At 34.0% G+C, this 60948-nt stretch overlaps 3 protein-coding genes and 1 long non-coding RNA gene across 20 annotated transcripts; 2 read left to right on the top strand and 2 right to left on the bottom strand.

Moving 5' to 3' along the window:
- Positions 1–1333: 1333 nt before the first annotated feature.
- Positions 1334–11508, bottom strand: LOC109787818 (uncharacterized). Of its 4 annotated transcripts, none has more exons than XM_020346390.3 (13): positions 11358–11508; positions 10575–10797; positions 9973–10102; positions 9768–9870; positions 9110–9233; positions 6007–6072; positions 5084–5122; positions 4327–4407; positions 4147–4194; positions 2965–3015; positions 2809–2877; positions 2100–2342; positions 1334–1781 (listed from the first exon to the last, which is right to left on the bottom strand). In XM_020346390.3, the coding sequence occupies exons 2-13, from the start codon at positions 10722–10724 to the stop codon at positions 1533–1535; spliced, it is 1353 nt and encodes a 450-aa protein (XP_020201979.1). In that variant the 5' UTR covers positions 10725–10797; positions 11358–11508; the 3' UTR covers positions 1334–1532. The 4 variants fall into 4 exon arrangements, with proteins under 4 accessions (XP_020201979.1, XP_020201978.1, XP_020201977.1 ...); XM_020346389.3 differs by having other exon boundaries at positions 10575–10833; positions 11183–11463; XM_020346388.3 differs by having other exon boundaries at positions 11183–11463.
- A 7182-nt stretch (positions 11509–18690) lies between these two features.
- Positions 18691–32790, top strand: LOC109787816 (uncharacterized). Of its 14 annotated transcripts, XR_014431350.1 has the most exons (9): positions 18694–18852; positions 20377–20444; positions 20547–20916; positions 21011–21106; positions 21198–22836; positions 22936–23042; positions 23237–23605; positions 25794–25941; positions 28354–28591. It is a non-coding gene; the product is annotated as an uncharacterized LOC109787816 (long non-coding RNA). The 14 variants fall into 14 exon arrangements; XR_014431341.1 differs by adding an exon at positions 31587–32790 and having other exon boundaries at positions 18692–20916; positions 28354–28433; XR_014431349.1 differs by having other exon boundaries at positions 18692–20444; positions 20676–20916.
- An 886-nt stretch (positions 32791–33676) lies between these two features.
- Positions 33677–34930, bottom strand: TIM13 (translocase of the inner mitochondrial membrane 13). The gene is made up of 2 exons (XM_020346391.3): positions 34739–34930; positions 33677–34006 (listed from the first exon to the last, which is right to left on the bottom strand). Exons 1-2 carry the CDS (start codon positions 34850–34852, stop codon positions 33857–33859), a joined length of 264 nt encoding a protein of 87 aa, XP_020201980.1. The 5' UTR covers positions 34853–34930; the 3' UTR covers positions 33677–33856.
- Positions 34931–55055: 20125 nt separating this feature from the next.
- On the top strand, positions 55056–60071 carry LOC109787821 (mannose-6-phosphate isomerase 1). Its single transcript, XM_083067968.1, has 5 exons — positions 55056–55612; positions 56536–56703; positions 57448–57657; positions 59047–59313; positions 59524–60071. Exons 1-5 carry the CDS (start codon positions 55247–55249, stop codon positions 59839–59841), a joined length of 1329 nt encoding a protein of 442 aa, XP_082924094.1. The 5' UTR covers positions 55056–55246; the 3' UTR covers positions 59842–60071.
- The last annotated feature ends 877 nt before the right edge of the window (positions 60072–60948 follow it).

The following is a 60948-nucleotide window of genomic DNA, read 5'->3' as shown; positions in this document are numbered from 1 at the left end:
GAATGAGTTGTTCATGTAATATATATTGGTAGCATTATATGTTGTATGTTGGTAGTATTGGAGATAAGATGAAGATGTGATGATGTATTCATGTTGTTGACTTTTATGTTGTATATATATTATTTCTTTAAAACTTTAACTTACTCTTATATATTTTCATGTGATTTGAATTGCGATAATCATACGTGATGCCAAAACAAGTCAAAGATAAGGATTAAGTGGTGCAATAGAGATCATTCATTGGTGCAAGAGTTGGATGTCTCTTTTGATGACTATCTTTAGGTGATTCTTGTATAGATAATAGAAATTATTTCATCAACAACTTAAGTTATATAGTTCACATTTACAAAATTATTATATATATATTACATATATTTAAATAGTTATTTTTATCTCCATATACTAACTATATAGTAAACATTATCATACTAGTAGAAATACAACCTTATGTCAGTAATATTTCCACTAATAGTTGTTTGTCGTTAAATGTAGATACCAGGCATATTGTTACAAAATAAAACATTTTTAACTAAATAAATTAAAATATTAAATTTGAGTTTATAGAGATCAAAATAGTAATTGAGATAATTATTCATATATTGCAAAAAAATTACACTGATAACCAATAATATCTTTTAATAATGTCATGTCATTTGCTTATTTAATCAAATAACAATAAAATAAAATAATTTAAAAGATATAATTAGTTATTAGTGTAAAAAAAATTTACACTGACAGTGTATAAATGATTAACTCATAGTAATTAAACATTTATAATAACTTAAGATCTAATAGATATTCTTCTCAAAAAAACAAAGAAAGATCTAATATAGTTTGAGAACCGCATGATCAGTTAATTTCCGGGAGAAAAAAAATATACAAATTGAAAAGTCTTTAAATAATTATTGCATAAAAAATAATTAACCAAACAGAGGAGTCAAATTGGGTTATGCTCCCTCAACCAAATGTCCATTTAACAAAAGAATGATTCTATTAAATATAATCCAGAAACTAAAAACCAGATTCTGGACAGGAGAATTTTCAGAATAAAAAAATACAAAAGGGAAGTGCAAAGAAAAAACAGGTGGTAGAAACAGAATCACCCTTAACAAGATTTCAATAACGTAGATCTCTCTACATGAATCAAAAATGAAAACGACCCCTCAAAAAGATGTCACCATCAGTGAATTCAGATGATGCTCTTAAGGGAATTTACTTTCACCGAGTTATTTTGGTTCTTCGAAAGAAGCTTTATTAATTTTTTTTTCTACAGAAAAAAAAAAAGTATGAAAACCCATTGCACGAGCAAAGGCAGAGGAAACTGGAAAATATATCAATACAAAATGCTTCTAGCTTCACTGCCCCAATGAAAAATACTTGAATGGCCTTGTACCTAGAAAAGAAGAGAAAACTTACAGGCCTAAATCATGATTACATGTTTCCCTTTGCAACATTGTACCTTCCTAATGATTATCAATTGCAATCTAACCAACAGGATGGGTACCAATTTAGCACCAGATTACACAAACAAATTAGTTACATGTTGATGGCCTTGGTTTTGGTGGCATATAATAAGAATTACCACAATCTATTGGAGTTTGCATAAGAGGATTCCATCGATCAAATATTATCCGGCCACCTCTACCCATTCTTCCACGAAATCTATATGATGGTGGTGACACCCCATTTGTGGTGATAGAATCTGGAGGCATAATGCCTGCCATGGCCAACTTATCTGGAAGTAGAGGTTTAGTGAACAATAAAACTGGCTCAAGTGGATCCTGCAAAATCTCATGCCACACAAACTCATCAACAACCATACTGAATTATGAGGACTTGCACAAGGAGAGTGAACTCGAAAATATAGAAGGGGATGATGATATTTCGAACAAATGTAGAGAAAGTGCGAAATGTGTTCATCTTGATCAAGCAACCATACGTGAATAGTCAAAATTGTGTTCATTACACAAGTCTAATTCTAATATTTGACCATTCATTTATGACTATATCTGGTTAACAATAGCTCTTATACGTTTTCAGCTAATACACTTTTCTCTAGATAGATAGATAGACAAATAGATAGATAGAGAAATAATTACCAGTTTATGAGGCCATCCATGTGGGATATATCTCCTCTTAAACTCTTGCCTAGCTGCAGGAGCCATGGGAAGGTTGGTGTCATGGGAAGGCAAACTCTGTACTGCAGTAGACCGTGTACGAGGAAGACGGTTTGTCATGACATCATCTGAATCAAAATATTCCTCTTCACTTGAAACAAACTTGGAAGAGAAGGGAGTAAATCCAGAGAGTGCTAAGTTGTCTTCCAAAAACTCAGTTTCATGCTGAAATAGAGAATTATACATCAGTTCATACGTTCAAATGAAACTACTTGCAATGCAGTTTACAGCTGTCAGAGAAACAAAATAAAGACCACAACACCAAGTTCCTAAGAAAGATAAAATTGATCCAGCAGGGTGCATCAAATAGCATAGTTTGATACAAATTCTTATTTTTCTTTTTTCACCCTTCTTGGTGAGCCTCTAAGAACTAGAAGATGGAGATTGCTAATTACAATAATGATTAGCGGATCCTAAATTAAATGCAAAAAACAACAAAGCAGTTTCTCATTATTTGCACTATGTTCAATAGCTTCAAATATATATGAAGAGGCTTTTTTGTATTCTAACTCAACCAATGACGTAAGCAATCCAGATAAGATTCCAACCAAAAACAGGAATGAACACTACAGATTGCCTCCTAATTGCCAACAGATTCGAAACAAAATAATATACAAAAGGATTTGCGAACCTTGTACTTCATTTGCATCCTCTGCAACGTGACTTCACTCTCCATTACATCTCTTTTTTTCTCTTCCCTCTGGTTATAATGTATATCAGCATGATAAGTATGAAAACAAAAGCATATAAACGGCAAAACACTCCAGAAATAACTAGAAAGTTATACCTTGATCAAAGCTTCCAACAAGCTCTTAGCTTGGTCAAGGTTGCGCCTGACCTGTTATTTGGTGAAAGGTTTGTTATGTTTCCGGTAATATATATGGCATCAGAAACATTCGAATTGAAAAAGAAATAAATCACTTTAGCCATATATTTCTTCAGACAGACAATAAATATGAACATTTTTTACAACAAACATTATACTAAAATACAAGGAAATAAATTCAAATTAAAGAGTTTTTTATTATAGCTGGCAATTATATCAAAAAAAAATAGCAGTACCATCTATTGCATTAACAACAAATCAAATTAAGAAACCATGAGCTCAACACCAAGAGAAGCATCCCCATTCTCTAACATTTTCAAACTTGCGTTTCCAATTTCCAAATTATGTTTCTTTTGAAGTGAATTTGCCATTACTTTCAATACCCAATTATGCAATTTCATTTATCAATCTGCAAGTTGTCTATCAGCCAAATGGCTTTTATTTAAAGCATGTCAGCAAAAGAAAATCCATGATATATTGCACTCCATTAAGATGACAACGTTAGTTTACCAACTTCTATGTTGCCTTTCAAACAATTTCCAGCACACAAGCCATGCATTAAATTATGGAATACACATATCACTTGGGTCAAATCATGAGCAGTCTTCAACCCCATCTCATTAGTGCATTGTACTACAATGACAACAATCCTACTTACAACCCCAAAACTGATGGTTTTCAAACTGATGTTTACATCATTTTTTTTATCAGAGTTGTGCTCTTCACAGTGAATGACAGAAGATACTGTAAGATTAACACATCATGACAATGTAAAGATGATTCTACTAAATTTTCAAGTGAGAAAATGCTATTTGCACTCAACATATATACAACGCCAAGACTACAGATTTCTGTGTATACGTCAAGAGAAACTTGATTAGAACCACATGCAATATGGTCAAATGTATTTCAAGAAACTCATTATTCTCTGAAACAATAATTAAAGGAAAAGACCTCAACCTCTACTAATCCTTTAAAAACTTTTTCTTTGAAATAACAATTTACGGCACAAGGGTAAACCACAAGTTAATAAAATCATTATCTCATACTGAACACCATACCCTCAAAAAGGAAAAGGCTTCAAGGTCAATTTTACTAACTTCAATAGATGCCTAATAATCAGAATCAATTAGAGAAGCTAACCTGTCGAAGCTTTTCAAATGACTGCACATTGTTTTCTCTTCTTTGCATCTGAAGAGAAAAATGTAAGGGCTTAGTCGACCAAAAATCAAGTAAAATTTTCAATAAACCCATGCTTTTGAGGAAAAAGCATTTACCCAAAATTGAGGTACAATGAAAACATGAGCCAAGTTTTCCACCTACCCTTCTTGTGTGAAGTCTGTGAGCCTTCTCCCTTGGCCGAAAGACATTATACGGGTTGGTGTCATTAACTGGTGGAGGCGGCTGCATACAAAATGCATTTCATCTTATCAAAACTCTCCATAAAGAGCTTGTCCAGCATACTACTTTAGGCAAACAAGTATAGCTATAGCCTATAGCCCACCAGCAAAAAAAAAAAAAAAAAAAAAAAAGCAGCTATAGATAACCTAGGTTAGCAGGAAACTGCAAATTACAGAGGAAGATTTTGAAAAGAATAATGAATCCAGAATGAAGAAAACTACAATATGAGCAAGTGAATTATACCAAGAGCAATAGTACTAAAAGAACTTGAAAACTTATGATCTGCAGAGTCACCAACTGCAAGTTCAGTATAGATTATTTTTGGGGAAATAATCATTTTTTTCCCAAAAGCTCTTTCAGCAAACTAAAACTCCAAAATGAGTTGTTGAACCAAGCATATACTAACATAGCAAAAATAATGCATAAATAAACCGGTGAATAAAAAGGGCTAACAAATGTAATTATAATCTCATAATAAAATTTAATATCATATCATGACTAATTATGCAGAACTAGAAGAAAAGCTAAATGAGAAAATTATACATCTATAAGCACAACAGTACAAGGTTGTTAAATTGAACCATAGAATTGAAATATCAAATATATTTAGCTCAGAATAAATATACAGTAACATATAAATGACAAATAATATACTAATTGTAATGTTCTAAAGGCTAACCTGCAAACGTCGCAAAACGGGTTTTTGCCACCGTTCTCGCTGCCCCCAAAAAATGCAAATGAGGAAAAAGGAATCAATATTTTTGGTAAATACAGACAAATAAAAGAAAATAGAAAATCACCAGTTATAATTTACATAATCTGAATTCAGTGGCATATAATATAAATTCATAGCACAACTCAGATACCATGGATCTATCACATTAAGTGTTAAGTTAAGCGACAAAGGAATAGATGAAAACCATATGGTTCAAGCTAGGTGGATGAAAAGGAGAATTATGCAAGTGTTATTTGAGATTAAAAGGTGCAATTCACACTCAAAAGAAAACTTACTGAGTACAGCCAAAAGACCCAATTCTTAGAATTGGGCTTAGAATGTAACTCAATCCCACGAAACCTATTAATAAAGTAAGAACTGAACAAGCTTTATAAGCTCTATTTAAGCCATAATTCTAGTTAATGTGACACTAAACACACCCTTCAATGCTGCAATTATCCTAAAGATGCCCCAGTGAAGGCGGGCCAGGGGTGGCTGCAATTAAGGAGGCTTTCCTACACCAATGTTTCATGGCACTTTTTTACCCATATAGCCAACCCTGCCCAGTAAGGGAAAAAAAACTTTGGTTGTTTCTTGGTAGTGGTATTGAATACATGAGGAGAGCACAAAATTATCAGAGAAAACACCAGCATAGATCAGTGAAAGATAATTTAAAGTTATCATAGTCTGTATCAACTCCTTAATGATACTTTATTATAATCTTCTCCATTATTATTCTAGTGAAGTTCAAGGCATATTTTAACAGTCTCAATATACAGCACCCATCAGCATCCACATTCAGTATTGTGAATGTTAATATCTACCAAAAACCAGGTACAGTTTCCAAATCTCCTAGTGAAGGCAATAACATTATGCTGATTTCATACCTTCTCTTTCCAATAATCATAAACAGACTGGATAACTGGATATTTGAAGCCCTGCGCTTGTAAGGCCTGACATTTGAAGGATATAACTTTTAATAAGCCCAACAAGAATCATATAACAGCATATGCAAAGTAATATTAGCATTGCATAACAATGATACCAAATGCATTCTGAAATTTGAAAGATGCTCCTATATCAAGAACAGTAAATTAAATGATAATAACCAAAATATGGAAATCTTCAAAGAAAGTCAATAATTCATTGGCATCATCTTATCAGGTTGCAAAACGAAAACTAAAGTATTCTGTGGTTTACAATTAACAAGAAAAATGTACAAACAGATATCCACAAATCAAATTAACCTTCAAGAAGTACACCTTACCACATCATTGGCATAAGATGTTCAATTTTGCATTAAGACCCTTGAAAGGAAAAGGCTTGAATAGAAGGAAATACCCATGATTCATATTTAAGATAGTGTTGAGGTTTTAGTTTGAAAATCAATGTATAACTGTCTTACAAGAAGAACCTAGTCAACTTTCACGTTGGAGCTTTTTCTTGATACTACTTATTCATTACATGCACATATTAAAATCTGTTAAGATAAAGTGAACTGGTCCTCTCAACATAACACTCAAAATAGTGGGTCATTTCGCTCTTGGTGAGGCACCAAAGCCCCTTCAACCAAGTGATCGAGTCAGACCATTGCCAATTCCATGCTTCTTAATCAAAATGAATTTCAGAAAAAAGATGGTGGTTCTAGCCTCTTAGAATTTGGGTTGACTCAATCTCACTGTTGGGAGTATCCTAGATGATCTCTTAGGATTTATTCTTCTTTTATATTTTATGAATTGTTTCCTAATTAAATTAGGATCTTTGTAATTATAGGTATAGCTGAGTAGAATCACATTTATTAGACTCTTATTTATAGGCATATATAGGACAGCATATTATTTATTTTCCTTGTTTACAACATCCACAAAACTAGCTTGTAAAGTGAGGACTCTCAAGCCATGTCATAGTTGTCAATCATGAATAGCGGAGTGGTCGACCCCAAATGTCAGATAGCAGGATGACCTCTATTCTAATATTATATTTTTTTTTAAATAATTAATAATATATATATATAAGCTCAAAAACAAAACAAAAAAATAACTCAAAATTCATGCATTAATCTTTTTCAATAATAAAAATTCGTAGTACTTAAACAAAACATAAAATAGAAAGTCATGGAAACAAAATTCTTAAAGCCTTAAATTATCTAAAGCTAAAGCCTGAAATAACTAAAATACCAAGTAACAAAAAGTAAACATTAAAATTCAAATAGACAAATGCAACATCTTCATCAAGATCCTAGTTATCCTCTTCAATTTCATCACTCCCACTAGCATTAGAATTATACTCTTCCTCGACTTCACCTTCACTCAATTTGTCCTATCTGTCCAACCATCAAATAAAATTGAATATCCATTTTTATTCACTGCTCCTCGTGACCCTTCAATAATTCCTTGGGGTATTCCAACTCCTTTCTAAGGAACCCTCAGTTCATGATAGCTTTGATGCTTTATATAAGGACCACAGGTGTCAATTGCTTCAATCATCATCTTAAAACTTTGACTTACAAGTGCCAATTGCTTGAATGGAATTTCATTCCTAAATAAGAAATGGGCAATGTATTGAATGCCCTTGCTCTTGCATCCTTATTACAAGTATTACTAAAATTTGTTAGTCTCAAGGCTGATATCAAATTAGGAAAAGCCTTGAGACAAACAAATTTTAATGATACTTGTAATAAGGATGCAAGAGCAAGGGCAATACAATACATTGTCAGATTGTCTTTTAGAAATGGAATTTCATTCAATATCGCTAAGTCAAGAAGTTTCAAGATGATGATTGAAGCAATTGGCACTTGTGGTCCTTATTTTAAAACCTTCAAGTTATCATGAATTGAGAGTTTCACACCTTAAAAAAGAGTTGGAATACACCAAAGACTTATTGAAGAATGAAGAGTCACGAGAAAGAGTGAATAAAATATGGATGTTCAATTAGGTCCAAAGATTGGACAGATAGAAAAAATAGGACTTTGATTAACTTTTTGGTAAATTGTTCACTGGAAGTAGCTGAAGAAGAGGACAAAGACAAACCTAGTGAAGATGAAGTGGACAAAGAGTATAGTTCTAATGCTAGTGGGAGTGATGAAATTGAAGACAACTTGAATATTAATAAGTTGTTGCATGTCTATTAAATTTTAATGTTTACTTGTTTAGCTACTTGGTACTTTAGTTACTTTAAGCTTTAGCTTTAGATGATTCAAGGCTTTATGCACCTTGTTTCCTTGACTTTCTATTTTTATGTTTTGTTTAAGTATTGTGATTAATACATGAATTTTGAGTTATTTTCTATTTTATGTATATGATAAATATTTTTTATAGTATAGTATATATATAATATTAGAATAGTTGTCATCTTGCTATCCGCTATCCCACTTTTGGGGGTTATTCGGGATTGACATTTGACAAATATGGTATAAAGCAGTAAAGGACCTCTCCTAATAGTCAATCAATTCAATCCATCATTTCACACTGATATTAATGGTCTATGAAGGTTGAGTTTGATAAATTTCTAGAGCATAGAGTTGTAGTGCCAACTTTTCTCAAAAAACCTTTTTTTGTCACATTTTATAACTTGTTTTCAAAATATCATGCTTCTTGTTCTTGTAAATTTGATTTCTATGAGGTTCAATGATAAGTCCACCAAGTGAAGTTCTCCACGAGCGAACATTTGCAAAAGAACAAAAGTGTTCAATTAACTTCGTTCATGCCATTATAGCTAGATTCCAAATAACTTGTAGGTCATTTTCTAAGCATACTACATCTATAGGACCATTAATAAAAAAATATGTTATTTTCTTCAAGTCTTCCTACCTTGTACATTAATGGCTAATCATTCAAAAACCAAAGGAGAAGTGCCTATTCTTAGTAAACAAAGTACAAAATAATTAAGCAACTTAACAACTAGACCGAGCAACTCAATGGAAGAAAAAAATATATATATTCAAGATGGATTATGAATAGGCGAAGACACTATAGTATAAATAAGTTTTACCTCAATAGCAGTATCAAGCCGTAGTTGCACAGGAATTGGTGAACCAAGAGTAGGTGTTATAAGTCCAGCTCTTTCACGAGCTTTATGATCCAATACCTCTAACTTGAAAAGAAGACTCTCAAACCTGTCCACCAAATAATTAAATGAAAATTAGAAGAAAAAAACAGCAGCATATATGATGCAGATCTTATATTGACAGAACAGGATGATACGAACACCATGCCAGAATAGTTTCTACTGCATCTATTTCAGCATTTTAGTTTGCCCTTGTATGGCACCGGTTTGTCTACAACAATAGGTACTCTACATTGATTCTCAAATTGTCTTCTGCTATACATGAGGCTAACTTTGAGGGAGAGAAAGGAGGAAGGTGTCTAGCCCTTTCTTTTGTCTCAAACACTGTTTGGTCCAAGTCTATCTTAAATGTTCTTAGGTTTTGGCTTTGTGGCAATCCCACTTAATCACCCTTGGTAGTCCCAGAGATTCATTTGATTACATAATAGAATATTAGTCTTTTTTTCTCTCTATTCTATCCTTCAATGTCTAAAACTGCATGATTCCAACAATATATAAAGATGAAATCCATTAAACTTAAACAATATCTAGGAACCACAAATAAATAAAATGAACAAAGCCAGAATTCAGTCCAAATAGTTACATTTCAGGTGCCAAAATCTTCCTCTCTTCGTTAAACTCGAAAAGCCAATCCTCATCTTCATTATCCAAGTCATACTCAACAAACTCTCCAATCTCAGCCCGGGCTGCAATAAATGAAAGCACTTTCAATGCAAGAATTGGAATTTTCATGAGAAACTTCCAAAATTATTTCTAATATAACTAAATGATCAATCAGGTGGCAGTACCTCCTCTTGCCCGCAAATAGGAATTTGGTTGAGAGAAAGTGCAAGAATAGTCCCTTTCATAAGTATCCACAATAACAAACTGAGGAGTAGGAATTTCCGCAGCCAATTTCTTGCTGGGAGTTTGATGTACCTAAGAATAATAAATAGAAATTAGTGATAAAGCAACAATATTTCTACAACAAATACATTATCAACTGGTTCCATTCCTACTATCAGCCACTTTCCATGATCAGTTTCTAAATATTTGAAATTTTAACTGTCAAGACTTCTAATCTACACAATATTTAAAACTAACTTATCATAGATGTTATTGAGGTAATCATGGCTCGGTATATTAAATAACAAATCAAGCTGGTTAACAAGGTGAAATCTTTCCTATTTGTACAAAGGAAAGTGCTTGTCAGATATAGTGCAACCGACATTGCCTTGATGGCGATGCCAAGTACAATATAGCATGTAGCTGGAAAGTACTAGACCACTGATACAAATAATCCATAAACTCCTAAATTTAAGCAAGCCAACAGTGTCATACACCAAAAAAGTTAACAAACAGAATAACTGGATAACAGGTTCAACGACAAAACACCAGGAAGAGGCCATACCTCATTTTCAACCTCAGGAACAATGCGCAGCAATTGTGAATTCCGGGTAGAAGCAGGTGTCTCATCGTCTTCAAAGTCCTTAATGGACTTGACAATGGGGAGCTTCTTGTGAATGTCAAGTGGTCGAGGCCTGAAAGACAACCTACTCATTTCCACTCATCTATTTATTCCCTCAACATTTCCACTGTTTTGAGCCTTTAGATGCCACCCCTTTTTTCTTTCCCTGGGTTTGAAACCACAAGTGACAAGGTATTAATCCCTGTGAAGCATGAAACCATACCAACAAACAAACACAATGTGAAATTCAAATGATGCAAGACAGCCAATACACTCACACACAATGCACAAATTCAAATGATGTAACACAACCAATACACACACGCACACAATGCACAAATTCAAATGCCTTATCAGTTATCACCTATCAACACAACAATTACACGTGGGGCACAGCATACTTAGCATAATTTCAAAACCCCAGAGGGAAAAAATAAGTTTTGGGGCAAAAACAGCGAAAGTTCATGCATTAAAAGAACAACCATTCACAACCATATTGAACCACATATGCTCACAGAAGTTCCCCAGTTGGAAATTTCACAGATGCGTACCGAAAATTGAGAAGAAAATGCAAAACCTAGGAAGGCAGTGATGTGTGGTTTCTTCAATTTGGGGAATCTGAGTCGATTTTGAGTGACTATGATTGATGCGTAGAAAAAACCCTAACCCTAACCCTAAATTTATCGAACTTTTTATCGTTTGCGTTTCTGAATGTTTCTTTTCTACCTTCGATTCATCTGCGTTCTTTGCCCTCTTTCTTCCCCGCGTTTTAGATAGCTCCACTACCCTCTTCTATTCCTCTTTTGAATTTAATCACAACAATTTAATATAAATGAACTTCTCATCCCATCATGTGTATATGTAAAAGGAAAATTGAAAAAAAAAAAATAGAAAATGAAAGTGAGAAAGATTTGTTTAGGTTACACAGAGAAAGTAAAGGAAAATAATAAAAATAAATATGAAAAAAATTAGTGTTTTTTTAACACTAAAAAGTTAATGAATTTTTTTGTTAGTTATTATTAAAAAAAATTGTGATAAAAATAGAAGAGAAAAATATAATGAATTTTTTAATAATGTTATATTATAAAAAAAAATAACATAAATACTCTTTTAATTTAATAAAAATGAATATGAGAATATTAAGTAAAAATTCTTTTAATTTAATATTTATTATTATTTTATTAATTTGAAATAAATTTAAAAAGTCATATCTCAATGTAATTATACATTTAATATTATTTTGATTAACATTATTTATACAATTTATGATTTTAAAATTTTTATTAAATATTTTTTTTATATATAAATTCACTATTCAAACTCATTTTTAATTAACTAAAATAAAAAAAAATGTTATATGAAGACAAATGCAATGCATGTTTTAATTAATAGAAGAATTTTAAAAAATTAATTGGGTTTTTAAAAATAATTAAGAGACGTTTGGAAAATATGTGTTTTATTATATTGTTTATATTAATTATGTTTATTTTATTAAAAAGTGGGTTGAGCTAAAAAAATGGTTTTTGAATCTTATTGATTTACGTTTTTATTTTACGCTTACATTCTTCTTTCTATGTTGAGTTGAGTTTATTTTATATTAACTTTCAATCTCGATATTTGTTCATATGTGTTGTATGGGAGAAATTTCAAATTTTGAGTTGTTAATTGTGAATATGTGTTCCATGTGCTTATTTTGTACTTTGTGGGTGTTAATTGTGTTTTATATATCATGAATTGCATCTTGATTTGATTGGTTGTGAATGTGAGTTCTCATAATCTTTATAGAAAATCCTTAATTTATATAATAGAGTGAAGATTGATAATAACTAGTGGTGTTTGGTATAAGAATGTTTGTTTTGTATAATTGGTGACATAATTGTTTATAATTAAACTTTAATAATTATTTTTACCCATTAGATTACGAGTCTTTAGAATTGGGTTAACTTGTTTGATTTTTCGCACTTGTTGTAGGTTACTCAGAACAAGTATGGTGTTGGATGTCATTTTGGTATCGTCGAGCACAATAGCAACAAAGAGCATAGGTTGCTCTCTATGGCTCATACGTTGGGTGTGTGACACCCTCTACCCCGCATACCATAACACAAATAATAAAATTTGAATAACACAATCTTTCATTTTTTAAATATCAAACGTGTTTAGATAAAGAGCACCACATCCATGACTTAACCAAATAACATAATCAATAGAAATTACAAAAGAAATAAGGTTAAGGTTTTCAAAATAATTTAATAGAAACAACATCCTAATCTAATCCTATTTACGCCTCGATGTCACATATCCTATCATAGCAAAGCCCAACATTGAAGCCTAAGTTTCATCACCAACATCCTCAGCCTCATGCTGATGATCACCTGTATAACAACCAAAGGAAAACAACACAAAAGAAAAAGGGAGTGAGAAATATCTCACTCTAGCTCATGGTGTAGGAATACACACTGAATAGTCAAATACAAACAAGATATGTATATGTACATAGCATAGATAGATTAACAATATCACATCCCACTCATCTAAGACATAAAAATCACTTTAACATATAACATTAAAATGCACATGTAATGGACACGGACTACATATTATCATACATGTGGCGTCAATAACACATCACATGGTGCATTACCGCTAGCAACACACGTAAAGTAGTCTAGGAGTACATGCGGGGTCACACCCTCTACGCACTCTCACTAGAAGGACATACGACCAATATCTAGTCAGGATAGCTAAGCCGCGCAAGATACATCCCATGCATACAATGGGCGAGACTGGGACTTACAAATTGAGTTATCCCTAAGGACTAATCTCCAAGCTTTTACACAAGGGTCCCTTCCCTGGCAGTATATTCCATATCGTACCCTTAAAACATTTATGCAAATGATGCATGTAATTCAAGACTCTATGCATTCTCATATCACATCATCATGTCTTATTATAACATATCATCATATCTCATGTCTCATATTCACTTTTCACATTTTCTCATCATATTCACATAGTCTCCATAGGGCACTCTAATTCATATCAAAACATATTCAAACTCAAATTTAAATATGCATTCATTCAAGCAATTCATACAATTAATTACATACAAGAAGAACAATAGATGAAATAAACACAATTGAGGAAATCCCCTCATACATGAGCATACAACAAACACAGGATTGAGGGTCAATCCCACTACCCAACATACATTCTCACACCTAGAGCGAGGTTTCTCACTTCCCCTTACCTTGTTGAGCAGAAAAGATGAATGGTTAAGTCTGGGGTGATTTCCTCCTCCTTCCGGTTCTCCGAGCTTTGAAGCGTAAACGCGTACGTGAGAAAATGTAAAATGTAAAATTGATCAACTTTCTCTTTTTTTTTTCTTTTTAAAACCTAACCGCCCTTTAACCCTTTAGTAAAAATGTGAATCATGGTTATCAAAAATAATTTTTCTTCCCTTATTATAAATAACTAAAATAAAATATATAAATAATTATAATAAAACACATAATTTTCTCCAAATACTTATTATAACAAAATATCATAAGAATACATAGTTCTCTAATAAATATTACACAAAATAATTTTCATAAATATTTATTATTTAATTAAAATACTCATAATTATTAAAAACATCTAAAATATTCTATAAGACCCATTTAATTAATTAAAACAATTATAAGAAAATAATCCCAATAAATATAAAAATAAATAATAATTAAACTATTATATTAGTAGAAAATTCGGGATGTTACAGGGTGTGGGTTGGGCAACATTGAGCATAGTAGATCTAGGGGCTCCCTAGTGCTAATTCATTGGGCATGAGTGTAGTCACACCAAGCAAAAGACTTTCAAAGAGCAATATGTGTTTTTTGTGGGTCTGGCATCAGGTGCAGGGTGTTCTTCGCCGAGCACCACTACATATGAGCGAGTACGTAAATTATAATGTGATGGTGTTATTTGGAGGCATCTAACCAAGAGTATGATCCTTGGTATTAAGGGTAATAAGATAATGATTAAGTGGTGAATTATTTGAGTAGTTTAAAGGTAAATATTGATTATCTTGCTTATCTTTTTTGGTTGTTTAACGTTGATGTGTAATGTTTATATGTGTGGACTGATCGGAGCCGTATCCGGTCAAATAAATACAATTAAATGTAGTACTAGGAAGTGACTCCTAGGTCGTCTCCCAAGGACCGTTGTTTACTGTTAAAGGCTTAAACACACAGTAGGGGGGTTTTCTTTCAGGTTTTCAGTTCGTAACACAATAAAACGAAATAAAACAGCAAGTAAAAATGGATTGGCTCCTTGTTCGGATTGTAACTCTTTTATCCCTGGTTCTCAAACATTACTCTATTAACCACTTAATCCTTGTTCCATCCGAATTAACCAACTAAGCGAAGATTAACTCAAGATTTTCCTACACGAATTAAGCAAACGTATACAACATCAACCTCTTCACAGATTAAGCAACTGTGGCTTGGAGCACAGCCCATTAAGCATGGACAGAGAGGTTAAATGGAGAAGAACAAGCAGAACAGAGACATACAAACATACCCAACCTCAAAGAGAGATTACAATCCACAACAAGAACCCAACCCAGGGGTTTTTAGCCTTCCATATTAAAATGAAAACAGAAAACGAAAATGCAAGGCAGAGAAGGAAACGAAAATGACAATCTGTATTTCAAATGTAAAGGTTCAGTTCAGATACAAAATGCATATAAGAGGAGAAGAAGAGAGTAAAACGAAAATGGCAGCTAAAGAGAGCAAAACGTAAATGAAAGCAATAGGGAATCAGAAACATCAAAACACTGTAGCTGCATGAAGGAAAAACGTCCAGAAAACTCAAGAGAGGCAGCCCCAACGTGGTCACATCAAGTCTGGAGGTTGGTGGCTGCCCTAGGACCCTAAAATAAACCTAAAAGAGTCAACATGGGCCCCAGGTTAGGTGTGACCCGAAAATTACAAATAAAACAAAATAAAAAAAATGAAATTAAATGCTGAGGTGGAAAAATGACATGGCAGATGATGTGGCAGCTCCACTTGAAATCCAGAAATTAATTCCAAGCCCAGATAATTACTAAACTGCCCTGAAAATAAAATTTTGGAATAATTAGATTTTGAAAACTCAAATTAGTTAAAATATGAATTACCGGTCCAATTAAAGCCCAAATAGAAAACAGTGGATATAATCAACAGTTAAGCGCAAATCAGAGATTAAAATAAGTACAGAAAGGTAAGAAAATATGGGAAAATAATGACTCATCATGGACCATGTTACAATCATGTGACATGAAGTTTTAGCTGAGGCTTACCTAGGATAAAATTTAAGCATGATTGTCTAACAATGATGTGATTAAGACATGTGATGATGATATACCATAAAATATGCATTAGGTCCTATGTGACATGTATCATGAGCATAAGTGTTTTGTTTGAAGGGTATGATACAAATACAATGTCAAGGAAGGTCCCCCTTGCGTAATATGAGGATTCATAACCTTGTGGATAACTGAGTTTGGGAGTCTCAATTCTACCTGTTTGTGTGCATGGGGAGAAACTTGTGCAATATCGTTGTCCCGACATATCCTAATTTATATTCTTCTAGTATAAAGTGTTGTGATAGTTTGACCTGACATATTCTCCTACATTATTATATACATGCCTTTGGGCAAGGATAAAGTATTTTTACTGGTGTCACATGTATATATAATAGTGAAGTTTGTGCCCTATGCATTTATGTGAACCGTGAACTTCTTGATATGTTAATTTATTTTTAAGTTATAATTGTTATTAATGTTATGTTGATCCAATTTATATGTATATGTTATATTTTTGTTTGTGTGACTATCTAATTATATCTCAGATTAGTTGTCAAAGTGAAATGTTTCTGACTCTCATTTTTCCATTGTTGTGGCTCTTTATGTGTTTTGGAAGTGAAGATCATCTTGATGACGATGCTAGTAATGAGCCCCAAGCCTTGTTTTTTTCTGATGGATTGAGCTTTGATAAGATGACATTGAAATTCATAATTTAGAATTTATGTTTTAATTTGAGATTGTGTTATCTTTAAGACCAATGTTAGTTATTTTGCTTGTAATGGATTTGTATAATCACTTGGTTTTAGTATTTATTTATTATTGATTTCATGCTTGTAACGGTTGCTTTGTCATTAGCTATTTTAGGGAGCAAGGATCGAATCTCATCTATGTTAAATTTTTTACATTTGTAACTATCCCTTGTATGCAACAACTTTATTATCTCATGTGTCAGGCCTTTGTATAGTGTTAAAAATTTCATTGTTTTTTTTTATAAAGTTTAAATGACATAGGGGTAAACCTATTTCAAAATTTTCACACAAGTGGGACTCAAACTCCTTGAAAAGACTATTTTTTCAAATCATGTTACTATTTTTCCCCACATTTCATACCTAACCCTTTCTCGGATGTGTTGTAGCTTCATTTCAAATGAAAATGCTTGACTCGTTCAAGTTAACATGACCCTGGGTTACCAATATTTCACTAAACTCATCGAGTTAGTTTGGGTTGCACTTGTTCAAAAACATTTGTGATCCATAATGACTCACATTGATTGAATGCCCAGTTTCTAAGTGAATTGGTTGAACTAGTTGGTCTGAGTTTAATCTAATAACACTAGTTTGGCGATCACCAAGGAAGCATAGAGAAAGATTGTGAACATCATGTTAGATCTAATAACACTAGTTTGGCGATCACCAAGGAAGCATAGAGAAAGATTGTGAACATCATGTTAGAATAGAGATAAATTTTGATAAAAATACAAAGCATTAAACCTTTTTTATATTATTTTTAAACCCAAGAGAAACCTAATTTTAAATCTTGTAAAAATTCAATACTATGTCATTTTATTGGAACATTTTTTAATTTATATTTTTAATTAAAAATTGAAAACTCACAATCATCTCAAATGGTTCTTAGGTGTTGTTTAAGTTAGTTAAAAGTTTTTAATTTTTTTTCAAACTTAATATTGAAAATAAAACTTGTTTGTATGAGGGGTTGAAATATTTTTAAATAAATTTCATAACTATTTTAACTCACTTTTGAAAACGAAAAGAATAAAAAAAAATCTAGCTCTAATTTTAAGATTTTAGAATATGTCACATTCTTTTCAATATTTTTGTCCACATGTGTGTATGTAGTTTTCTCTTTACATTGTATTTGATCTTCACTAGAGATAATAAAATAGGACAAAAATACTCATTTGACTAAAACATCACTAGTACAAAAATTAGTTTTAAGATCGGTTATTAGAGAACCGATCTTAAAAGTGATTCGGAGACATTTTTGTAAATAAGGTTACAACTTTTAAGATCAGTCACATTTTAACCGATCTTAAAAGTGACATAATGACATTTTCGTAAATAAGGTTACAACTTTTAAGATCAGTCACATTTTAACTGATCTTAAAAGTGACACAGTGGTATTTTTGTAAATAAGGTTACAACTTTTAAGATCTATCACATTTTAGCCGATCTTAAAAGTGACATAGTGGCATTTTTGTAAATAAGGTTACAACTTTTAAGATCAGTCACATTTTAACCGATCTTAAAAGTGACACCATGACATTTTTGTAAATAAGGTTACAACTTTTAAGATCGGTCACATTTTAGCCGATCTTAAAAATATTTTTAAGATTGGTTACATTTTAGCCCATCTTAAAAGTACTTTTAAGATCGGCTAAAATGTGACCGATCTTAAAAGTTGTAACCTTATTTACAAAAATGTCACTGTGTCACTTTTAAGATCGCCTCTCTAATGACCGATCTTAAAAGTTCATTTTTAAAAATAGATGTATGGTGATGATTTATTTATAGGAATTTTGTTAAAAAAATTATATATTTATATATAAGTGTATTAAATATTCTTTAAAAAAAGTTTTGAATTAGTTTGTTTAAAATTAAAAAATAAAATAAAAGTAGTTTATAATTTTTTAAAAATAACTTATGCGTGCATTAGAATGAAAATCCCTAATCCCAATTTTTAAAATAACTTATGCATGCATTAAAATAACTTATTAAATATCTTTTAAGAAGCAACATGTGAAGGGAGAGAAGAGAGAGAGTGTGGCATTTGGAGCACGGATACGCAATGTGAGAAGAAAACAGTGAGAAGAAAGTGAAATCCCTAATCCCAATTTTTCTCCTCCGCCGAATGTGATGCTGTGAATGATTATCCTTGCAGGTTTCTTTTGTTTTCCGCCATTAATTATTATAAGTCTGTGTTGTTCCTGCCATCAAAATTCAAATAATTATTATAAAATGTGATGTTGCGACTGTGTTGTTTTTGTTCCCTGATTCAAATAATTTTACTCGAATGTCGATTCCCAATTCGCAAATGTGAGTGATGATGCTAATGTTTATGCTTGCAAGTTTCTTTTTGTTTTCCGCCATTAATTATTATAAATTTGTGTTGTTCCCTGCCATCAAAATTCAAATAATTATTATAAAATGTGATTTTGCGAATGTGTTGTTTTTGTTCCTTGATTCAAATAATTTTAATTGAAATAGATTATTGGTTTGTTTTATTATTGTTCCTGTTACACAAGATTGGTACCTACCATGCATCACTGAACAACGAGTAAATTATTAGTCAAGCTAGAGTGTGTACGATTTATGAATCAAGTGCTGAGAAGTGTTAGGTCGATAACTAGTTGAGACCCATTGTTTTCTGTTTAATTACCAATAATATATATGATGTAAAAAACCATGATTGTGAATTATAGCCAATTGTATTTGCATTAACTACATTTTTCTACCGTTTTCTGTAATTTTTGTAATAATCTCATTAATCCGCTGTCAAGTGTCCCAAAGTACAACTTAAGGAATCAGTAAATCGAAAAAAATTATTAGAAAGTGAGTCCATTGAATATCATCAATTCATCATGTAAGAGTGTACTTCTTTTTTCTGGTAGGAAGAGTGATATTTTAGTTTTTTTAATATAATATCAATTACATTTTTCATTTAAATTTTAATAATAGATTTTAGAAGATTGTCGTGTTATCTCCTTTTAAACAAAGACCAATAAAGACATTGTTTTTATAAAATTATTTTAAAAAAATTCATTTATTTGTTAACTTTATTGGTCTTCAAAAAATACTTATCCTCTATTCTCATTTATAAGAAGAAAAAAAATGGATTTCTCACATATTAAGGCACAGCTAATACTAAAGAGTCCTGTATAATTAATTTTAATTAAGTATAAAATTCAACCTACCAATGCCTCCTGGTACAGAAACAGCCTTGTTCTCAAGGTCAGAATGAAAAAACTGTCACTTTCCAGATAAGGTTTGGATTTTGTTTCACCAATTCAATCCCCTTGAAATCTCCTTACTTGAACATGTTTTAATGCAGGTTGGAAAAGCGTAATTTGAGCTAGTTGATCATTTGGAAAAGCGTAATTTGGAAAAGCCTTGTTCTGGGCTCCTAGGCTAATGTTACACCTAGAATATGTTTGAGCCTATTTTTTCTCTTATACGTAGCTACAGGCTAAAAATTCAGGGAAGAAGCTAATAAACCATGTATTGCTAAAATGAATACTTTTTTTGTTGGTTGTCATCTACAAAATTACATAGGAAACCTGGATGTTGATGTGTGGCACCTAGAATATCCTTGTATTTCTTTAGCTTCTTCCTCCCACTTCAAGTTTAAAATTTTAAATGCTTACTTGCATTACAAACTGACTTATTTCTGGTGCAACATTTAAAGGAAGATATGAAATTGAGTTACCTGGCTTAGGAACTGATTTCAACTGATCGCTTAGCTCCTCAATCTTGGTAGTGTTACGTTGAACTTCATTTTAATTCTGTGTAAAATTTTCTCTTTTCAACTGACATTTCTTCTTAGAGGTCTTTTTTATGTACTATATTTTTTTCCAGATGGCTTAAAATTGCATCATTTTGTGTGTGGTGTGTGCATGTGTTCACATACACTCTGACCTAAACTGTCTCATGTTTCCAAAACGTGTACATTTTTCAACTGTCTGATGTCTCATTGGCAACTTATAGTTATCTGTCCTATGGAGAATAGATCTTTATGCTTTTGTTAAATGTATAAACCTCCCCCTGCAGACTTCAAACAGTTATTAGATAAGTAAGTTGTTTAAAAAAACTACTTTGATTTATTGATTTTCATTACATTTTGTTTTAAACTATAATAATAATATCATTTTATTATAGGACAATGGAAGGATATCATATACTTAGGGGTTCAAAGTCGAAGAAAAAAGTGTAGTGGTTATTTGTTAAAGTAAGTAATTTTTTTCTAATAATGATATTTTTCTAAGGTATTTTGTTTTGAATTACCATTATTATTGAAATTAATTATTATATTGTTTTTGCAGTCTCATAAACAAATAGGAAACTATGAGTGCAAATACTATGTAATGAAGGCAATGCATACTATTGTTAATTCACAAATAGTATCTGGGTGGACTGAAGTAAGTTTTACAATTTTGAAAGTTTTTATTTTAAATTTTCATTTTGTCATGTTTTATGAATACTTCTAATTGTTCTAAATTTTCTTTATAGATATTTATAGATCGATCACCATTGTCATCAGAAGACATCAACATCATTAGGGAGCAATGGACTACATTTTTCATTAAAACACTAACTAGTTAGGACTTATTCTTTATGAAATACTTATTATGTACTTATTGTGTATACATTATTGTATTGAATAATGTTTCCAAAAATTTTTCTTGTATTTTGTATGTATTGTGGACTATTGAAAATATATCAATTGTCTAGTATTAATTTGTAAGTTTTGTTCAGGAATCTTCTCAAAATAAACTAATCATTTAAAAAAAATTCGTAACTTTTAAAATCGGTCATGGTAATAGCCTATCTTAAAAGTCCAATTTTTAAGATTGGCTATTACAATAATCGATCTTAAAAATCAAACTTTTAAGATCAACTATTACCATGACCGATCTTAAAAGTCCAGCTTTTAAGATCGGCTATTAGCATGACCGATCTTAAAAGTTTAACTTTTAAGGTCAGCTATTAGCATGACTGATCTTAAAAGTCTAGCTTCTAAGATCGGCTATTAGCATGACCAATCTTAAAAGTCTAGCTTTTAAGATCGACTATTGGCGTGACCGATCTTAAAAGCAAACTTTTAAGATCGGTTGACGGTCGATCTTAAAAAGTTCAACTTTTAAAATCAACTCTTTTAAGATCGATTCTTTAACTAATCTTAAAACTAAAAAATGATTAATCTTAAGTGTTTTTTCTACTAGTGCATGCTTAATTAAAGCAAGTTTGAGTTTTAAATTGTGAGCATTGATTAAATTTGAGTTTTTTTTAATATGGTTCAATCATACCCATATTGGACCATTTTAATATGAACTTAATCTACAAAATTTGTACAAATTAGGCTTGTGCCTTATTTTAAAAGCTCATATTGAATTTGGGCTTTTAGGCCTAACTATTATAATTTCAAATGTTATGGAGTTTGTGACCAACTTGAACTTGCTTGATGAAATTTAAGGCTTAAATCTTAAAAATTGAGCACAAATTAAAGAATGTCATTTTAGCTCGATTTGATCATGTCTTGATGTGAGTTAGTTTGTAAAGAAATTATTTAAAATTGAACTTTTATTGGCCTTAAGACTTATTTTGGAAGCCTACATTGAATTTGATTTTTTTTTTTACCTCAGTTTGTTTTAGCCCACTATTGGATCAAGCTTACTCATTACTAGAAAAATACTATTTAACATCGCTATATTTATATTGATTCTAGTAGAACTGATGTAAATTATAAACGTGGTAACAATCTTGTAAATAAATAGAAAATATAAACATATTTACATCGGTTAGGCCAAGAAATAATGTAAATATGAACAATTCTATATTAATTTTATTATTGAGCGATGTAGAAATGAAATTAGGAAGTTGTTCTACATCATGTTTGCTTATGATCGATGTAGAAGTGAGACCCAAATATCTGCCCCACGAACACCCTGGGAAAGCATACCCTTTCACTCAGCAACGTACCCAGCCCGCCGCGAGCAACGACGGAAAGCGAAACCCGTTGACAAAGTTTCGAGCCCTCTTCTGTTGTCTTCTTTCACACACTCTTCTCAACATTTTGACACGAAGTCTTGTTGACCATCGACTGACAACGATCCTTTTTCTCTTCGCCCTCTTTGACGAACAGCATTAGGTAAACTCATCTAGTTTTGTTGTTTATCTTAGGTTTTTCTTCTTTGTTGTTGCGTTTCTCATGAGTGTACAAATGCGTGTTGGTGCTTCAAATTCATAGACGCTCTCGGAGGAGCTCTCTGAAATGTGGTGGTCGTCTTGCTAAAGTTTGTCGTCGAAGGCAGCATTTGCAGCATCTACTTAGTTAGCACTGCTGACGTGGTTGAGGTAACCCTAGAAACTCAATGATGCATTACATTTTGTTTAAGTCAAATAAAAACTAGGGTTTCTTTTTCTGTATTTGTTTCAATTGGGCTAAAATCTGCCAAATGTTGAGCCATAGCAGAGTCATGCTGTTGATTCTAATTAAGAATCAAGTGTTGTTGCACATAAGTGTCTGAAATGTGTAAAATGTCCTCTAGGAGAGGCATACCAGCCAAAGATCCTAAGGCTGCAGATTTGCTATGCTCCTCCATAGTTGTTACTGATTCCTTGAGTGATGTGAGAGTTCATAATGCTATGATCTTCTTGATCTCTATGGCCATCCACACCCAGTTCCACTTGCTCCATGTCCTCCAAACGCTTGGCAGCACCACCAATTGGAAAAGTGGTGCTCTCAAGAATGCTCTTAACGTCATATCTGCTCATGTCAAAGTTTGTAACTGCACTCAGTCCTCGGAATTTTATGGCTGCAACATCATATGCCTCTGCTGCCTCCTCTTGAGTGCCAGAAAAATTAATTATTAGCGAAAGAGCTAACAAGTGCAAAGGCCTTGATTGATGGTAAATTGGTAACTACTCTGTTCCCTGTTTTTCTTTTCGGCCTTTTACTTCTAGTTTCTGGTTACTGTTTTATCTCTTGTAAAGTGTAGTTAGACGTAAGAAGCAATTTGATTCCCTAGTTTTAGAATTTTTTTCTTCAGTTTTTTTAAGTTGTAGAGTTGTTAATTCCCTGGTTGTATTGTGTTTACTCACCACAATACTGTTTTCATATCATTAAATTGGCTTTGTGTACTGAATATTACATGACCGATTTTGTCATCAGAGTTTGCTTGACGTACTCTCCGCAATACTTTTTTTAAGCATGCTTATATTAAACTATAGGTCAATAAATCACAGAATTGTGATTTAATAAAATTATCAATTGAACAATTACAATAAGAAAGAAAAGCATTAAGAAAATGAAGTATTGTAACAAAAGAACTAAACCACTGATGAAGTACCTATTTCACAAAAATAGCATGATGCCTTATTAAAGAAACTTATAATACAAGACAGGAAGATGGTATATTTAGAACCAAAGAAACCAACATCAAGTTTTTCCATGTTTTTATTATTATTAGAAAATTTTCAGTTTAAGTTATACAGTTAAGAAAATAACTTGCATCCATCTATGCTCCAAGCTTTCATATACTCATATATCAGTCAAGATGTATTACTTTCTATTGCTGCTAATAGATCTCCAGTATTTAAGAAGGGTAGGAACTAGTAAGTATACCAGTATTCTAGACTAGGATCAGATGACTTATCTTCCTCAACAAGTATAAAATAAACAAAATCTTCATAATTCATCTTCCCTTCAACTTTACTGGTAAATTTCCTTGGAACCTGGCAAAGTTTGGGCATACATAAGAGAAAAATAAACTAAAAAACAAAACAGATTTGATTTATTCAAATAATCAATTCTCTTGTTTGGAAGCCATTCTTCAAGAAAGATAATTGAAAGGGTTTGCAACTCAAATTCAATATTTGGGATACCTCAAAAATTAATGGAACTCATTTTGTTTAAGAAATTTAATTTATTACCCTAGAACATACAGAGTGCGTAAACTGATAAAGGCAAAATAAAGGAAGAATAAAGGAAGCTGCCCACAAATTTAACGTTGCTAATTTGCACCAAATATTGAAATGGGATAGAGTTGTTTTAGTGTACTTACTATTCTATTACTCAGTTAGATTAACAACTGTTAAGTCAGCTCAATTAGATGAATAGATTTCTGTTAACCTTCAGTTATTTATATATATATATATATATATGCAAATCTAGCTAACAGAAAACATAATAACAATTAATCAGAATCAGAACTCAGAGAATCTCCATTTTCTCCAAACTTCTCTTTTCATTTTACTAAACTTTCTAGCATTTTCTCTTCTGACCTTGAATTGTATCAAGTTATGTTCTTGATTTCTCTTTTGAATCCTGTTTGTCAATGAGGTTAAGAAAGTTTTGACCCCTAAAATTAAGGACCATAATGTGGGCCATGAATTATGGGAAGAGATTGGTCGCTAAGTAGGTTGATCAAATATTCCAGTATTATTCGTCCAGCAGTCCATATGATATGAACTATAGTTGTGTAGAAACTAGCTGCTGGTAGTTAGTTTTTTGTTAGAAACTGCATGATGGCAGTTATTTGTAGAAAATAATTGCTGGTAGTTATGTATTAGAAGAATATATCTGATTGTAGGTTGTGTAATTAAGCAGTGTGAAGTTATTTGTAATTTGTGGACAGAGAATATTCAATGTAGAAGACTTCTATCACTTGGACAGCAATGATATTGTTGTATTTTGTATGATTTCAGTGTTCAATATGAATGTTTTATTACTTGTATCAATTTTTGTTCTATCGTCATAGATATGAAAGCATAAGCCGAAGGCAATTGTTCTTGTTAGGATGATTAAATATTCCTGTGTTATTCCTCCAGCAGTTGCTATAAATTGAGATTTGAGGCATAAGCTTGAGACAATTGCTTGTTCGTCAACCTGAAATGTTTTTATATATTGTCTCTCCCTATCCAACTCTTCCAAATTTCTCTTTTCTACATAATTTTTCAACACAGCTCAAGGCTGTTTCAAGGGAATAGCTCTATATATGCAAAGATTGGGCAGCAAACTGCATTCATGGGGCTTCTTTAATTTGAGAACATTTATTATTATTATTTTTAGTTACAAAAATGGTACCTTATTTTCTATTTTTGAAGGTTTGTATAGGAAGCTTTTATTGAAGCTGCTACTGAAGTAATCTGTTCACGAAGTTCATCCCAGCTACAATATTTAAGACAAATATATCACGAAGTTTTGCTTTGGTTTCACTGTTGCTTGAGGTCCTTGCTGTAGCACTTTTAAAAGGTAATATTCTCAATATTGGTCTTCGTATACCTCTCTTTCACCACGTTAATTTTGTTTAATCTCTGTATATGATTTTTCTTGTGATACATTTTGCTTAATCTTTTTGGTTGTGCATGCCAAGTCTTTCATGTATTGAAATTTCCTTCTGGACTGAGGCTAGTGTTTGGGTTATCCTGCTCCGGCAAGAATGCCACCTAGGACGAGTATACTAGCTAGTATACTCACACAAATGAATAATTAATTTTCCTCCATTCGTTATGATTCACTGTTACAACCTGGTATATTAATATGCATAAGTGGGATGACAAGGATATATGTTGATCACCAACAGTAATAGAGAGACTTCTTTGATATTTTTATCATGTCACTATTTGGGTTTCACCACTGCAGCAACTAGAAGTGGTGATCAGAAGTTGGTTGGTAACATATAGAATGGCTAGCACCAAATGGTCTTAATCAATTCATATAGCATATAAATACACTAGAGATTACTTAGAGTTGGTAGAGAAAGACTTTATTTTAATTCAGAAATGTCCATGATGGCATTTCCAAGAACCAATTCAGTGTTGTGGACAACATCTTTCACATTGGTGAGAGCTTGTTTTTTCGTTTTGCAGAAACATATCTTTAACTTGAAAATGATTTTTGCAGAATCAAAAAGCTTAGCATTATGCTCCAACTGTTCCAGTTGAGTCAAGGTGAAAATCATGTTCTGGAATGAAATCAATAATCAAAGACATCAACTACTAACAAGAGGAATTAAACATGACCTAGAAGCCAGAGGGATTAAATAAAAGAAAATTAGATAACATGTTTCATCAATTCCTTTTACTTGAACTTTCATCCACACTACAGATAAAGAGAGAAAAAAAAGAAGTTTTCAGAACAGATCCAATACTGAGATAATTGTCATTGCAAGAAGTTGCTAATACTATTCCATTAATTTTTCACTGTTTCTAGTAGAAAGTAAAAACAAAGGATAATGTGAATTATAATTGACAGAATGCAAATATCCATCAACCATAATGCAAGTTTTAATAAAATATTACAGTGAACAGATCCCAAAATGTTGAAACCAAGTGTACTAGAGAGTTATGAAATAATATCTTTGATATCTGTTAGCTTGTGTGCCTGATTTTGATTCATATATTTTAATTCAGAAATGTCCCTGATGGCTTATAGCTTGTGTGCCTGATTCATAAAAGGAACTGATGTGAATTTTGAATAAGCATGCTAACATAAAATTATATTTTGTCTGTTATCATAGAATCCTTGTGTCAGTAGTGTTGGCATATGATTCTGTTTTTGTTGGTTGTAATGTTTAACAGAGGATAGTACAATTTTTTTTAATCCTTCTATGTAACTTGAAACTAAGTCAATGAACATTTTGTCTAGTATGCTAAATCAAGATGGTTAGTGTGGATAGAAACTTATATCGTTGAATTGTGCTATGAATCTGTCAATTTGGAAACATAGGCAATCTTCAATCTCACAATACTTAAAAAAAACCCAAACCTTTGTAAAAAGGTTAATAAGAATATATTTTTTTTAATTTTATAAAATGAAGTATTGTTTTACATCTTGACCCATACACATACATATTTTTAGGCTACAAAATGATCAGTTCCACGAGGATAATTAATAAGGAGCATGGATATAATTAAACCCCATCTATTTATCTTTACAGTTTTCTTTTTCATCGACTATAAAAAGGCTATGCAGACTTTATGGAAGTATGGAACCAAATAAAATATATTAAAGCAAGCATTGCACTTTAGCTTATCCTTTTCAACAATTTATTTTTACTGCTTATTTTATATTTATTTATAATAATAGTTATTAGTAAAAGTTACCCTTTGTTTTTCTTGTTTTTGTATTGATGACAATAAAATTAATTGTCAAACTTACTTCTTACGATTTCATATAACTTACTCAATCTCTTTATTATTAAACGAATTCTAATTTCAAAAACCTAATCGTAAACTATATAATTATTATTGTAGATTTATTCTTAATATTACTGCACGAAAAGGGACTTATACTTATGAATATTCTATTCTTACGGAAATAATGATTGTTGATAAAATTAAAAATTATTTCTTTCTATAAATAGTGTTGCCTGAACATGGAGTGATGGGATGATTACTCAGAACTGTATTGTTGGAAGAACATTAAAAAATATATTTAATCTATATAATATAAAATATATATATAATTAAAATATTAAAATTTATTAGAAAAATTAAAATATATATAATATGATTACTTCCGCATCTACTTTCCCATGTATGTACAGACTTAATCTAAGTTTCTGCCATTTAGTAAAAATCCTTAATGCTGACAGAAATATGAGATGCTTAGAAAGGCTAGATTCTAGTCACATAAATCTTAAACTTGATTTTGATTTGGCAGGAAGTGTGCAGAGGGTGATACTTCTCTTGTTGACAGCCATTAGTCAACACATATGTAGTTTGTCATATCTTCTTAGTAAGGTACCTTAAACTGAATTATATTTATCTAGTTTATTTATCTAGTTGAAGAAATGAGATGAATTATATGTATGTAGTTGATGAAATAAGATGACTTATATTTGGATGTTCTACCTACTTAGATAAATGAAATAATAGGTTCAAATAACATTGAATTAGTATATGGTTTGCTCTTCTACTATATATATATATATGTGTGTGTGTATGTGTGTGTGTGTGTGTGTTTATTACAGGTAATCAGAAAGAATGTAAAAAATAAATGAAACTTTTTTTTTATAAAAAAAAATGCAATCTACATCGGTTGTCAGCAAAACCGATGTAGATTTTGCACAAATCTACATCGATTTTGAAACCGATGTAAAAGTGTATGTATTTCTAAGTCGCCCTATTCTACATTGATTTTAGAACCGATGTAGATTACTTTGCAAAATCGATGTAGATAATACATCCTGTAGTAATGACTATTAACCCAACCTAAATTCGCTTAATAAAATTAGGGGTGTTTAGCATCAATTTCAAATGATTTCGTCTCAAAATATATAAACCTGAAACAAATCACAAATGAAAGCAAAAAATCAATGTGCATTTGTCTATTTAAGTAATCGGCTAAGTCAAGTGAGAGCTTGTTCAAGTGGCGGGTCCTTCAAGCTAAATGTTGGTGTAATTAGTTAATATATTATGATCGAATTATTCAAATAATTGTAATTAATCTTATCAAATCTTTTGGATATTTATCATTTATTCATGTCTATATATATTTTTTGTAGTGAAAATATTCAAAATAAGAATACTTGATTTTATTTTATTCTCTATATGGTATTAGATTAGCCTATAGCTTTACAGCTTCTTCTCGATCCACCTATGGCTTCCCTAACTACCATTGTTCTTGTAGAACTCACCATTGCATACATTTTTCCCATTAAACTTAGTTCTAACAACCACCACACTCTACATACTCAATTAACTATTTTTTACAAGCCCATGATCATTATGGGTACGTCATTGGTGACACACCTTATCCCTTTCCAACTATTAGGGAAAGAGATGTTATCACTAGCAATCTTGCCTACACCCATTAGAAATGTCATGATCGCTATGTGTTCCTTACGTTTCTTAGTTCTTATGGACTTGATGCACAACTTGTCATGACCTCGACGACTTCTTTTACTGTTGCATGGACGAGTTTGAACAAACATTATGCGAATAGGTCTCACCCTCATGCAATGTCTTTAAAAGAGTGTTTTTCATCTATCACCAAAGGCACTTCTAGTGTCAATGACTATTTATGTTCAATTCGACTAATAGTGGATGAACTTTCTCTTATGGACTTGATGCACAACTTGTCATGACCTCGACGACTTCTTTTACTGTTGCATGGACGAGTTTAAACAAACATTATGCGAATAGGTCTCACCCTCATGCAATGTCTTTAAAAGAGTGTTTTTCATCTATCACCAAAGGCACCTCTAGTGTCAATGACTATTTACGTTCAATTCGACTAATAGTGGATGAACTTTCTCTTATCAATCATCTTGTTGATGACCTTGATCTTGTCATTAATGCTCTCAATGGTCTTGGACCATTGTTTTGCCAATTCACAACCTCAATTTGCAGTAGAGACACTACTTTATTGTTTGATGAACTTTTTGACAAATTAGTAGATTTTTAAATTTACATGTAGCGTGATGAACGTCAACAATAATCTTTTTTTGCTAGTGCCAATTACACAAATCACTCTCAAAGGTCGAGGCTCTAAACACCCAATTTTTATCTATCAATATTGTGATCGCAAAGGTCATACTACCAAGCACATGTTATCGACTACATGGTTTTCCAGTTGATCATTCTTGCCAACAAGCCAATCTTAGTCAACATGAGGCCTATCCTGACACCTTTTGGCTTTTAAACTCTAGAGCATCTCACCATGTGACCAATGACATATGTCATCTCTCCATTTCCAATGATTACACTATCCTATATCAAATTCCTTGTCTATGTTGATGATCTCTTACTTATAGGTAAAGATTTGCAATTTCTCTCTTATTTCAAGTGCTCTCTTATAGACAAGTTCTCTCTAAAAGACCTTGGCTCACCTAGTCATTTTCTTAGCATTGAGATGGTTCCCACCATGGACAACCTCTTCTTCACACAACACTACATTCGTGACATTATACAAAAATCCAATATGCAAAATGTTAAACCAATCTCAACACCTATGTCTACCTCAAGTGATCTTGCTATTTGTGGTGACACACCTTCATGTGAAACACAAGAGTATTGTCACCTCATTAGCTCACTTTTATACCTCTCTTTGACTCGACCCGATGTTGCATATTTTGTCTTTTAACTCACAATATATGCACGCTTCAAAGGTACTTCACATGCAGGCTATCAAATGCCTCCTACATTACTTCAAAGGCACTTTGGATTATGGTTTTCACCTTAAACATTCTTTTGACCTTCATTTACGAGCATTTTGTGACTCAAATTGGGGTGAATACTCATCTGACATGAAATCAACTACAACTTACATCATCTACCTTGGTCTCAATGCTATCTCTTAGTCTTGTAAAAAGCAAAAAATAGTTTCCAAATCATTCACGAAGGCAGAATATGGAACTATTGGATCAACTACAACTGAAATTTTCTAGATCAAGGAGTTATTCAAGGAACTTCAACTTCCTATTGTTGGTGACTCACTCATTTTTTCTAACAACATTGGAGCCACATATCTTTGTGCCAACCCAGTGTTCCACTCACTTATGAAGCATATTTCCATTGATTATCACTTTGTATGTGACTTAATTACCAAGAAGGAACTCACAATGTTTCATGTTCCTTCTAGCCATCAACTTGCAAACCTGCTCACCAAACTCCTTTGCTTTATCGACAAAAATGGTTAATTTCCAAGATTGGTGTTGCCTCTTCCACCACTATCTTGCAAGGGTGTGTTGATGTAATTAGTTAAGATATTTTGATCAAATTATTCAAATAATTGTAAGTAATATCTTTTCATATTTTTTGAATATTTATCCTTTATTCATGTGTGAGTGTGTGTATATATATTTGTTGTACTGAAAATATTCGAAATAGGAAAACTTGATTTTATTTTATTCTCTATATTAACTTCCATTATTCAAAATTTTATATACAAAGATGGAGTCACAGTGTCATGTTTCTAGCAATTGGGTCAATCTCCAAGATTACACCAATGTTTTTGACAACATACTTCTACATTGCGTCCATGAGGAAGGGGTTCTTAAGCACGGATTATCCTTCAATTTCTACATGTATGTGTTGTTGCAATGGGGTAACGTCCACATGGAATGGCATGTGTTGTTGATACCCCTTTTTCCTTCTTCAGATTTCCTTGTCATTCATGTTGTCTCTAAGGAGGGATAGGAAAAAGACATTGTTATTTTCAACTTTCCTCATATAAATGAAAGAGATGTCAAAGTGAAAGAAAATGAGAAGCTTTGTTAGTTTATTCGATGTTGACTAGAACTAAGAAAATGATTTTGAAATCTGAATAATTTTTTTTTGTGAGCAACTGTCTATGAGTCTTGGTGTTAGACCATTAATGAATCAGAAATTGAGTTTTATTAATGCCTTTCGGTGTTCTATGCTATATAGTAAGTGGGTAAGATTCTGAAGCCTAACTTTTGAATTACATTAGTAAATGTTGAATGTATACATTTGTAATTCGTTAGGTGCGGGTTCGGACGATTTTTTTTTGCCAAAACTTTCATTGATTTTAGGTCTTATTTTAGAAGTTTGAGTTGAATCTAGTGATTTTGGCCCAATTAGTGTTTTAAAAACTAACTTGAATCAGCCAGATTAATAAATTAAACAAAGAATCGGTGGACCAATTCAATTATCATATCCGATCAGAAATGTCATTAACCCAACATGAACAAGTATGATCTAGTTGGTTTTTCAATTAACCAATGAACTTCATGTGCTTGTTGTATCTTTTGATGCAATGCGTGCTACTACATGTGCATCTTTCTAATGTAATGTCAGCAATTGCCTTTTGAGCCATCAATCCCGCCCACACGTGGATTTTAGAAAAATAGTAAAAAATTTGTGTTTATAGGACTCAAACACTAGTAAACTTGTGTATTTAAAATCGATGCTACAATTGAACCAACTTTATTACTTGTATATTGACATAAATAATCTTTATAGTGTATTTTTAATTCTTTTTTATTTCAATTATATATTAATTTATGTGATTCATTGATTTGATTAATGACCCACTATCCAATATCTTGATTGAGTAGATCACCATTCCAATTTTTAAAACTATAGATCCTCTGCATAATATCTCATGACTCGAGCTAATTTGGCAATCAATGTAACCTAAACCAATCCAACAAAATATAAGATTTTACTTTAAATTTTCACTATAAATTATTATGAGTCCTTTTAATCTAATCCGATAATGATTTTATGTGGCCATGTGAGCTAAACTTGTAAAAGTTATAATAAATAAATAACTTGACATTTTTTTTTTCTACTTGTCCTTTATATTTTCTCGTTACATCCATCCGAACAATGACACATTTTTTTAATTATCGTTAAAAGGTTACAATATTAATTGACAATAAGTTTTAAAATTTATAAATAAAATCACATGAAAACAAGCTTAAATTTAAAATGTGTAAAACTAACTAATATTTATGAAATACAAAATATAATTGTGTATTTCATGTAATGAAAATTCATATATATATATATATATATATTAAAATAAGTAGATTATGTTATAGTTAAGATTTATAATAAATAAATATTTTCACATAAGTTTTAATTTTTGTTTTTAGTAAAGATAAGAAAGATTACAAAGATGATTATAATGAGAATTGAATCTAAGTCCTCATGTTTCTAACTATCTCAAACCCCAAACTCTAAACCCCCAACCCCAACACCCAAACCACAAACCCTAAATCCCAAAACCCGGATTGGGTTGAATCCGACCTAAATACTAAAAAAATTTAATTCGAATTCATTGAATTGATTTAGGTCAATTCGGATTAGTAGATTACTATACCCGCTTACACCCCTATCAACGTATAGTAATATTAAACTATCTTTCTTAATGAGTGAAAATAATACTTCTATAAAAGATTAAATATAATTCAGAAGACAAATAAGAATCTAAACAGTCATTCCTCACCCGCCCCAGACTTCTTATCGGAACATAAATTCAATTAAGAAAACAGCCCTGAGAATAAAACAGAGCGTTGAGAATAAAAACGTGAATCTCACAGGGCATATACTAGTTGTATAATAAAATAAAAATGCATAAATTGTCTATTAATAAAAGGACAAGAAAATAACCGGGAGAACACAATCTCCAACGTCTATAAATTGGTTCTGAAAATGTTGAGCAACTAGTGGATTTCCTGAGGAGGTTATCCATTTCATTGTGGACCACTAATTAACGCTTTGCCAATTATGCCTGTGGCTTCAATATATCGATCTACGCACCTAGAGATGCAACTGCTTTCACTCCCACTGAGGCTTGAACCTGGTTTTGTGACACACTTCTCAAAACACTTTCTTCCCACTGTCTGCAAAATAAATGAAACTCCTAAGGTGAATTTTAACAGATAAGGCACTGAACAAACAAAATCAGTACTCATTTCTGCAAAATAAATGGGAATCTCCGGGGATTGCAACAACCCAGAAGATAATTCGTATTTTTCAACAATCTACAAATTACAACTGGCTGGGGAAAAACGTTAATAAAAGATAGAACAAATCAATTGCTTCACGAGATTTTCAATATATCAGCATTAATAATAGCAAGATGTAAGCTTTTACCATTTCATCGGGCAAAGAGAAACCGGAAAAAAAAAATCACCGAGGTTGAGGTAAGTATACCCCATCTTTTGTATATCTTTAGACAATTTGCTCGTAACAAATTCCCTAGTTGGTTTTCATCTTTGTTAAGGTTAAAAAATTTATTCGGGCTGAACTTTTAGCATGAACCAAATTGAACTGATGAAACCTATAATTTGGTTATGTTTTAATTTAAAGTGGCTCTGTTACTTTCTTTCTAATAGAACTAGTTACCAATACTAAAACATGGGATCGAAGTTGAGAAATAAATATTCTATAGATGGGGAAACACTCAACAAATCAAAATGCATGCTAGAACTGAAGACTGTGCCCTTCATGGCCTAAGCCACCTATTTACACATCCCATTACAGTTTACTCCTTTCTCCGACAACATAATTTGATTGAGAATCGTGCAATGAAACCCACGAGAGCAGTTAAAAGGGGGAAATAGATACAGTACCTCAAGCAATTGTTGAGCATACTCCAAGGCAAGTTGATTCTTCAACTGGTTTTTGAGATCCTGCGCAGATAATTGATGAGACGACCCACTCGATGGATTTGAGAACGAATCCATTGCTTCCCGAATCTAAAGTGTAGCTAAGAACCGCACTCTTGTGTTTGCTGCCTAACAGATAAAAGGTATAAAAGCGTCGATTTTGGTAAATAAGGCCTTTCCCTAAAACCCTAATTCACTGATTTTGTTGGGCTTGGATTACCGACAATAGTCCAACCCATTCCCACATAACATCCTCCATTCTACGTCTCTAAATAATCACAGTTTTGAACAAAACCAAAATTATTTGTTTCACTTTTTCCATTTGGTAAAATAAACATTTATTTTTGTACAATTTAAATTCTAATTTTTTATTATTTAAATTATAATATAACAATATTTTAATCATCGTTTATTTAACATAAATATTAATTCAATTTAGATATAGAGATAAAAGTAAGCTAGTTTGGGATGATTGATAAAACATTTTTTTTGTGTATCATATTATATATAATGCAATTGTAAATTTACTTAGAAAATTGATTACTTATTACACCATCTTATTTAACAATATAATACAAATAATATAATTACTTTATTATTATGTTATATAAAAATAAAGTTAATATTTATCAAAATATTCGTGTAAATATCTTACATAATGAATATAAATCAATCTCTAATATGAAGCATGAATTGTTATATTGTGTGAGTCAATTTAGAAAAAATTTTAACAAAAGAATTTATATCAATTTGTTAATTTTTATCTAATTTAAATTTTATTTATCAGAATTTTTTATAAATTAAATATTAATATTTTAAAATAAATAATTTCTATATATTAAACACAAATTTTATTCTTATACAATAAATGAATTTTTACAAATTTTTTTAATTTTTTAAATAATTCAATTATTAACTATCATAATTATTTACAAGTAATATTTTACTATTTTAAAAATAAATTATCAACAAATTTGAGTTGTTAAAGTGGATTAAAATCTAAGAGTTAACTCAATTTATCATAAATTTGAGTCGATCAGAAAATTTAAGCTCGTTTTAGATATAAATAAAATTTGGTTTTACTCACTTACAATTTGACTAATCAATAGCTAACTCGTGGTGAGCAAAGTTGGCTCACCTAGTATATTTTTAATTTTTTTAAAGGTTCTTATATGATAGTGTATGTAATTATAAATTTATGTCATCAACTAAATTTTATACATAGTTGTAAACTATAATAATTAGAATCAATTTCATATTATTTGTTAATAATTTATGTAACAATTTTGATTTTATAAGTTGATTAAGTTGGTTGTGAATGATTTATATATTTTTTCACATTTTATTTGTCCTATTGGTTGACATTGATGTAATTCTAAAAAAAAGTTATCATTTTTTTAGACAATACATTATCTTTATTATATTTTTTTTACTTAATTGAGTCAATCCGATTAAATTATCAACCTGTGATGGATTGGATTATATTGATTTTTTTTAAGCTCATCATAAGGTGAGTCAGATTGAGTTGATTCACCTGTTACCCAACACATAGTGGACCGGGTGAGATTAGGCTACATTATCCACTTTGACAATTCAACAATAAAAAAAATACCTTTATTATAACATAAAAAATTTATCATAAATTTAAAATATAATTTACATGCTTAAAGTACTTCTTTACATATAATTTAAAGATAATTTATATGTTAAAATATAGTATTTATTTGTATATATATTATTATAAAATTTATTTATATAGTAAACATTTAAGATGAATGGCATAAGTTGAAATATTATTATAAATTAAATTCATAAATTAATGTATTAAACATACAAAAATACATATAATGAAAAACTAAAAACAATAGGGTTTCAAGGTTATACACCTTGTGCAAGGCCTAAAATAGATGGAGAAACATACATTTTGTTGCGTCTGACATAACAACCTGTGATTATCCCCCCTTCCCCCCCTCACACACACACAAAGAAAGTAATCCCAAAAACACACACACAGATAGTCATCCAAATTGTTCGTCTAGCAATGTCTATACAACTGGTTACATCAATGAAACTAAACACAAGCAACAAAACTATGTCATCAAAAAGGCTTTACTAAGGGCACTTTCTAAATTCATTTAACCCTATCTTACTTTTATGGAAATTTATGATCATCGCAATCCAACTATCAAAAAAACATGTAAGGATAAACTATTTTTCAAAAGAAACAACATATAATAAATATAGAAGTCAAAACTTATACACTATCAACCACCTCAACATGTACACCATGCAACAAAATCACCTCAACATGGCATTCAACACCTTTCATGAATTACCAATTCAACAAATATGGATATAAACCAGCTTAACAAATTGTCCATATCTAAGTTAGATTAAAAACTAATAAAACAATAGGTGCAGTTAGCCAAGCTAGGAAAAAAAGTAACAAAAGAAAAACAGACATAATAATGAAGCATCATTAGAGATATATAGTTGCACCAGTAAAAAGGATTGTAATGTAGCCTTTAACAATTCACCAAAAAAAAAAACAAGTCTTTAACATCAGTATATCATTTTCTTTATATATTTAGTTGGGCATACAATTCTAAACAAGAGAACAATTTTATATATATATATATATATATATATATATATATATATATATTATAGCATTTTTTTCATTTAACATACTCTTAAGCTATTGTATAATTAAGATAGAAAAATGCACAATCAATTGACTTTCTTAAACTTAAAGGCTACTTTGAAGTTGAAGTTAAAAATAAGAAGTTTAAATTTAAAGTTAAAGCTCTTTAGTAATTCCACAATTTTTTAAGCTTAAACATTATTTTCAGTTAAAATTTTTTGGGAGTGTGTCCTTGGACCTTGGGGTTTGGAATTAAGAACGAGAAGTAGAAACTAAAAGCTCCAAAAACTAGTCTTTTTGAAGAATACTGTTTTCTATAGTTTTCTTCCTTTTAAAAACAGTACATTGACAAAATTAAAATTTTCAAATTAAAAGTATAAGTTAAAAAGTGCTAGATTTAGCATCTCGGTCTCACTCCCCCTTAAAATTCTCCTATTTATAAAAGGAAATTTTGTTTGATAACAAGACACAGACACAGCAAGATAAGTTAAACTAGTTAACAGAGAAGAAAATTGATATAGCTAGCCCCAAAAGCTTAGAAATATAAAGCTAAAAAATATCTCTAAAAAATTAAAGAAAATAAAATAGAATCAATCAGCTAGGCCAAACACTACCTTCCTGATAAGTCATAATGCAAACAAATGGAATCAAAAACCAATAGTCTAAAGGAAATATGCCTCTAAAAATGAACTTGCAAATAGCATTGATCAGGGAATTGTTTTTTATTAGAATCAGGTCCGATCACTAAGTAGCTAGTAAAGGGAAATGCCATAATTTATTTACCATTCAATATCAAAATTCCATGAAAACCCAAATTCCCCCATAGTCTTGTGAATCTAATGCAGCAACGTAGCTCAAATTTTGAAAACTTTACTTGTATCACATGTAAAACCAAATAAAGTAGTTTGAAAATTTGAAAATCCTAGGCCCCATTTGGGATGGTTGCAAGTTTTTGGTTTTCAAATTTAATTTTCAAGAGAAAACATGTTTGGCAAAACTGGAGCTAAAATGGTTTTTAACTCGATTTCAAAAAACTTTTACAGTCATCTTCAAAATCAAGAAAGAAAAAAAAAAAGATTTGTAGTTCTGGTTTAGTTTGAAAGAACAAAAACAAATTTTCACTACATTTGACAATAACCCTTTCCATTATCACCACTAGCACCGGACCTAACTGACTATGACTATTAAGCTGGTTTCGTGTTTATTTTCGAAAGATACTTACTATTTGTGCGAAACGACTGCGGGATCTCGCGTAAGGGCTCCAATCGCTTAAGGGCTGTGTAAGAACTGCACAGGAATTTCAAGTCAGTTTAGGGATTTAAGGCAATCAAAGGAAATAAAAATGGCTGATGATATATACACCTCCATTTTTTTATTCATATATCCTCTTTTTTTAAAAAAAATATTAAATTCTTAAATTATCTTTAATATTATTTGAAATAAGAAAAAATTATCCTGGAAATCTTTTTTTGGAGGTGTATTTGTACATAATTATGGAAAGTTCTTTTCGGAATACTAAAATTACTATTCCAGAAATAATTTTTTGTCGGAATAATTCTGGAAAGTACTTTCCGTAATACTAAAATTACTATTGCAGAAAGTTCTTTCCATAATTATGGTAACAAATACACACACTGTTAATATTCCGGAAAGAATTTTTTGCAATAATAATTTTAGTGTTACGGAAAGTATTTTCCATAATTATTTTGACGGAAAATTATTTCCGGAATAGTAATTTTAGTATTCTGGAAAGTACTTTCCGTAATTATTCTGACGGAAAGTTCTTTTCGGAAGGCTCATGATATATACACCTCTTGTTTTTTTTTATAAGTACACCTTCTTTATTTTTTTAAAAAAATTATAAAATATTATATATATATTTTTTAATTTTATACCTTTAACTTTCAATTTTCTACTTTTTTCTTTTTTTTCACACACTTTTTTTTTCTTTCAATTTTTACATGCTACCAAAATAGGTGGGGTGAAGGAAAGATAACGGGGTGCATGTAAAAATTGAAAAAAGAAAAAAAGAATAAAAAAGAAAGATCCGTAAAAAAAAGTACTAAATTAAGAATATTTTAAAATTTTAATTTTTTTTGAAAAGGAGGTGTACTTATAGGAAAAAGGAGGTGTATATATCATCAATCTTTGAAAAACACTTTCCAGAATAATTTTTTTTTATTCCAAATAATATTAAGGATAATTTAAAAATTTAATATTTTTTTAAAAAAAGGGGTGTATATATAAAAAAATAGAGGTGTATATATCATCAGCCAATAAAAAAAAAAAAATATGAAGTATATGAAGTAAACTTGGGCTTTTAAATATATGAAGTAATCGCATGAGTAACTTGGGCTTATGGCCCATACATATATCATATATTCTCGACTTCAACGCATGGAATATGAATTATATTAAACTAAATTAAATATAATTGAATTATCAAATAAAAGATGAATAATTGATTTTGTGACACCTTCTACCACAACATGAATATATAATAATTAAAAGAAATATCTTATTGGGTTAAAAAAAATCTTTAAAATTAAAACAACAATCCCAATAACATGAGAGTAGAGAATTCATATTCATCAACTTAAAACGTGATCAAATGCGAAAAAAATGAAACATGAGTTCTTCCTAAACAAAATACAATAATGAAGTCCTAATTATGTCTAGCTATGCTTGATGTCACATATTCTATCAGAATATGCCCAACTGAAGCCTAAGTCTCAACACCAGCATCCTCATGTTAATGATCACCTGCAACACAATTTTAAACACATATAAAGGACAACAAGGGAGTGAGAAACATCTCACTCGGTTCTAAGTGTAGAAATAACAGTTAGACAACACACACACAAATCATACAAGCACAGTCATAAGTACACATTATTTAGGTACAAATTCAAATTATACATACAATAGTAACACATGCACAGTCATTCATCATGCAATGATCTCATGGACTCAACTCATAAATGCATGTGGCGCCAGTCACGTGTCTTATAATCACATTTCTTGTCATTTTATCACTGGTGACCCAAGGTACACCTTGTTAGCTTGTTACATCACTTGGTGACACAAAGTACACCTGTTACATCACTTGGTGACACAAGGTACACCTGATTAGCTGGTTACATCACTTGGTGACCAAAAGGTACACCTGATTAGCTGGTTACATCACTTGGTGACCAAAGGTACACCCGATTAGCTTGTTACATCACTTGGTGACCAAAGGTACACCTGATTAGCTTGTTACATCACGTGGTGACCCAAGGTACACATGGTTAGCTCATAAATGCAAATAATGCATGTCACACATTCACGATTTCATTGACTCAACATTTCACATTTCACATCTCATCATATCTCATGTCACATTATTTCACAATACCCTACACCGAACAAGAGTTGGCTTCCTTTATAATTCTAAAAGGCCTACTATGCTGCCTTTCTTGGCTTGCTGCCTTAGCTAGCTCCCTTTCGTACCGGTTCCCCAAGGTTTGATTTTGCCCTTAACCCAGCGCCCGTGGAGATAACGAGATTAACAAAAGATTTTCTCGGTGCAAAGAATAGCCCGACTCAGATCATATGTTCACCTTTCACATTCTCACATCATATTCACATAGTCTCATACAAGAAACTTCTCATAATCATATACATCAAAATAGTACATAAATCATATCAAGAACTTATCCAAAACATGAAGTCATCATCAACTTTACATATAATGCCTCAAATCATCCATATATCATATTCATAATTTTACTTCATAGGGTTTCCCAAAAGAACCCACAGAGCACTCTAATTCATATCAAAGCTTATCTATTTTCAAAATTAATCACATATTCATACATCTCATTCAACAAAGAGTACAATAGAGCAATCAGAAAGCAAAACAGAAAACATTCATATTTTGCGTGTTTCTCATAGGGTTTCCTGTAAGAAATCAAAGAGCACTTTAATTCATATCAAAACATATCCATTCTCAAAATCAATCACATATCTACACATCACATCCAACAAGAAACCCAACAAAATAATCAGATGGCAAAACAGAAAACGTTCATATTTTGCCTATTTCTATAAGCATGCATTAGGCAAAGGATCGGGGGCCAATCCTACTACCCAACAATTATTCTCATACCCCGAACAAGGTTTCTCACTCTCCCCTTACCTGGATAAGCAGAAGATGAAGTTAGAGCAGAATCTGACTGATCTCCTACTCTTGGTTCTCCTTGTCTCTAGAGAGTGTGTCTAGAAACAGTGCCAGAGTGCTCTATTTATAGATTTCAGGAGTGGCCAGAATGGCCCGTTCTAAGTTTAAGTTTTATCACACAACGTCCATATTTGGAACGACCCATTCCCAACTAGGGTTATAGGCCATTTTTGGTGGTTTGAAACGGTCTGTTCCAATTGGGAACGGCCCGTTCTGGGAAACCAAAAATAAGTCTTTTTAATAGTTTGGAACGACCCATTCTGGGCTACTAAATTAACCTCAATAAATCTTACGAAAATTACTAAATTACCCTCCATAAAAGTATGAAAACTGGGGTGTTACAGATTTAGTATGTATATACCTAATTTTTTTTAAATTATATATTGAATTTAATTTTTACGTATGAATTTTTTATTACTGAAAGAATTAAATTCGTTATTTAATAATTTTAAAAATAATTTTATATAACATAATATGAATTATTCATCACTAGAGACAAGGATGAATCTACATACAATTAAGTAGGGGCACTTGCCCCCACTACCATTTTACACATACACAATTTTTTTATTAAAAAAAATAATATATTTTAAAAATGAAAGTTATATTCTAATATATATATATATATATATTTAAATCATCATATGTATAAAATATAAATTTGGAGGAATTGTTTATTTATTTGATATTTGTCAAACTTTCGAATGGGATTAGTTCTTGTACCGTCTCGGTCGTGGACCGACACGATCTCCTTAACGGTGATAGGGCGTCCATAGCCCTATCAGTCGGTAATTGCCCGACTATGCAACCAGGCCCTAAACCCTCTCGCTTTAGGGGTACTAGGAAATAAGGGAACCACTCGGCATTTATCTCGTAGAATTCTCGGTATCGGCCCCGTCGGTCGGACCCTGACTAAGCTTGGTCCCGTTAAACTCGCATCATCGTGATAAAAAACTGTTAGGGAAATCCCTTGATCCTCGGGGTCCAAAAGGCCCACGAACAAGGCACCATAAAGCTTGAAACCCTAGAGTTGAAACGACAGATTACACTCTTGAATGCTCTAGCTTTGAGGCTTGACCTAGGAAAAAACCCTAGCGCATCCCGTGGCCGGAACATTTTGGCGCCCACCGTGGGGCTACGGTGAAACTCTTCCTACGCCCCAAGAAACACAAAAGACCTACACTTTACCATGGCAAGAGGCGGCAACAACAACAACTCGCAACCACCAACCATGGAGGAGATGATGGCCATGATCAATGGCTTAAGGGAAGAGAATGCGCGTTCTAGGGAGAGAGAGGAAGCCATTCAACGCGAGAATGAGGCGATCAGGAGGCGAGCGAACGAGATGGAGGCCAGGTTAGAAGCTAGCGCCAGGACGGTAGAGGAGGATGTCATGTTGGAAGTTCCCCGGGATTTTCGACCCTTTTCGGAAGCTATAGAAGCCGAGGCCATCCCTAGGGATCATCGCATACCTCAAGTGGAGCTCTTTGACGGGACTCAAGACCCTAATCAGCATTTGATGGACTTCCGTGCTCAAATGCTGATCTGTGGAGGAAGCATGGAGGCGCGATGCAAATTGTTCATGGGCACACTCAAGAAGGCTGCACTTGACTGGTTCAGCGGACTCCCGGACCGGTCAATCACAGACTTTGATGTCTTCAGCCGGCTCTTCATGGCACAATTCGCCGCTAACAAGAAAAAACCGCCGATCACGTCAGACCTGTTCGACCTCAGGTAGCAACGCGAGGAGTCGCTGAAAGACTTCCTGCAAAGGTTCAACGAGGTTGCGCTGAAAATAGCGTCGTTGGACGAGAGAATGGCGGTCATTGCATTCCAGAAAGGTTTGAGATTGGGAGCATTCGACATCGCGCTCGAAAAAGTGAACTGTCAAACGATGTCGGAGGTGAGGGCTTTCGCTTTGAGCCACATCAAAACGGAGGAAAATCAGATTATTAAAAGGGCAGCGGAGGACCGAGAGGCAGGGGGCAGCAATAAGGAGGGAAATAAGCATCTTCGACCGCGCTCAGACTGGAGCAAACGGCGTGACCGATACAACCCGAAGGAGGGCAATTACAGGCAGACCGAACAAAGTGGTCGGGCAAGGGGCGAATGGACACGCAACAACGAGGAAGAGAAGTTCACCCCACTTACTGTTCCCAGGCGACAGATACTCCGCGATGTCAACAGCGCATCATTGTTCGAATTTCCGGCGGCGACAGAGTGCCAATTGGGGCCCTCGAAAACCGACTGGTGTGAGTTTCATAGAGCTCATGGACATTCTACGGAAAATTGCTTCGTCCTAGGAAGACAGATCGAACGCCTGATCAAGGAGGGACGACTGAGGGAGTTCGTGGCGAGAAAGCACGAAGGAAGCTCGTCTGATAGGCGATCCAGGCGCACACATGACGGTGCCAGGAGAGATAGGCGAAGAGAGAAAACTCCTCCCAGAGACTCGCCAACAAAGGTCTCGGAAGCTCATCAGCAGCCCATCCACGGAGATTTCAACACCATAGCAGGAGGTTTTGCCGGTGGGGGACCTACTTCTGCTGCCCGAAAGAGGTACACTCGGTCGGTGTTGACAGTATCGGAATTCAGGCGACCGACTCAGCCTGAGATTTCGTTCTCAGATTTGGATTATGAAGGAGTAGCTCCTCACGAGGACGACCCCGTCGTCGTATCGGCGATTGTCATGGGGTACAATGTGAAGCGAGTATTGATCGACCAGGGGAGTTCCGCGGACATTTTATTCTGGGAAACATTTGAGGGAATGAGGATACCTAATGACCGTTTAATTCCTTATGCAGGGACTCTGGTGGGTTTTGCAGGAGACCAAGTCATAGCAAGAGGATATGTTGATCTGGAAACGACCTTCGGTCAAGGCGCCCAAATGAAGACGGTGGTCGTTCAGTATCTGGTGGTCAACGCTCAGTCATCCTATAGCATATTGATCGACAGGCCCACCTTGAACAAACTGGGAGCGGTAGTGTCTACCTCTCATCTAAAGGTGAAGTACCCGTTGTCGAGTGGTGCTGTGGGAACCCTCAGAGTGGACTAGGAGGTTGCTCGGAAGTGCTACGGGGATAGCTTAAAGGCACGAAGACGATTGTATACTGCGCATGTTGAACAAGAGATTCACTCTATCGATTTAGATCCTAGAGTAAACCATTTTGATCGCCGACCAGCTCCGGCCGAGGATATTAAAGAGGTGATATTGGCTGCGGGGAAGAAAGTAAACATTGGTACGTCACTCAGCTCAGAGGATGCAGAGAAGTTGATTGAAGTGTTAAAAGAGAACATGTCGGCGTTCGCATGGCACGTCAAGGATATGCCAGGAGTGGACCCCGATTTCATGTGCCACAAATTGGCTATTGATCCGCGGGCAAAGCCCGTCATCCAGAAGAGGAGGAAGTTTGGCGAGGACAAACGTAAAGCTATTGCCGAAGAGACCAACAAATTAATGACGGCAGGATTCGTGCGAGAAATTCAATACCCGACTTGGCTCGCGAACGTGGTGATGGTACGAAAAAGTAACGGAAAATGGAGAATGTGCACAGATTTCACTGATCTAAATAAGGCATGTCCGAAGGATTCATACCCCCTATCGAACATAGACTGTCTCGTCGATGGTGCGTCGGGGTATGAGTTTCTAAGTTTCATGGACGCGTATTCTGGTTATAATCAAATCCGAATGCACCCAGCCGATGAGGACAAAACCGCTTTCATTGCCGACCAGGCCAACTACTGCTACAAGGTAATGCCGTTTGGTCTAAAAAATGTGGGTGCAACGTATCAGCGATTGATGGACAAAGTGTTGGTGAACCAGCTGGGCAGAAATGTGGAAGCATACGTAGATGACATGGTGGCGAAATCAATGAGTCTGGATCGGCATTTAGGCGACTTGAGGGAACTATTCGAAACTATAGGAAACTACCAGCTTAAGCTAAACCCTGAGAAATGTTCTTTTGGAGTTCAAGCGGGAAAATTCCTCGGTTTCCTGTTAACTCATCGCGGCATCGAAGCGAATCCTGAGAAGTGTTCGGCGATCATAAATATGAGGAGTCCTTCCACGGTAAAGGAGGTGCAACAGCTCGCGGGAAGGATGGCTTCGTTATCCCGTTTCTTGTCCAAGTCAGCCGACAAGGCATTACCTCTCTTTCAATGCTTAAAGAAGAATGACCGATTCGCCTGGACAAACGAGTGTGAGGAAGCCTTCACAGAACTCAAGAGGTCTTTAGCCTCACCGCCGATCCTCACAAAACCGAGGCGGAACTTTCCTTTGTTGGTTTATATATCGGTATCCGACCGAGCAGTTAGCGCAGTGTTGGTCCAAGAACACGAAAGCTCCCAAGTTCCGATATACTTCGTAAGCCGGGTCCTACAGGGTGCAGAAACCAGGTATCAGAAGATCGAGAAACTAGCCCTCACGATACTGATTACAGCACGGAAGTTGAGACACTATTTTCAGAATCATGAGGTGGTAGTCCGCACCGATTATCCGATCAGGCAGGTATTACAAAAGCCCGACCTAGCAGGGAGAATGATGAAGTGGTCTATAGAGTTGTCGGAACACTCCATTAAGTATGAGCCGAGGGGAGCAATCAAGGCCCAGGTATTAGCCGATTTCGTGATGGAGTTGACAGTGCCCGTTGATGAAGCTGAGGACAGAGAGACGTAGTGGATCTTGTCGGTAGACGGAGCATCGAATCTTGGAGGAAGCGGGGCAGGCGTCATCCTGGAGGGACCGGGAGGAGTTTTGTTGGAACAGTCGTTGCGTTTCGAATTTCGAGCAAGCAATAATCAGGCCGAATATGAGGCGCTGTTGGCCGGTATGGCATTGGCGAAGGAAATGGGGGTGACAAGTTTGTCGGCTCGAAGCGATTCTCAATTAATCACGGGTCAGGTAGCGGGTACGTTCCAAACAAAGGACCCGCAACTGGCTAAGTATTTGGAAAAGGTTAAGCTTCTATCGGAAAATTTCCGAGAATTTACACTTAACCATGTTCCGCGAGAGCAGAACTCGAGGGCCGATCTCCTTTCCAAGCTGGCCAGCACAAAGAAGACGGGGGCTACCCGTTCGGTCATTCAAGAGACCTTAATGCAGCCCAGTATTAACAAGGCACAGGGGAGTGTTCTTTTTGTCCAGGAGGAGCTCAACTCGTGGATGAGACCGTACATTACGTACCTAACACGGGGGGAATTGCCAGAAGACCAAAAGGAGGCTTCACTGATACAGAGGGAATCGGCCAGATTTGTGGTAATCAACGAGAGGTTGTATAGAAGAGGATTCAGTTCTCCTTTGTTAAGGTGTTTGACTATACCGCAGGCGCAGAGGGTGATGGACGAGATACATGGTGGAATGTGTGGGAGTCACGTTGGAGGGCGAGCATTGGTGTACAAGGTGGCGAGGGCAGGCTATTTCTGGCCGAGCCTGAGAAATGATTGCGTCAATTGGGTTCAGAAATGCGACGGATGCCAAAGACATGCCCCTTTGATCCATTCCCCGGCCGAACGACTGCATTCAATTCTGTCTCCATGGCCTTTCCACAAGTGGGGGATTGATATCCTCGGGCCATTTCCGATTGCGGTAAGGCAACTGAAATTCTTGATAGTGGCGGTCGATTACTTCAGTAAATGGATCGAGGCGGAACCAGTTGCGACCATCTCAGCAGAAAAGGTAAGAAATTTTCTTTGGAAGAATGTGGTGTGCAGGTACGGAGTCCCTCAAATGCTCGTTTCCGATAATGGGACCCAGTTTGCAAGTACAAGGGTTCGGGATTTCTGCAAAGAGGTTGGCATCCGAATGGCGTTCACATCCGTCGAGCACCCACAGTCTAATGGCCAGGCAGAGTCGGCCAACAAAGTAATCCTCTCAGGCCTGAAGAAACGTGTACATGAGTCAGGCGCGTCATGGGTGGAGGAACTTCCCCGAGTACTATGGTCGTACCACACGACTGTCCACTCGACGACTCAAGACACTCCCTTCAACCTGGTATACGGAACAGACGCCATGATCTCGATAGAAATCGTGGAACCATCAGTCCGCACTACGGCTTTTTCAGCGGAGGAGTCTGACCAAGGTAGACGAGTCGATTTAGATTTAATCCAAGAGACCAGAGAAAAAGCAAGAATAAATCAAATAGCGGCACAGAGAAGAGAAGCCTTCAAGTACAACACAAAGGTGAATCCGAGAGACTTCATTGTAGGCGACCTAGTTTTGAGGCGTGCTCAACCAACGCAAATGAGAAACAAGCTATCAGCCAAGTGGGTGGGTCCCTATAAAGTGGACGATGTGGTCGGCAAAGGTGCATACCGATTGAAGACCTTGGACGGAGGAATGATACCGAGGACATGGAACGCTGCGAATTTGCGTTTTTATTATAGCTAATCTTTTTGTATTAGGTGCACTCTTTTCCTAACTCAGTATTTTGTCCCCGTAAAAATAAGAGGGGTTTTTGCTGAGAAGGTTTTTAACGAGGCACCATTTTTTCTTTTCTACTAATAAATATTGTCTCATTCTTTCATACCCATGGTTTGTTGACTTTTGTTGTTTTGAAGAAAGAAGAACTCGTCACTGATCGGTAAAAGACCGACGGGCGCGAGTATAACTAAATTGAAGAACTCGTCACTGATCGGTAAAAGACCGACGGGCGCGAGTATAACTAAATCGAAGAACTCGTCACTGATCGGTAAAAGACCGACGGGCGCGAGTATAACTAAATCGAAGAACTCGTCACTGATCGGTAAAACACCGACGGGCGCGAGTATAACTAAATCGAAGAACTCGTCACTGATCGGTAAAACACCGACGGGCGCGAGTATAACTAAATGGAAGAACTCGTCACTGATCGGTAAAACACCGACGGGCGCGAGTATAACTAAATGGAAGAACTCGTCACTGATCGGTAAAAGACCGACGGGCGCGAGTATAACTAAATCGAAGAACTCGTCACTGATCGGTAAAAGACCGACGGGCGCGAGTATAACTAAATCGAAGAACTCGTCACTGATCGGTAAAACACCGACGGGCGCGAGTATAACTAAATCGAAGAACTCGTCACTGATCGGTAAAACACCGACGGGCGCGAGTATAACTAAATCGAAGAACTCGTCACTGATCGGCGAAAGACCGACGGGCGCGAGTATAACTAAATCGAAGAACTCGTCACTGATCGGTAAAACACCGACGGGAGCGAGTATAACTAAATCGAAGAACTCGTCACTGATCGGTAAAACACCGACGGGCGCGAGTATAACTAAATCGAAGAACTCGTCACTGATCGGTAAAACACCGACGGGCGCGAGTATAATTAAATGGAAGAACTCGTCACTGATCGGTAAAACACCGACGGGCGCGAGTATAACTAAATGGAAGAACTCGTCACTGATCGGTAAAAGACCGACGGGCGCGAGTATAACTAAATCGAAGAACTCGTCACTGATCGGTAAAACACCGACGGGCACGAGTATAACTAAATCGAAGAACTCGTCACTGATCGGTAAAACACCGACGGGCGCGAGTATAACTAAATCGAAGAACTCGTCACTGATCGATAAAACACCGACGGGCGCGAGTATAACTAAATCGAAGAACTCGTCACTGATCGGCGAAAGACCGACGGGCGCGAGTATAACTAAATCGAAGAACTCGTCACTGATCGGCGAAAGACCGACGGGCGCGAGTATAACTAAAATGAATTCCGATCTAGTTCATTGAATTAACTGTCCCACGAATCGGGGTTTGGACGACTAGATAATTTGATATTCCAGCTAAAATTATAAAAATTTTGGTATGTTCTCCTAGTCGGTATTTTGCTGATTAGTGATATTGAGATTCATTTTGAAATTAGGAAATTTTATTCATCAAGTTCAAATTTTTAACTTAGCAATTTCTTCACTTTAACTTTAAACTTGTTTTTTAGCCGAAGAGCTGTATGAATGTTCCTTGTTAACTTATAAATATTTTTGTCTAAAGTTCGAGTCATTAACTTATAATATTCAGGTGTTTAGAGTCCGGTCGGAACTTAGGCTATCGAAGACAACCAAATCGGAATCTGACTGGTTGGATCCAGGGAATTGTATCCTTTGCTGAGAAGTAAAAATATACTTGGTGAAACAGTCGAAATTCAACCGGCTGGCTGCGAGAAATTTTCAATTTTTAAATTAGACTGATTGGTCTCTTAAATTGTAACAATTTTCATGTTATTTAAGTCAGGATTCGGATGATGATTTGCACCAAATTCTCTTTTCGTTCAACTTACACATTCTCAATCAAAAGCTTTATGTTGGGAAAGTGGAAGACTAGTTAAGAGCCTTTTTGATTTGGAAAAATTTTCTCCGATTACCCTAGTCGGGAAAGGGACGATTATTTAAAATCTTTTTAGTTTAGAAAAAATTTGTTTTCTCGCTCATTTCACTCGGGAGTTGGGCAAATTAGCGTAGAAAACGCTTATTCTAACTTAGAAAGTGTTGGTCATTGGCCACGTTCGCTTGATTAGTTTGAAGTACAAAAACAAATAACGCGACAAGGCAAGTAAGCAACACTTAGAAAAAGAAGCAAATTCTTGAAACACCAAAGTCAATTAGTTACACGCTTTAGTAAACAGAAAATTCAAACTAGAAAACTAAACAAGAGCAGAAAACAAGGAGGACGCAAAATAGATTCAATCATCTTCAGGGGGGTCTACGAGTTCCCCATCTACAATTTCTTTGAAGTAGCCAAGGCCTCCAAGGTCTATGTCAGCATGAAGCAATTTCACTTGGCCTGTGGCGGCGTCAAAGCCTTGCACGAACTTGTCCAAAGCATCCATCTTAGCAGCTCCGAGCTCCGCTTGCAACTTTTCAATCTCGGCTTTGGCCAGGGCGAGGTCGCCCTCAAAAATCTGCGCCGCATCAGCACTCTTGTCCCGAGCAAGTCGAACCTCCTCCAACTCTTTCTCCATCGCCGCCTTCTCGGCAGCCCAAGCTCGCTTTTCTTCTTCGAAGGTACGACGACCTTCTAACAGACTATCTCGTTCGCTGGATACCCATGTTAGGTCGACCCTGCTTTTGTTCAAATTTTCCTCCAACGCAGAGATCTTTTTCCCTTGCACTTTGGTCTCTCTCACTAGCCCACGAATTTTGTCTTCGTTCACCACCGAAAGGGCTGAGAGGCGGTCGGTCAGCGACTCAATCCCTTTAGCTATGGAGAAAGCACTCATTTTCTCCAAGTCGTCGCGGTCACCCTCCAGCAGATCAGTCCCGCGAATGTGAGCACTATGATTGAATTTTTCATCCCAGAAGGAGGCCGCGTCACCACGGTCAGCGCCGTGATCAACTGGTTCCCAGTTCTCACCAAGGCAAGCACTGATGGTCCTCTCAACCGATTGAACCTCTGTGTCGCCTTTCTCCCCTTCCGAGGCCACAATCGTGTCCAAGTTGACCACCGAAATCGGCCTCTCGGTCTCTCGGTGACGCTTATGTGAACTTTCGCCGACGCTTCTCGTCAAGGGATTCGCGGCCACAACAACCACTCTATCGGCTGTTGACCCCCCACCACCGCCTTGGGACGCCTTTTGTTGCTTCCACAGTTTCATCATTTCACGAGTCCCCAAGCTGGCCATTCTATCTGCAAAAGCGCACCCAGTAATTAGTAACAACAACAAAGGCCAAAGATGGTAGTAAATAACTTTAACATTCGAACAGGTGCAAAATACCTATATATATTCTCAACTCCTGGGGCCTATTTTCTAGATCTAGGAGTTTTGCAGTGTTGAAAAGGGTTTTCAGATCTTCAAGTTTCTTAATGTCCTTTTGGTCATCTTCCGAGAGTGACTCGGGATTTAGTCCACCAAAAGCAATCGGTTTCTGCCTCCAGAAAAGAGGATACCCATCAAGTATACCCTCATGCCCAGGCAGACAACGAATGCGGAAAAAAGATCTCTTAAAGTCTTTATACGACGACTGAAAAAGAGATAGTAAGCCCCGACCGGACACGCTACCCACCGACACCCAGCTGCTACGTTTCGAGACACGGGCTTCAAAGAAATAAAAGAATTTCCTAGGAGTCGGAACGATACCGAGACTGGAACATAGAATTTCGAACCCTCTAACAAAGGCCCAACTATTGGGGTGGAATTGGGTCGGGGCAACATCCAAGGCTCTAAGTACTCCTTTTTCACACTCAGTAAGGGGCCACCTAACCTTAAGCTTGGCAACTAGGGTAACATAGCAAAAGGTGAAGCGTTCAGAGGCCGAACTAATACATACTGGCTCCTTATCCACACAAGGCTCGCAAACTAGGATATTATCCGGGCTCCGGCTTACGACATGTTCATTATTAAAGCTTTCCATTGCAGCCCAAGAGTTTATACAAGAGTCACACTTCAACACATCATCTTTTACCCATTCAAAAACCTCTTTATAATTTACTAACGCCATGGATTTAAAGCCTAAATATATAACTTACTAGGGAGGCAGACAAAGAACAACTACTAAACACAACAAGTATTTGGGCGTACCTACCGGGTTATCAAAATAAAAACACTTCCTTTCCTCTAGAAAATGCCTCAGAACCACCGTAAACCACCGCGAGGAGGCGGAGAAATAGGACAAGCGATCGCCGGAGAAGAAGCACGAAAAAGAAATGGAGGGAAGAAAAAGGTGAAATGATTTGTGCAGAAGGGGCATTTATAGAGGTGAAGAGTTGCGCGTGGGAAACGACGCGCGTGAAGCGCCACGTCCCATAACCTTTGGGATCCTGCGAGTGGGGAACGACGCGCGTGAAACGCCACGTCCCATAACCTTTGGGATCCCCAATGTTTCTACGACGCGCGCTAATTGACACGTGGCAATGCCATAATGACTACTTTCGAGAAACGGCGCCACAATAAATGCACGTCCCTTCAGGAGTAGGGTGAAGAGACAGGCTTTGGGAGCCGTTACGCTACTTCTCGTGCCTTCACGGCCGGATTTCGACCACGAGCCTTCTTTATCTTGAAAAGCCTTCTCGCCTGTCACACTCAGGATTTGTCGCCAAGAGTTTTCCACTTAATTACACTCGGAATTTAAACGATACGCTATTACAGCAATCGGAGTTTGGGCGATTATTACCTTCAAGCTTCATCTTCATTTGAAAGTTTTTCAGTGTACCGTCTCGGTCGTGGACCGACACGATCGCTCGGACTACATCCAATGTTTTTAAGAGGTATGCTCGGTTTAGCCTTTTCGCCTCATAGGCTCAAGGCTGAAAGGCAAGTGTACCGTCTCGGTTGTGGACCGACACGATCTCTCGGACTATATCCAATGTTTTTAAGAGGTATGCTCGGTTTAGCCTTTTCGCCTCATAGGCTCAAGGCTGGAAGGCAAGTGTACCGTCTCGGTCGTGGACCGACACGATCTCCTTAACGGTGATAGGGCGTCCATAGCCCTATCAGTCGGTAATTGCCCGACTATGCAACCAGGCCCTAAACCCTCTCGCTTTAGGGGTACTAGGAAATACGGGAACCACTCGGCATTTATCTCGTAGAATTCTCGGTATCGGCCCCGTCGGTCGGACCCCGACTAAGCTTGGTCCCGTTAAACTCGCATCATCGTGATAAAAAACTGTTAGGGAAATCCCTTGATCCTCGGGGTCCAAAAGGCCCACGAACAAGGCACCATAAAGCTTGAAACCCTAGAGTTGAAACGGCAGATTACACTCTTGAATGCTCTGGCTTTGAGGCTTGACCTAGGAAAAAACCCTAGCGCATCCCGTGGCCGGAACAGTTCTCATATATGATAAAATAAAATTTGTAGCATGTATATTTACCTTTTGTACTTTCTGTTTATTGTATATGTTGATAAAAAAAATAAAAAATGTAAAAATTGTAAGATTGTATATGTTGATTTAAAAAAATCAAAATAGGAAAGATTGAAAGATTTATGTTCTATTTATAATTTTTATTTTAAAATATGTTTTAAAATAAATTATCATCTAAAAATTTATATCACTTATTAAAAACATGTTTATATCATAAATAAATTAAACTTGATTTTATAAAATTTAACATATTTATTTTTATGTTTTTATTATTGTTAAATTATTATAAAGTGGTCTTTAAGATTGTAGTTTTAACCAAACATTTAAAAAAATATCTATGACAGATAAATATGTCATATTTAGTACATGTATTTTTAAAGAAAGTTAGATTCAAACCTATTAAATTATAATATAACATAGTCTGGCCTAGTTTATTTTCATCCTTAATCGTAATTCTAGATATAAAAATTTGTAAAAAATAATTATAATTAATATATATTTATACTTTTAAAAGTTATATGTAAAACTTTTAATATTACAAATATATGAATAAGTATTGCCCCCACTATCTAAAATTTCTAGATTCGTCACTGACTAGAGAGGTCGTGGCATTTTATGCCTCTAGTAATTACACACACATAAATATTAGAAGTTGTAGATAATTTATTCAGAGAGGATATAAGAAGATTTTTTTACATCCAAGGGATATAATAGTCCACTAAAAAGTGAAGAAGAAAATGGTAATTACCAAAATATATCTCCTTTATCATAGATATAGATAAATATAAAATATAATTTGAATGATTAAAGATGCTTAATTATTATAAATTTTAATTATAATATAATTTATACATTTAAAAGTATATATTTATTATAATTTTTTGTTATACAAAATAAAATTTTATCTCGTGCATTATATAGATTAAAATATTAGTTTAAATTTAAATTAAAAATGATTTTTTATTTTTATTTTTAAATGTCAATTTTCATTCAATTAAATAAAAGTATATCAATGTCATTGATGTTTTTCCTAATATAGTTTTGACTTAAATATATTTTTAATTTGTTCATGTAAAATAACGAGTTTTTATTTTATTTTAGTCTTATAAATTTTATTTTTTATTTTTTATCCTTCTAAAATTTGTAAATATTATTTTTAGTTTTAGTGAAATATTTTAGATCATTGTAAAATAAATGAATTTTTATTTAAGTTCTCATAAAATATTTTATTTTTATTTTCATTGCTCCAAAATCTAAAATTATTATTTTTATTCTTAATGATGATTTTAAGATAAATAAATAATATTTATTTAAAGAACTTACAAAAATTTTCAAAAGTGTTAAACACTAGTATATGATATCACTAATAAATATTAATTATATTTGACTTAAGTTTTTAATCAAAATTTATTTATTTTAAAGTCACTAAAAAATATATTTATATCTATAACATTCCATTAAGTACAAAGTATTCCATCTAGAAAAATTCGCAATATTTTGTAGAAAGTGAAGAAGATAAGGAGCATAAACCAAGACAAGTTGTTTGATTCTCTAGAAAGTTGAAAGAAGGAATTTTCAACATCTTGGTCCACATTCCAAACGCTTCAAAAGCCAGCAAGCCAAACCATGACCACGATCATCACAAACCCACTTTCTCATAATCACAATACAACTTAAACCCTATATATCGACGTGGTAGTTAAACTTAAACAAATATTCGAAACTCGTTGGACTAACACAGCATGAGATACTTGTGACTGAATCAAAACAAAACTATAGAAACTCCTTCTCTTTCTCACACGTCTATAACAACATTTCCACGTACAGCGCATGATCACCATTATTGGCTCAACAATGGAAGCAGCCTCCAACTCAAAACAACAACATGAAAATAACAACAACAACAACAAGAAGGCTATTCAGAGGCTTCATTGCTCAGTGAAGAACTATGAGTGGGGTAGACCGTGCCATGACTCTCTTGTGGCTAAGATATTTGGCATGAATTCTGGGTCACAGATTGATGAGGATCAGCCTTATGCTGAGTTTTGGATTGGAAGCCACGTATCAGGACCCTCTTTCGTTGTTTCTGATGGTTCACAGAGAGTGACCCTTAAGTCTTGGCTTTTGGAGAATCCCAACGTGCTTGGAGAAAAGGTTCTGGAGAAGTGGGGTGGTGACCTCCCTTTCTTGTTTAAGGTATGGTATCAGCATGATCTGGCTTTTCTTCATGTGGCTTGATCCATGCTGGAAACACTTCTTTCAACTTTTAATAAGTGTTGTTTAAGTTTTTCTTTTGTACAATTGATAAAAGCTATCAAGCATACAAAATATTATAGTAATTTGATGAAATTAATACCAACATTGGTCCATATAAGAGGTAGTGGCTTGTGTCTTTTAACCAAATTGTCTAGAGGATTCGAATCTTGGCTTGAATATGGAATAATTATATTGGGAGATTTTCCCGGAAAGATTAGTCACTGCTTTCCACTAAAAAGTTTAAAATTAATTGGATTCATGAAGTGATATCCTTTACAACTGCATAGTTTCTTGACTCTTCACAATTTCTGTTAACAAGTTGAACTTCAACTCACAAGGGAAGTCGGTCTATCCAATGTGTTAATAACCTCCTCTTAGGCTTAAGAGAAGGTAAGTTACACTTTTTCAATGTTTTGAAATTGGACTGCCCTCTTGGTTTCTCTAGAGGAGATTCTTCATACCGGAACATTTTAGCGTCTAGACGGCTCATTAAAACTCTTTCCAATGCTCCTCTTTCTTGTAAAAAGACAAGTTTACACTAGGTTATACTTTTTGAATGTTTTGAAATTGGATTGTCACTAGGTTTCTCTAGAGGAGGTTCTCGATATCAGAACATATATATAGTTGCAAGGTACATGGCAATTGATCTGTCAATCAAGACTTTTTCTAACATCCACTCTAAAACTGAGACTGCATTCATGCACATTCAATGTGTAGTCAGTGATTTGATATCAAAATCAAGAACCATATAAAAAAAACTAGGAGCATGGATGCATCAATTTAAGAATATATTTTACATGATAGAATCATTCATTAATCAAATATACTCAAAATTGAGTTTGTGTGTGCTTTATTGTGTTAAGATGCTGTCCGTGGACAAGGCCTTATCCATACAGGCTCACCCTGATAAAGATCTGGCCAGGACCTTGCACAAGTTGCACCCTGATGTTTATAAGGATGGGAATCACAAACCGGAAATGGCTCTGGCTGTGACAGAGTTTGAGGCTCTATGTGGCTTTGTCACTCTTAAGGTAATGTATCCTATTCCTTGCATCCTTTTGATTTGAGGAAAAAATAATATTTGAGAAAAATTTTTAAGAGTATCGTGTACAGATAAAAATTGATTTATACATATTTTTCTGCGAGTGTGCACGTGTTATAAACATAACTCTATTTTGTATTGAGGGAACTTTTATTTTCTAATGACTAGGACAGGTATTTGTTTTTGTTGAGAGAAATTTGTGTTTTGTTATTTGTAGTTATAGAAGTTGAGGTTGTAACTTTTTGCCCTGGATTTTGCTGAGTCTTGTCATTGATGATCACTTACAAATGGAGTTTTTATTTGACTGTTTGGTATGTTCAAAGTTAAAATCATTTTTCATTATTTTGGTACTTATGCAGTTCAGTTTGTAGGTGATTGGAAAAGAACTGTCCACCTGTTAGGTATAATTCCATAATATATGATGATGTGACTTGAACATACATTTTCTTTTGACTTGACTTTCCCTTAATATTTCTATCGAGTGAGTGCAACCTTGATATTCCACCAAACAATTTAGAGCATCAAATAATAACCATTTGAGTTTAATATAGTGGAAGTTTAATGTCCTTTATGATAAATGTTAGAACTTAGAATATTTATCATTTCATGTCACCTTGATTAGACATTATGCAAAGAGTAACAAGATAGTGAAGAAACAAATGATGTGAGACAAATATTTTTCTGGCTGTTATTAACTTGAAGCAAGTTAACAATTTCCTGTAATTTTATTCAGGAGATTAAGGCTGTGCTTACTGTCCCTGAGGTTGTGGAACTGGTTGGTGTTGAAAATGTTAACTTGGTGTTACAAATCACTGATGAGGATGGTGAAGAGAAGGTTAAGCCTATTTTGCAGACTCTTTTTACTGAGATCATCTCAGCAAGTAAAGAGAGAGTAACTGTTGCAGTAGACAGACTGAGAAATCGTCTGCGTAGGGAAAGTCAGGTTGGTTATTATATAACTTGCTTTCTGTTTGATTTCAATTTTTTAGCTTATAGGATAATTTAATTTGTGTCTCACTAATTTTATCCCCCTAAATTATTACATCACAGCAGGGTTCTAAATTGCGGTCCACAACACCTGTTGCGACCACAATATTGTTGTTGTGGTGTTTTTGACAACTGCAACAACCTGCAACTGCGATGTGGTTTTAAATCATTGAAAATTCCACACTGCAATTGCAACACCATTTTCTTCCACTTTTGTTTGTTAAAAAAAAACACATAGATATAAGTTTTAATCTTCTAATTTAATAAGTTTAGTCAAATGAGATGTTAAGAGAGGGAGGGAGGCAACTAATGATGTTTGTTGGAGTGTTGGGAGGTGCATGATTCATTTTAGGAAAGGGAGAAAGGGGTTTGGAGTGAAAAATCATAAAAAAAATTAATTGATTTTTATTATTATATAATTATTTGTTTATGTTCGGGACAAATATATAATAATTCAAGTTGCAACGGTTGCAATCCGAATTGCAGCAGCCGCAATTACAGTGGCCACAACTACAACTTCAATCATGATTGAAACCACAATTTAGAACAATGCATTACCACATTACATTATATAATTTGTACATGTGAAACAAATGTCGTCAATAAAGTGAGAAAATTGGTTGCTAAATATGACACTAATATCCATCGCTTGATGTGTTCACTAAATCAGTTTACCCTGAAAAATTACTCTTTAGATCAGTTGCTAAATATCACTGATTAGTCATTTAGTAACTGTTTTAAATCAGTCTCTAATTCAGTCAATGAATTTATATAGTGACCATGTTCCTTACTTTAGTGGCTCAAATTATGACCCAATAGATAATTTTTCTTGTACTCATAGAGACTCATTTGAAGGGATAAAACTATTTCCATGTCTTCCTTTTTCATTCACAAGACTTATATCTGAAATATTGCTCAAGGAAAAACCACTCACAAGCTAGAAGTGCTTATGAGAGTTTCTCTACTAGAAAAAATTCTTTATTTTTAGTAAATAAACTATCAAAAGTTCTTCTAAACTTGTATCCAAACAAATTATAATAGATATTGCTTAGTAGTTCTTTTTGGCATATAATATATTTCGTTAACGGCTACATATACTACTTACTTTCTAATCATTTTTTTTTCCTTGGTTTTGATTCCTCTACTTTTCAAAAATTGATTTTTGTATTGAATGTAGCATGTTGTGGCAGCTAAAATATGTAGCTGGGGTCATATTTCAGCATTCAGATGCATATCTCTTTAAGTTGCTATGAATCAATAGTTTATGTTTTATTTCTTTGTTACATGCCCATGTTGCCAATGTGATTAATCAATACCATAATATGCTAATTTTGTGCATCATCAGGTGAGGCAGTTGACAGTTCAGGAGCAACTGGTGCTGCGCTTGGAAAAGCAATACCCATCAGATGTTGGTGTCATTGCAGCCTTCTTTCTTAACCATGTAAAACTCTCTCCAGGTGAAGCCTTGTTCCTTGGGGCAAATGAACCACATGCATATATTTGTGGTGAGTGCATTGAATGTATGGCAACATCAGATAATGTAGTGAGAGCTGGGCTCACTCCCAAGCACAGAGATGTTCAGACACTTTGTTCCATGCTCACATACAAACAGGTAAATTGTAAAAGACAAAATTTAGATGAAGATTCTTAAGTACAATAGATGATTCTAAACTGAATAAAAATTTGATTTTGGTTATCTGTTTAATAAAGGTCTGTAATCTGTATTAAAGGCTATTATAAGTTGCAGATGAGACTCTAAAATCATATACATATTTTTTTTGTTATATGTTGTCAATTTTCTTATATCTGTTTACTCTTGCAGGGTTCTCCTGAGATCCTACGAGGAGTTTCTATAAATCCTTATGTAAGGAAATACATCCCACCCTTTGAGGAATTTGAGATTGATTGTGGTATTCTTCCTCAAGGTGAAATAGCAGTGTTCCCAGCAGTTCCAGGTCCTTCCATCTTTTTGGTCACAGTTGGGGAAGGAATGATGAATACACAATCACCAAAAGGGTATCCAATCACTGAAGGGGATGTTCTTTTTGTGGCTGCCAACACTGAGATAAGTGTTAGTAGCACATCTGAGTTGCATCTGTTCAGGGCTGGGGTTAACAGCAGATTCTTTCAAGCTTCCTAATGTGGTTAATAATATACTTTTTGGGACCCAATCATGCAATTATGTGTTACATAACAGATTGAAACACTTTATTATACAGAGAGAAAAATGCTTTATAAAGAGCCAGATTGACTTGAATTTTAGTGGTATTCTAAAAGCCTTTGAATTATTTGCGTGTCTATATTGTTATTTATACCTATTTATAATGTAACTTAAAAAAAATTATGCATGCCTTAAATGTTGTTATTGTATGCAGAATTTCCTGTTCATTCCTAATTATAAAAATCTAAAGATGTATTGGATTAAGATTTTAATATATTTTAAAATATTTTTTTATTATAAAAATATTTTATGATATTTATTAAAAAAATTAATATAAAAAATTATGTGGAATTCAATCAAAACAATTAGAACTTTTTTAAGGGCCCATCAAAATATGATGATATTCAATTAAAATAATAAGATTTTTTTAGGAATCCAATAAAATTATATTCAATTAACATTTTTTTTACTTAAAAAATTTGTTGGTATTCAAAAATATAGAGATTTTAATAGATTATTTTAAATACTAAATTTTGTGATATTTTTTAGTATAATTTGCTTGTAATTCACTTATCAAATAATTTTACCAAAATTTTTAAGATTTTGTATGATTTTGTTGCCTTCTACTTTTACTCTCTTTTTCTCTCTTAAATTTTTTCTCTCGTCTTTCTTGCTTCTCTTTTATATTCTTTTTTATCTCTTCTCTCTCACGATTCTTACTTGTCTCTCTCTTTTTATATTCTCTATCTCGTTTTTTTCCTTTTCTTTTTATTTATCTCCCTCATTTATCCTTAATTTTCTTTTTCTTTCTTCTTTTTTTTTTCATATTTTATTTCTTTCTCCTTCTCTATCACCTTTCTTGCTTCTTCTGTTTTTTTTCCCTCTCTCTCTCTCTTTCTCTTTTATTTATCTCTTCTTCTTCTTTTCCTATCTTTTTTTTAATCTATCAATTGATATATAATTTATCAATATTTGCCTTTTCAATTATTAAATATTTTAAAAAAAAGTCGTATTATTAAATATTATTTATTGTTTAAAATTTTAAATTATTAAAATTTATCTATTTACTTTTAAGAAAATTTAATA

This window comes from Cajanus cajan, chromosome 2 (assembly GCF_000230855.2).
Source record: "Cajanus cajan strain Asha chromosome 2, NIPB_CcT2T_4, whole genome shotgun sequence".
NCBI classification, from domain to species: domain Eukaryota; kingdom Viridiplantae; phylum Streptophyta; class Magnoliopsida; order Fabales; family Fabaceae; genus Cajanus; species Cajanus cajan.
This window is presented reverse-complemented; position numbering and strand designations above follow the sequence as displayed.

Coding starts and splice junctions, on each gene's coding strand:
- LOC109787818 (XM_020346390.3), bottom strand. CDS start 10,724: ATGAGTAGGTTGTCTTTCAGGCCTCGACCACTTGACATTCACAAGAAG. Junction 4,408..5,083: donor CCGTTTTGCGACGTTTGCAG/GTTAGCCTTTAG, acceptor TTTTGTATGCAG/CCGCCTCCACCAGTTAATGA. Junction 2,343..2,808: donor GGATGCAAATGAAGTACAAG/GTTCGCAAATCC, acceptor TCTCTATTTCAG/CATGAAACTGAGTTTTTGGA.
- TIM13 (XM_020346391.3), bottom strand. CDS start 34,852: ATGGATTCGTTCTCAAATCCATCGAGTGGGTCGTCTCATCAATTATCT. Junction 34,007..34,738: donor ATGCTCAACAATTGCTTGAG/GTACTGTATCTA, acceptor TTTATTTTGCAG/ACAGTGGGAAGAAAGTGTTT.
- LOC109787821 (XM_083067968.1), top strand. CDS start 55,247: ATGATCACCATTATTGGCTCAACAATGGAAGCAGCCTCCAACTCAAAA. Junction 55,613..56,535: donor ACCTCCCTTTCTTGTTTAAG/GTATGGTATCAG, acceptor TATTGTGTTAAG/ATGCTGTCCGTGGACAAGGC. Junction 59,314..59,523: donor CCATGCTCACATACAAACAG/GTAAATTGTAAA, acceptor TTACTCTTGCAG/GGTTCTCCTGAGATCCTACG.